Source organism: Meles meles, chromosome 4 (assembly GCF_922984935.1).
Source record: "Meles meles chromosome 4, mMelMel3.1 paternal haplotype, whole genome shotgun sequence".
Lineage (NCBI taxonomy): Eukaryota > Metazoa > Chordata > Mammalia > Carnivora > Mustelidae > Meles > Meles meles.
The window spans coordinates 78,008,974-78,081,062 of NC_060069.1; positions in this window are offsets into that span (position 1 = coordinate 78,008,974).

Genomic DNA, 72,089 nt, shown 5'->3' on the forward strand with positions numbered 1-72,089 from the left:
TTTGACTATGGCTCTTTTATTTCTTGTTCCCATGTATCTCCTGCTGTTAACTGTTCATCTCCCGTCAATTTTATTCTCATCAGTAGTTGCCCTGGCCAGGCAGAGAAACTATCTTTAATTAAATGCCCCCACTAGTAAGAATAAGCTAAGCAGACTTGCGCATGCCTAAAGTGCCACTCTCACATTTGAGCAGGTGCTGACAAGCCTTGCGCTTACACTGAACTCTCGGCTTTATTTCTGTTTAACTTGAAGATATGAAAACTAATCTTTTTAAAAATTTCTCTGAATCTTTTGGTCCTAACATATGAAAGTAATTTATGCCAAGATAATTATTATTGATTTTTATGACCTGGATCACTATCATAATGACTTCAGATATATTATGCACCTAACAATTTTGCTTTGAGTATAACTGTAATCCAGTTACTGTACTGTGGATCTGGCAAGGTGTTTAACTAAATACAGTTTATTAAAACTAAATTTAGGTGTTAAAACATTCCGAGGTGTTTGCAGGTTGAGGGATAACGCAGGCACATTTAATTCCTCTTTACCAATTTCAACCTGATAAGAGGAAGGTGAACAAGGAGAAAGAGAAATAGTAGTGTGTGATCTGATATCTTCCACACGTGATCAGGAACCCAAAGGACCAGGCTCCAGCATTATCATTATCAGATGAGCATGACTCTATGTATATCTTTGTAGCATGAAAATGAGTCTAATTCTACATCTGGTGGAAATTGGGCAAACAAGGGAATGGTAGCAGAGTCTCAGCAACCCATGAGCAGTCAGGAATGTAGAAGCATCGGTCCTGTCTGTGAGGTCCCTGAGAGGAGTCTTAGAGCACGGATTGAGTCAATTCACTTGTTTGGACTGAAGGTGGTTGTCTAAGCTGGAGATAGATGTAATTTGTAAGATATTGTAAAAGTGATTGTATTTTTCCATTGGTTGTTCGTTATTGCATATATGTCATAAAATTTAAAAAATTGATCCACAATCCCCACATACATACCCAAAAGCATCTGTTATTTTCCCTTTCCCATATTTCCTGCCAGTCCTTGCCATATGTATAGGTAACAGATCAGTGTGCCAGGTGATGTCCTGGGCACTGTCTATATTTGCTATTTAATTCCCACAATGACTCTGAGAATTATCCGCATTGTACATGGGTGACTGAGACTTAGGAAAGTTAAGCAATTTGCACTACATTGTGTGGCAGATTGAAAGACCCTAGAATTGAGTTCTGGTGGGTCCAAAGCTAAAACCCCTACTTTTAGTCATTCTGTAGCATGGCCTGCTGTATTATGTGATCAAATCATGGGTGGACTTTTGTATACTGCTTTATTTTTCCACTTTATGATAAATGAATTTATCTTCTTTATTGGCTGCACAAAATTCATTTGAGGAAATATATCATACTTTAACTGTTTCACTATTCATGGATTTTAAAAAAGATTTTATTTATTTATTTGACAGAGAGTGAGAGCACGCACAAGCAGAGAGAGGAGTGACAGGCAGGAGAGGGAGAAGTAGGCTCCCCGCTGAACAGAGAGCCAGATGTGGGACTCAGTCGCAGGACCTTGGAATCATGACCTGAGCTGAAGGCAGACACTTAACCAACTGAACCACCCAGACACCCCTATTCTTGGATATTTATGTTCGTCTTAATTTTCTGCTTATATAGCGAGCACTGCAATGATCATTTCCTTGTCTAATGCTTTTTTTTTCTTTTCTCCTTTTGAATTGGTTCCTAAAGATAAATTCCCAGGGCTGGTGTTATTTGGCCAAGGGATATAAACATAAAATATTTAACTATTTTAAATACACCTACATATATTACAGAGATTTTAGAGAACTTTTAATGAAGGGCTAAGAAATATTATATTCTTTCAATATTCCTTATGAGTTTTTGCTACATGCTGGGTACTGAGCTAAACATTAGAGATACAAAAACACCAGAAAATCAGATTCCTGTCTTCCTGGTACTTAAGTCTACTAAGGTAGGAAATTACATATTTATTTTAAGTATATATTTTCTTCATAAGTTATATGATGACAAAATTTAAACCAGGTCATTCTAAGTCATTAGAAATAAAAAAGACTCAAATAGTCACATATTTGTGTATTTTTTTCATAAAGAAAGACAGCATTTTTAGATGTCTAGTTTAATACCAGCCCCCATACTTAAATGGCATGTTCGTGGGCAATTTACTTAATCTTTCAGTTTCTACATGGAAATAATGTGTTGTAGGATTACTGAGATAATAACTCTGAGTCCTTAGAATGGTACACAACACTTAGCAGGCACTCAGTAATTGTTAGCTAATTCAGTAATGTGCTAGAATCTGCTCAGATATGATTATGACTGCTATATTTTTAGGAATTTTTAAAGACAATTATTAAACACAGCCATTATTAAATACTCCTTATGGTGGAAGTATTTATGTCACAGACATTGGCAAACTACAAATCAACAACTTTTATCCAGGGAGCAGTAGTTAAGCGTTTGCCATCATACCACTGACTATTATTATTCATGTATGTAATACCCTTCCTCTGGAAGTAGTTGCTGCAGATGGTGATTAATACCCACACGTTTAGTGGGTAAAGAAACAAGCAGTCAGTGAGGGTTCTTTCTGTAATGCTTTAGATAATGTGTGTTCTAAGTTGGTTAAGAAGCTACTGATTGCATATTCAATGTGTAGATATGTTTTAAATAATTCCTGCACAGACAACTGACCAATAAACTATGCTGAAGTGGAATTTAAACAATTCATTTGTTATTGATTAACAAATATGTTTGTGAAGGAAAAGCAAAGGGAACATGGAGTGGGCTAATGGAGGTAGCATTCATGGTTTTGTCACAGACCAAGCCAGTTTACTAATTTAAAACATTTGTTAACCTAAGTCTTGGCTTTCTTATTAAAAAAAAAAAAGATAATAACACTTAACTCATAAAATTGTGATGAGAATTAGTTGAGATAATATGTTCTGCAATGACTAACATACAGTAGGCACCTAATAGAAATCTGTCTTTCTTTCATGCTTAAAAAACAAACTGAGGGTTGCAGAAAGGGAGAAGGGTAGGGGGATGGGCTAACTGGCTGATGGGCATTAAAGAGAGCATGTGATACAATGAGCACTGGGTATTATATCGAACTAATGCACCAGTGAACATTATATAAAAAACCAATGTTGTACTATACCTTTAAAAAAATATTAATATTCTATTTCAACTCCTTCTTACTCCTCAGAAATTCTCTTAGACATCTCCAGACTTCCTTAAACAGCCCAAGAAAGGAGCTTACAAATCTTCACTCTGCTTCCAGCTTCAATCCCACCTCCTCACCTGATAGGTGACCTTGCCTTTGACCAGAGACTAAATCTCTCCAGGGAAAGTCACTTTCTTTCTGTCTTCCTCTCTCTTTGCCTTTGCATTTAATTATCTGCAATATCAGACAAAGGGCCCCATCCTCTTTCCCAGGCTAATTCCTGCATGTTTCTGGAGAGAGAATGCTTGGTCTGTTCTTCACTCCAGACAGTGGCTTGTGATTTCCTTTCTTTTTTTTTTTTTAATGATGTTTTCATCTCTTCTTCCTAACTCTCTTAATCCTGCTCACTTTTTATTCAGAGTCAAGGTGTAGTCATCCACTCTTTTGGTGATGCTTTCCCCAGTGCTCCTGCCTCTATCAATCCCTCCCCTTGTAGAACTTTTCCATACAGGACTTAATGATAGTATGTGTTCTAAAGCCGAACACCTGGATTTAAATATTGGCTCCTCCACTAACTAGGTTATTTACCCTAGCCATGTCTCAGTTTATTTATCTTTAAAATGGGGATAATGATAGAATTTACCTTACATGCCCTCAATAAATGTAAGCTTTTATTATTTGTGTTCCTTGACTATTTGGCTGTTCAGCTTGTTTTCCTAGCCACATGAACATTTTTCGGAGACTATTTTAGTCTTATTTTGTTTTCTCCTTGTACAGTTATCAAATTTGCTGTGTTTGCCCAGGACTTGGGGGTTTCCCAAGACATGAGATTTTTGGTGCTAAAACTGGGGAAAATTCCAGGTAAATTGGGATGGTTGGTCACTCTGCCTTGATGCCTAAGATGATGTTTTACATGTTGTAGGTGCTTAAGGATTTCTTATTGAATGTATTTATATGTAAAATACAAGCAAAATGATGATGAGCACACACAAATATTTTCTGTTAAACATAAATCTAATAATCTGTGTTCACAGTGGGACAATTTCTAAAATGGTGAGGTCTCTTTTCCTATGTTTATATGACAACGGATATATTTAAACAAATACTTTTTTGGACAGATAATGTGTTCTGATATTATAGGCAGCTCTTCCCTTTTTTATTTTACAATATTGTTAGTCTTCTGAAATGATTTGTATCATCCTTTGGGGAGAAATAAACTTTTAAAACTCTTGTCCAAATTCTAAATCTGCATAAATTGCCAGATTTCCTTCCCCTCTTAAAAATGACTAGATTATAATTAATAGTTTCTGTGGTTTAAGTTATTTCTGCAGGTAGCTTTCTAATTGCCTGGAGTTGAGGATTCCTGATCTCAGGAAAATTCTAGCCAATAGAATGTTCGGTTGAAGCAACTTGTCACCTTGACATCACAAGCTTAACTCTCCTCACTACCCCTAGCAACCAATATGCAAGCATAGCAACGGCAGCTGGTGCACCGGAACAGCATTGTTTAAAATAAACACTTTCCCAGTTGGCATTTGCAAGTGATCTTTTTCTTTCCATCATTTAAAATATAAGTGTGAACATATCATAAGATAAAGTAAAACAAATGAAAATGAAAACTACTTGGAAAGGTAGGTAGGAGAACAAAAATCATAGGAAAATGCTAACTGCCAAAAGGGATTTATGCTTTGACCTTTGGAGATTTTTTTCCTAGGGGTTTCCAAAATTTAGAATTCAAGGACCTCCTGAAAAAATCAACCCTATGTAATTCTATTGTTCAAGCATTTGGAGAGTGCCTACCATGTTCTAGGGGACACAGATATGCAGAGATGGAAGAAAGAAAAAATCGTAAGATATTTACATAAATAACTACAAAATATAAGGTATATAGATAGGGCAGATTACACATTAATGGTTCAGAACATGGTATCTCAAGCCAAACTGACTAGGTTTGAACTCCGGCCTAGCCGTGGGAGACTTCATAAGTCACTTATCCTCTCTGTTTTGCATTTCCTTATCAGTGAACTAAGGGGTAACAGTAGCACCTACCTCTGAAGGTAGATGTGAGGCTTAAGTGAGTTAATTTACATAAAGTGCTTAGAATAGGGCCTGACACATAGCAAGTGCTATAAATGTGTGTGCTATTAATTTTAAGATTGAATGTGACAGGTGACATAGTTTCAGAAGACATGCAATGGACATTTAAGAAAGAGCTTATCTCAGAACAGCAGGGCAAACTTTAAGGAGGAGGTGAACTGGATTTTAAGAGATGATAAGGACAATAAGAAAAGTATAAGCAAAGTACAAAAGTGACTGAGCAGAGGCAGAGATGAAGCTTTATAACTTGAGCAGGAAGAGGGCAGAGAGGGTGCAAGGGGACAGGAGGAGGACTATGCCGGCATCATCTGACAAGATCTCTCCTCACAGGCTCTCTCAGACTATGCACAACTCTGTGAGGCCTGAAGGTGAGAACATGCCATTACAGCCAGTGCTAAAGCTCTGAATTTACATGTAATTCCATGTGTTTGGAAAACATTAAGAGCTCAGTTTTGGCCAAAGGACAATTGCATGGAGTTGAGTTGAGGGTTGGGCGAAGGGGTACAGGAGAAGAGCAGAAGAAGAAGCTGAAGAAGGCCAGGAAGGCCAGGAAAGGCTGGGAAATCCACCAATGTCACACTAAGGAACTGAGCTTCATTACGTAGGCTGGCATTTCTCAAAGTATGTGTCTCCTCAGAGTCTTCACCTTACAATCTACTATAGTGGGTTAAAAATGCAGATTAGGAGAGGAGGATATTAAGTGAAATGGTTGTAGAAAAACAAGGTAGAAAGTCGGCTCAGGGAAGGAGAAAATTGTCCCATAGTCATCTTCTGAAGTTCCTGCTTCTAACCCTCACCTTCCAAGATCTTCCTTCACTGTAAGGTACAAGAAGATTGGGTAGCTCGATCAATTATACCTTTCCTATCCTCCCTCATGGGTTTGTAACTATCACCTGAACTCCTGAATGTATGTTTAAACCTTCTTTGAGGTTGAATATATGAGAGCTCACTCCCCTAAAAGGGTAACCAAGGCCCCATCAGAGAAGAAACTATACTCTGGTAATTTGTGTGCATCAGAAACATTGTGCTATATCAGGAGTGGCCTGCAGACAATCAGAGATCACAGTGAGGATCTCTCACCCTATGGTGGGCCCTACTTAGATGGCCAGAAAGGGGTGACACTACATAGATCACACCATGCTATATGAAAAATAATGCAATGGCAACAGCAATGCTAATAAAGATGTCAAGGATATCAGCTGCAGAGCCAGGCAAGTAAAAAATACACATTTCTCTTAAGCTCTAGTAATCAATCAAAGAACCTCCCTCTTTGCTGTAGTAAATGCCTATCAGAGGTTATCACTGTAGTTTGATGGGTGTCTCTTCAAACCTTACTCTTTTGCCTTCATTTTTTGTTGTATTCAAAGAACTATCTGTATCTTTTTCTCAATTTGAGATAACAGAGGCTGGGGCTGTTGTGAATTCCATTACTCAAAGCAGAACCTGTACAAGCTCCCTATTCATGTTTCTGTGGGTAAAAAGAAAAACAGTCCCATTGAAGCTCAGACTATCAGAGATAAAGGAGATCTGAAGGACCAAAACATAAGGGGTATGTCTTCCTTTGGAAATAACTGGACAGTTCAGAGAGCAAAGTACACACAAAGTACACACACTCACGCACGTGTGCACACACACACGTAAGCAGCCAAATAATCTTGTTTGTAAAACCAATGAATAATTCACTAAACTGTGCATTTTATAATTGATGATTTAATGCTGTCTCTGTTAGAAAGCTTGAAAATTTTCTGATTTGTAAATATTTTAGAATTTATATCATGGAAAAGTAAATCCAGAACTTTCAACAAAAAGTTAAATGGTAAGGACATTCATGCACTGAATGTATGGGGAAAAAAGGGAGAGAGAAGAGAGAAGAGAGAAACTTTAGACCTCACGATGCCTGACATGTTCCATATACTGTCCTGAAGTCTTTTTATATGCATCACTTCATTTAGTTCTTAAAACAATCCCATAAAAGAAATAAAAGTTATTCCAAATAGTAGTCTCTTTTCCAAAGACTCTATAAACCAATATTTCTGATATTTAGTACCTGGAAACAGTATGAAGGTAATGATAATCATAAAAATAATTATGTCTCCAAGCCATTTGATTTCATTTAATTTTTTACTCACAGAAATGTTATGACAATGAAGGACAGAAACTGTGAACTCTGCTTTTCTGAATATAATAAATACAGCTCAGATAAGATAAGTGACTTAACCAATGAGGCCTAGTTGAATATAAATCCTAATTATTGAGATTTCCAGGCCCACATTCTTTTTCTCAAAGTCAATTCTCAGTAAAAACTGATGTTGAAGAAATCAGCACCACCCAAGCTAGGTCTGGGGTCATCCCCCACACTCTTCCTACCCTCTCTTCCAAAAGCTACCATCTCACAGACTTGTCTTCCTGCCCCCCAACTACTTGGAAGGCATTACAAGCAGATCAAAAGCCTCTGCCCCCATCTTAGCACACAAATATAAATACTCATGATATAAAACAATACAGTGGACTATTAAGCAGAAAGATACATACACTTACTAAAATAGGTGTTTAAGATAAATTAATTAAGTGAAAAAAAGCAAGTTATAAGATGTGAGTGATCCTTTTAGGATTTAAGGCTACATACTTTTTATAGAGACATACATATACACATGTACATGTATATACACATATAGTAATGGAGCACATTCCAGACAAAAGCTAACAGCTTTTTTAAAGCAGTTCCTTTCAGGAGTTTGGGGAAGGCACCACATGGTAATCATAGGGGCTATGCCATGGTGTTTGAGCACTCAACCTCTAGAGCCACACCATGTGGTTTTGAATCCTAGCTCATATAATAGCCATGTGACCTCAGGCAAGTTACTCTGTACCTCAGTGTCTTCATCTGTAACATGAAGATGATAATAGGGCTGATACAAGGGCTAAATGATATAATAACATATAAAGCACTTAGTGTCTGGTACATAAAAAAAGCTTTCAATAAATGTGAGGTTTTTATAAGGAGAATATATTACTTATATATCTTTTTAAAAACTTAAGCAGAGGAAAATAAAGATGAAGATGATCTGGCAGCAGTTAAAAAAAAAACTTAAGTGGAATTTGAGATAATGGGAAGACAGATGACTTAGTTTCCGAAGGGGTCCACAACAAAAGTACTGCAGAGTGAGTGGCTTAAACAATAGAAATGTATTGCCTCCCCATTGTGGAGGCTGGAAATCTGAGGTCAAAGTGTCAGGAGGATGGGTTCTTTCTGAGGCTGTGATGGAGGATCTATTCTATGTCTCTCTCCCAGTTTCTGGTGCTTTGCTGGCAACCCATAACATTCCTTTGGCTTGTAAGTGCACCCTGATGTCTCCCTTCATCTTCACCTGGAGTTCTTCCTGTTGTGTTTACCTCTGAGTCCAAATCCTTTTTATAAGGACATCAGTCATGTTGGATTAGGCCTGTCCTAATAAACTCATCTGAACTGGATCCTCCGCAAAGACTCAATTTCCAAATAACTTCACATTCACAGGTACTGGGGGTTAGAACTTCAACATCTTTTGAGGGGACACAATTCAACCTGTAACAATGGGAGAAGACCAAATTAGAGGGCATTGCAGTAGTCCAGGTTTTTCCCTGAGTACTGGCCAAGTAGATTTTTTAAATGAAAAGAAATAGTAAAACTTGGTGATTGGAAGTAATGTAGAAAAGCAGAGATACTGGAGTTTCTGGCTAAAGCATCTGGCAGATGCTGGTGGTGGCATTTGCTGAAATGAAATGAGGGCTAGACAAACTGAGGGGAAATATTAAAAAGTCTCCAAAATTAGCTTTAACAAAATGCCCATTTAGCTTCATTCTAGAGAAGATGTGGAATAAGCCTACCAGCTTTATTTTTAAAACATTGAAGCTTAATTTTTATATTTTATTTCCTATGCTTTTGGTCTCCTTCATTGCTTCTGGTGCTTGCCTTTCAGTGTCGTGGGTCTTTTACAATGACTTCCATGTTGTTCTCCAAGGAGATTTCTGCAATCCCTTGGCTTTGAGTATCATGTGTTCAAGTAGTTTCAGGTGCAGACCTGGGCCACAGGATTAGGACTGATCCACTTTGCAAGCAATGGTGGAGTGCCCATTCCTTTCATTGTTCTATCTTCACTTAATTTAAAGGGCCCTTAATAAATGCTCCCAGCATAAGCAACTAGAGTTGTAAAGTAAAGCTAAGCTACTGGAGTAGAAATGGGTGGAAATCTTGGCAATTAAAGTTTGTTTAATCTCTAAAGTGTAGACAGTACTGAAGATGATATTTTTAATGGGGCAACTCTTAGTTATTTTGAAATAAGATATGGTATTGAATAAAAAGAATAATCTGAGGACAGCTGTAAACTTCCTTATTAGACACTCCTTTTAAAAAGCCCAACCTTGATTCTATATGAAGACTTCACAATGTTTTGAAGGTGGACATTTCAGTAGCAGAAAAACATAACTCTAAATACTTTTTGGCAGGATTTGAGTAATTTTTCAACTTTCTGCAACATATGCAGACAATAACCAGATAAAATTATGAATTATGGTATGCCACTTGAGAGTTTTGTTGAAAGAAAAAAATGTCATCTCAAATCTCAGCCAAAAGGTAGACTATAAATAAGTGCTTATAGGTTCTCAAGTTACAATTTTCAAAGTTGTTTCATGATACAAAGGAGGATATTTTAACAGCATCTCATTAGCAGTTCCAGTTTATAAGAGCTCACTGAAAATCCCAAACTGAATTGATAGTACCAGTACTTGTCCCTTACTGTTTGTTGATGCAGAGATGGAACTACATAGACATTCTGCTAGTAGTAAGATAAAACTAATCCACATTTATCAAATGCTGTTAAAACAAATGTTTGTGGGTTTGGGAAGCATGCTACTTGCCTAGTACATGAAGCCATCACGTGTACTTCCCAAATATCTTAATGAGAAACTAATCCAACCTCCTTATTGTGTAAATGTGGAAACTGAGTCCAAGAGTGGATAAATAACTTGTCCACATTGTTCAGCAACAGGGGATCCATTCCAGATGGATGATCACAATGCTCCAAAGACATGACATCTGCAGAGTACTATCTTTGTAGTTAGGATAAACGCAAGATCACTGCCTTATAGCTTCTGACCTTATATCTAATTCTAATCTTTGGAAGTCTTTTCTCCCTTCATACCTCCTTTTCTCTATTGTCTTGGATATCAAATTAACTGCTGAGCTTTCTTGAAAGCCTATTATTCTCAGGATATCATTCAGACAATTTGACTCAATATTATTGAATGGAAAATAATAATTTCTCTATCTCTCTTTATTACTCTGTGGGAGGGAGGGAGGTGAGAGGGAAATAGAACCTTCTTTCAGATGATTATTTTCTTTAGAGGAAAATTGAAGTAACACAGGAGGACTTTTTGGGGTACCAAAAACAGTCCCTGTCCCCCTCCCCATCCCAAGGTCCTGTCTCAAGAAAGATATTATTTATTATTGGGAATGTAGGGTTGGGACAATGAAACATAACTGTGCAACCTAGTATGAAAAGCAAACATTGATAATCCCTGAAGTTTCTACTCTTACCACATTTAACCATCATTTTATTTAATGTTTTTCCCCTATCATTGACATGTATGAGGACAATATTAATTATGTATTAAGGAAGATATATTAACAAAGATTTTGTAGTGGGTGCTTTTTGAAGACTGGGTGAGAACTGAAGGGAAACTCAACATCAGAGATTATGGTGGTGATTTGGTGACATATGATAGTGGTTTAGGCCAATGTGTTGGCAGTGTTAATGAAGAAAAGTTATATACTTAAGAGACACTTTTTTATTGTTTTTATTTTAATTAACTTATAATGTTTTTTATGTTTCGGGGTACAAGTCTGTGATTCATCAGTTTTATACAATTCACAGCACTCACCATAGCACATACCCTCCCCAATGTCTGTCATCCAGCCACCCCATCCCCCCCATTCCCCTCCCCTCCAACAACCCTCAGTCTGTTTCTTGAGATTAAGAGTCTCTTATGGTTTGTCTCCCTCTCTGGTTTCCTCTTGCTTCATTTTTCCCTCCCTTCCCCTATGATCCTTGGTCTTGTTTCTCAAATTCCTCATATCAGTGAGATCATATGATAATTGTCTTTCTTTGATTGACTTATTTTGCTTAGCATAATACCCTCTAGTTCCATCCATGTTATTGCAAATGGCAAGATTTCGGGGGTTTTGATGGCTACATAGTATTCCATCGTATATCCAGAAGTATGATGTGATATATCGAGATCCTTAGAAAATCTTATAACAATTTCTATTCTACTTATAGTAATCTCTTGTAAGGAAACAGAAATGTAAAAATTCATAAACACCCCCAATACTGATGCTCTTGATATCAACAGTAGCATGGTTCAATGAATTATAGCTCATATGTCTATATGATTTAATATTATACAAACATTCACCAGACTTTGAGGAATACTTCTTAAGGTCTACATACATATAAAATTTCTGCTATATATGTATAACTCTAAGGAATTCACCAAAATATTAATAATGGTAGTTTCCATCTACTGGATTAAGGGTGAGATATTTTTTAAACTGTCTATATTTTCTAAAATGAGCATAGATACACATTATAATTAGAAACAAATAAGCATTGCTATAAAATAAGCCAGAGAATTTTATAATGTAATTAAAAACATTGTAATTGAAAATATGAAAAACAAAAAAAGGTAACCTGCCATTATTGGTAGATTTCACTTAAGTAGAAACCTCATTTCCCAAGTTTTAGATAAACTAGTTGTCACTATTTGATTTTTTATTTATTTTTTAAGATTTTATTTATTTATTTGAGAGAGAGAGAGAGAGAGCACAAGGAAGGGGAGGGACAGAGGGAGAGGAGAAAGAGAATCCCTGTTGAGTGGCTCTATTCCAGGCTCTATTCCAAGGCATGGCTCTATTCCAGGACCTTGAGATAATGACCTGAGCCAAAGGCAAATGTTTAACTGACTGAGGCACCCAGGTACCCCTGTACTTTGTTTTAAAATCAAAGTAGCACCAAGGCATGGCTCTATTCCAGGACCTTGAGATAATGACCTGAGCCAAAGGCAAATGCTTAACTGACTGAGGCACCCAGGTACCCCTGTACTTTGTTTTAAAATCAAAGTAGCACCCTTCTTCCTACAAAGCTCGGATTTGTTGGTCTTTATAAAGATGCAAAACATATTTACATGAGAGTAAGCAGATTTGAAGCTGGACATTTCAGCTTTTGTCACTGAACAATTTCTATTAACCTCTTTTACTTAAATATATAAATGGCATATTATTATCTTTAAAATATACATAAACATGTCTTTTAGGTACATATGTAGAAGCCCTTGTATTTGAAAATGATTCTGGTCCAAAAAAGGGAAACCATTTTGAACCTTTCTGTATAATTATTATCACATGGCTTAAATTTCAGTGACATAAATAAATGCTACCTTGGATTCCAACAAGTTTTCCTGCTTTCCTCTTCCCTCCAAAATCATTAATAGAAGTTTCAAAACTACATACTTCTCCTCCCTATCTTTTAATTAGTCTACTTGGTTTAATTGGCAAAAGTGACATTTGCATCACAAATAGCTCTCTTTCAAGGAAGACTATGATGGGCGTGATTTTCGAAGGTCTATAAAAGGTTCTGTGGCCTTCCGTAGGGCCCATCTGACCATTCAAATGGAAGCCAGCCAGCCACAGTCTATGTGTCAGACAGGGAGCTTCCTTAACACATGCATATATCCCATCCCTTTTTTACTGGCACAAGTCAGAGGTGTTGTTCCAAGTGTGAAATGTGGGTATGAGCAACAATTTACAGAGTGTGCATTGCTTTTTTTGTGTTTGTTGGTGGGACACTGGAAAATGGGTCTGGCACAGTTCATTCCTCACAAATGCTTAATGCCATCCCTGGGGACAGAAATATCACAAGCCCAGAAAAACACAGCTTTTAGCTGCTTGGTACTGAAAATTTCAGGCAAGATTCCAAAAGCCCTCAAAGCTAATGTCAAATTGACAAAGTGCCAAAAACCTCTTTAGCATTAAGTTTCCACTTTTTATTTTCTCTCTTCAGGTAAATAGCTTATGAAAATAATAATGTGATAATGCCACCCTGTGTTCCAAATATCTCAAAGCACCATCTTGTTAAGCCTCTTGTTGTCCCTTTGAGACTAATGGGAATTGAGCCTACTCATTCATTTTACAGATGAGAAAATCTGACAGGAGGCAGGTCAAATATCTGGGCCCTGGCCAGGAAGACTTATCACACAGGTCCCAGGTCTGAATTTTGTTTTCAAAACAATGCCAAAGTATTCTAGGAAAGAACCTGAAAAATTCAACTAACATCAAAAAGGGCTAGAGCAAGTCTCACGAAGAATACTAGGTGGGTTGAGGTAATAAACTGGTGAAAGTGATCAAAACACATCCCAGGAGGAATAATAACCATAAGGCACAGTCTAGGCGTGAAGCCAATTAGTAGCAGTAAGAATTGGTGAAGGCCATCAGTAGATGTAATGTAGCACTAGGGGCATCTTAAAACAGCAGGCATGGTAGATTTCTGTCCTTTACTTTTAGTGCATCTGAGCACCCATCTCATAATTATAGAATCCACTGTTATGGAACTTACAGTGAGAAATAGGATTCCAACCTCCGTGTGCCACCACCCCCGACCCCAGCCCACCGCACCAACTACAAAAGTAACTTTCCTTCCCTGAATCCTAGCAATCTGGCTTGAATACATGATCTAATCCAGTCAAGGGGATGGCCCTATTAGGACTCTGAAACTGGAGGAAATGTCCCAGAGAAGCAAGGGATGTTTTAGAGCTCCTATGACCACTGTATCCACATCCCATGAAGCTAATAGCACTTGAACAATGTCTTCCTGTAGGTGTGCCTTTGTCTGAAGTTCTGGTCAACTACATTCCCTTGGTGCCCCCTTCTCTACTGAGCATGATTCTCTAGCCTTCCTGTCAATCCAGTGAGATAGCTGATAATAAAATAATTTTTTCTAATAAATAAAATTTTATTATTCTAATAAATTTATTTTTAGCTGTAATTAGCTAGGGTCAGGTTCTGTCATTTGTAACCTGGAAGACTGAAGTAGGCAGTGGCCAAGGATGTACAGAAGTTAACATCAAGCAAATCCAGACATATGTCAAGCTTGTAGCAGCAGGAACTATAGGTTTGGAGGAAGAATTCCTTCCAAGTAGAGGAAGTACAGGTATGGTAGAAAGTACCACAGATTTAAAATCCATTCTTTTGTTTTATTTTTATGTATCCGATAGGACTATGTTTTCCAATCTCCCTTGCAGTTAAGTATGTCATCTGACTGAGTTTAGTAAAAAGAATGTGAGTTGAGTGATGTGTGTCTCAGTCAAATCTGGTCCACGAAAACCTTCCACATGTGCTGCTCCATTTCCTTTTCCCTTTCTGGTTTGCTGGAATGTAGATGATTTTAAGGTGGCCTTGGAAGCCACTTATTAAAGATGGCACAGCCCCAAACATCTCTCATTTGCTAAATGACTCTATGAAGAAGGACTGCCCCAGTGACCTACTCACCAGTCCAGTATTGATACCTAACCAAGAAATAAACTTCATCTGTGTTTGAACTATTGTACTTTTGGAGATTTATTTGTTATAAAATAGCCTAAATATACTACATATGGTAAAAACTTAATGGTCAAGAAAAACATTCAAATTCAGAGCAGGGCCAAAAGAAAAGCTGTTATTTTTATTTAACTATGAAATGAGAGGTAAATATTGAGTCTTTGAATTGATGAAATTTCCCTCAATTAGTAAAAGAACAGATGACAGTTGAGATAGAATCTCTAACAGTAGATTTGCAGCTATGGCTATACAGGTTGAAAGGATGCAAGCAAAAAAAAAACTCATTATAGATTTGACAATCCTGAACAGAACTGTAGAATTTATTAGAGATCAATAAACTTAAAATCTTTGTTTTATAATGCATTGAAGTATCTCCACACCAGAGATAATGACAAGATAAATTCTAATTCTGATTCTACTTTTTCCCCTTTAACATTGTTTTCCCTTCCCAAATAGATTCAAATGATGCATTTTACCCTCCCTCCTGGGTGATTTTTTCCCCATCCTCTATCTTAATTAATTTCTCAATTTCTCCCTGTCTTACTTCCTCTCAAGTGAGTAGTTCCAAGGGGCTCAGTCAAATTTGGGTAATCATATTAGTTTTGAGATCATGAAATGCCTTGAGCATGTACCCCAATAATGTTTGCTGAATGAAGAAATTATTCTCATTCTCATTTTTAAGAAGACAACATTGCACTAATGTCGACTCTCCATGTTCAAGTTGAAAGAGATCTTGGAGATCAGTTAGTCCAACTGCTAGACAAATAGATAGAAACATACACACATATATTATAGAGTCTATCCAGTCTGTGCATGCATATTTCTGATAATGAGAAGCTTACTTCTTTATAAAAAAGCCTATACCACTGAAGCACAGCTCCAAAGCTTAAAATGTTGTACTTATTTTAAATTTTAAAAATTCCTCATAAAACTTCCACTGATTACTTAGCACTGGGGTTCCTTGGAGACCACATTCCCCAGTAGAAATTCCCTTGCCTGGTAATAAAAAAACCTAGTTTTTTTCTAGTTTCCACTTCAGCTGACCTACTATCTGACTTTTGACAAGTTGTTTCTCCTCTCCTGTGAATGAAATTTCCTCAACTAAGAAATGAGACGTAGGAAAAAAATATATTTAAGGTCATTGATTAAAAATAACAGAAACCCATTACATACCACTAGAGACTTATCTCCAGGCTAACTCTGATTAATTAGTTAACACTATTTTGATAAGTCTTTGCCCAGCAAAAATTAGCCAATTTATATTATTATTTCATCCACAGTTTTTTATCTTCTCAAAGATATCAGAAAAAATACTTCAACGTCATATTGAAGTCCAGATACAATGCCTTTATTAATATTTCTAGTAATTCCAAAAAAACTTAAAATGGATAAATTTGTATGACTTCCTCCAAGGCACTGAAGTTTGATATTCTTTTCTAACTACCCTCAAATTGTTAGGCTGAGTCTATCTTTGAACAGTTACTAAAACATATAGATAATATATCATGGATTGTCAACAGACCGGCTTACTATGCCAAAACTCTGACCTGCCCAGGATAGGTCCATCTGTTTCAATGCACCTACCATGAAACCCTAGATGGAGAAATGTTTCTTTCCTGCCATTGTGCTGCACAGGGGTCAGAGATCAAGAACCAAAAGGGCATCCTGGAGAAATATGCTATAGGTATCACTGCGGAATGTCGAATTCAAAATGGGTTTTCTATCAAGATGGGTCTTATTAATGATGTCAGGCACAGTGCAATGTAGTGTGTCAAGTGCAGAAGTGCCAATGAGATGGTGTCAAAGATCCAAGTAAGATGAAAATTAGGAAGACAAATGGCGATTCACAGACCTGTACCCCTGGGGATAAAAATACATTATATGTTTATAAAAAAAATAAGAAATAAATAAAAAATTTAAAAAAAAATTAGGAGCACAAAACAAATTAGGCAAGATGTAAATGACCTCAGTTCATCCTTGTAACTGTAAACATAAGTTTACTTATGGGAGGTAGCCAGATTCATTTAGAGGTACTGAGATTTAAAAGACTAGTTAAAATGAGAAATGCATGGTATTCAGACTTATTCTCTTTAGAGGATATTTCTGTTCTTTCAGCTATTTGGACATTTTCCTTAGAAAGTCTCTAAGCCCTTTTCAGTTCTCTGAAATGGTTCTGGTTACTCCATATTTTCTAGTAATATTTAATATAAATTTCACATCAGTTAGGTCATATCTACTTAGGCCCAACATGTACTAAAAAGTAAGAATGTGTCTTGTGAGTAAAACTGGGAGAGGAAGGAACATTTAATGGTAAAATGGATTGGGAGGGAGACAAACCATAAATGACTCTTAATCTCACAAAACAAACTGGGGGTTGCTGGGGGGAGGTGGGATTGGGAGAGGGGGAGGGGGCTATGGACATTGGGGAGGGTATGTGCTATCGTGAGTGCTGTGAAGTATGTAAACCTGGCGATTCACAGACCTGTACCCCTGGGGATAAAAATACATTATATGTTTATTAAAAAAAAAAATTTGGAAGGGGAGGCGAACCATAAGAGACTATGGACTCTGAAAAACAACCTGAGGGTTTTGAAGGGTCAGGGGTGGGAGGTTGGGGGAACAGGTGGTGGGTAATAGAGAGGGCACGTTTTGCATGGAGCACTGGGTGTTGTGCAAAAACAATGAATACTGTTACGCTGAAAAAATAAATAAAATGGAAAAAAAAATAATAAAAATAAAAATAAAATTGGGGATGAAAACATCCTGTAAGACTAAAATAATAAAAAAAAATGTAACAACTAAAACCAAAAATGACTTGGTGGAAATCTCTGTGCAGAAGCCTCAATGCAGGGTGATATTCTAGAAAGCTGAAGAACAGCCCTTGGGCACCTGATGTCACCTTATCCATAATGCTAGAACCTTACTGAAACCCAGAATCCATTTGGAACCAAACAGGGTCCTGCTTCACTAAAATAATCTCAAGACTCCCTGTTTCCGTCTAAGAAACTACCCTTTGGGATTTTCCTACAACATATTCCACTTTTAGGCTCTTCCCTAATGAGACTGGTTCTGTTGGGACACTAGTTACAAGAGCTGCTTTCGATTGGAAGCTGTGATGGAGACTGTTGCAACAGAAATGAGTCTGTGAGTATCTGGGTATCTGGGATTTAAAAACAATTTCCAAAAGCAACTTAACCTTTTTAGCGCCAAAAATGGGTTGAAAATAGCTGTAAGAATCTCACCTGTCAATCAGCTCCCTCTATATTTTTTTTCCATTTTATTTATTTTTTCAGCGTAACAGTATTCATTCTTTTTGCACAACACCCAGTGCTCCATGCAAAATGTGCCCTCCCCATTACCCACCACCTGTTCCCCCAACCTCCCACCCCTGACCCTTCAAAACCCTCAGGTTGCCCCAACCTCCCACCCCTGACAGCTCCCTCTATATTAAACCACCCTGCAAAGCATCCTAACTTGGGTGGTTTTCAACTAAGTAAATATGCCCTTAAATTCTTTGTAGTCAAAGGTTATCAAGCCTTTGCAAGGATGGGTGGACCACGAAAAAGAGATCCATGAGCATATTTTCACATTGGCAAGAAAAGCAAAATGTCACTCACCAAATTTAAGATTGTTCACACACATCTGCTACCACCAGAATGTTATAAACAGAAGAAGAAGAAGAAGAAGAGGAGGAGGAGGAGGAGGAGGAGGAAGAAAGGAAGGAAAGAGAAGGAAGAAATGTGAATGGTTCATAGTCTTGATAGCTCCACGTATATTTCTATTGTTCAGATGACTTATGCTATTTCAAAAATGATTGAAAGGCTATCAAAGTAGAAGCCAAACATGTTTGTAGTTCGTCATATAGGAATAATTTTTTGTTAAATAAATACACAGGCAACCATATCTCAACTATAAAATGTATGTGCTAGAGTGCTGTTATTATAAATACATCACTAAAATGTGTGTAAAAAGAAATAAAAAATGTTACACTTCCCACAATCTCATAAGTGAATCACATCCTTGAAAGACAGATACAGAGACAAAGATTGCCAGAGAATAAATTTCTGAATCGGGTAGATTTCTCCACATTTCAGGACATAAAGCAGATGCATTTTGTGACATGAGCCTCAAATACTCAAAATTAGGATGTTACAGTATAATCAACCAGAATGATTTGTCCAAAGTCCACTACCAGCAGAAAATTAATGCAGTTTATCATAAAGAAACAAAGTTTTAAAGTCACAGAAGTGCACACAACAGTTATTTCCATAGTGTACGAAAGGCACTACTACACATCTGTAACAATCAAAGCAGGATTATAAAATTTGGGAAAATGAAACTAAAAGAACTAGAGTCATAACTCTACCTTTCACTCCTTTCAAAAACGATTTCTTTTATACGTCGACACCAGTTAAAGAAATCACCAGTGGATTTATTAAGCCAAGCAGTCAGAAATGTATGAAAAGACCTCCTTAATATAAAATTAAGTCTCATCCTCCAAAATCTTGCACTTTTTACACTGTCAAAATGTAAATGCCATTTATCTAAAAATCAAATGCCATATTACTAAAGAGTTAAGGAGCAACACCAAATTCACTTGGAAATTATTTATAACAAAAAGAATTAGTTGCATTTGAATTAGGGGTTTAGCTAAGTAAATTATGTTTACTACTGGTTTTTACATATGAGAAGAACTATTGAGGAAAGTAAACTCCATATTACAATAATATAAAAAGATAGCTTTATGAGACTTTAAAATAAACAGTTCATTGTAAAAAAAAAAAAGTTCCAAACCTCACTTAACTGACCTGAGAAGAGATAATTATTTGTTATAGTACTTTTTTATAGCACTATGTTCTCGGAAACAAATTTGAATAGTTAATCAAAATATCAATTGGGGTCATTCTCAGCAGCAATTTGAAGTTTCTTTTCTTCACTGGTTAAGTGGTATCATATCATAGAACTACACCTTTGACAATCTTAAGGAGGGTACTAAAAGACATTTTTTAATAAACCATTTCTTTAATTTCTGGCTTGAACAGTTAAATTGGACAATTTTGAAACTAATAAAATATTTTCAATGATGCCTAAAGGTATGTCTTTAGTGGCCTATTATCTAGTCATTTTATAAAAGGATTTGTCCTTTCCACTTAGTATAGGTTTTTACTGCCTATATTTTATACCACTAAATTTAAAATTTTGATAAGTTATCCAATATCCCCAATGTGTCCCAACATTAGAATACTTAGACATGTGCTCTTTTTGGTAACCGAAAGTATAACTTGCAATTAAAAAATGTGAAACTGTCCTTCTAAACATAAATCAGAAACTACTTTTCAAAAATAGTTTTTACAAATGACAACAAATCACATAGTTGGAGTTTTTAAATTGTGTACACAACCTGAGGGTTTTGAAGGGTCAGGGGTGGGAGGTTGGGGGAACAGGTGGTGGGTAATAGGGAGGGCACGTTTTGCATGGAGCACTGGGTGTTGTGCAAAAACAATGAATACTGTTACGCTGAAAAAATAAATAAAATGGAAAAAAAATAAAAAAAAATTCTATTTCCAAAGCACTTGTTTTGTTCAACTGCCATGCAATTAATTTATGGCAAATTAAAACAAAAAGTTAGATTCTAAAACTTCAAAGCACCAAACATTCACATATCAACTGTTGGAATGAGAAAGTAATTTTTCAAATTAATATATTAACACTTCCTAAAATGGTATCTTTATGTGATTAATACTGAATTTGAAATGCAATGAAAGCCATCACTTTTTACAGTTAAATTTAACATAGCTCAGTTAGACATCAGAGTTTCCTTTCTATGTATGCAAAAATATGATACACGTAAAAAAGATAACAGACATTTGGAAAACTTACACTTTCAGATTGCTTGCTCTGGTCACAGTCCCAGGCCTTAGTCCCACACTGCCCAGATCTCTCCATGGTGCTGAAGAGCTACCCTTGCCCATTTGAGAGGAAAGTTATTTATTAAATCTGTAAAGAGTTGCCTGTGTTAGCAAGTAAAGTTATCTGAAGAATTTCTGTAACACATACTACAAAGGAGAGCTTTGCCCTTCAGTTATCGGCCACGATGCTCAGGCGGCTCAAAGAAGATTTTGGAGCAGAAATCTTCAAGTATTGACAAAAAAGAGAGTTCTATGGGAAGTGAAGTTTGCTGATTTTCTTCAGTGTTCTTCAGATTGAAAATACACACACAGACACATACACATACACACAGAATACAAGACTATCCAGAGAACTGATGATTCCATAAAAGTTCTTGATCTTAATGCAGAAAACGAGCTCCCACTAGTCCAAAGCATCCAATTCACTTCATCTTATCATTGCATCTACTTTTACGATTAAAAAAAAAAACAACAGTAAAATGAAATAAAGCTCAGAATTCAGCAAGGCACTGCACACACTATGTAAACAGGTCTGCCTTACTGTAGCCTTAACCTCTGTCTGCTGAACATTATCACAGCAGAAATCAGGCTCTTGCGGCTTTCACAGATTATCTCTTTCTGAAGCTGAAACATATAAAGAGCCACATGACACCCAATGATGTCATCTCTAAAGCAGGTCACAGTTGCTGCGGTATGTAGATGAAGTCCTTCTAGTGAAGTGTTTGGCATAGTGATTTTCTTGGAAATCTACTTGCATTAAATAGCATGGTCTTCTATCAATATACTTAACCCTATTAAAACAACCTGAGGGTTTTGAAGGGTCAGGGGTGGGAGGTTGGGGGAACAGGTGGTGGGTAATGGGGAGGGCACGTTTTGCATGGAGCACTGGGTGTTGTGCAAAAAGAATGAATACTGTTACGCTGAAAAAATAAATAAAATGGAAAAAAAAATACTGCCATGAAGAGAAAATCAATTTATTCCTTACATGTGAAGCAGCTTGTCTGTTTAAGTTAAAATCAGCGTCTGGTGCTGCTTTGGAAATGAATAATGGTAATTAACTCAGAGTGAATATAGTAAAGGAATTGTTATGAGAACTAGAGGAACTGTAGAGACATATAATCTACTCCTAAAAAATCTTTCAGAATTTTTAGCAAGTTAAAAAAAACTTATTCTTTTTAAAATCAATCCACAAAAAATTGCAAAATAAAAATTAAGGCAACCATCTTCAACTTCTAACAACATTTTATGAAATGAAAAAATTTTTTAAGATTTTATTTATTTATTTGAGAGAGAGAGCGGGGTGAGAGAGAGAGCGAGGCAGGGGAGGGGGTGGGATAAGCAGGTACTCCACTGAGCAGGGAGCCCAATGCGGGGCTCAATCTCAGGACCCCAGGATCATGACCTGAGTCAAAGGCAGATGTCTAACAAACTGAGCCACCCAGGTGCCCCTATACAATGAAATTTTTTTAAACATTTCAAAGACATAGAAAAATCTTACTGAAAGGATCTGAATATGTTTTCAAATGTTGGTAAGAAATTTTAACTTATTACTTTTAGATATTTTTCAGCTCTGAATAAAGTAACAATTAAAATTTTAACTATACCTACTCTGTACATGTAATTGGTGATAGTAAACATAGATACTATTTTAAAGAATGTGTAATAATGAGAAATGCCCATTTCTATTCTGTGTAATGTATTTCTTTTCTCTTTCTCCACTATGAATTCACACATCACACTTGAGGATTTTCAGTCATAGTTGACATTCCTGTTAGCTAATAGTTAAATAATCTAATCCCCTTTCATGCCAACTAAATAATCTTCACAACCAAAGTGAAGAATAACTTAAAACTAATCAAAGTTTACTGAATGTATCCCCCTTTAATAAAAACCAAACTGAATCAAACAAGAGACATCTTTCTTGAGGAGCATAGTATATACTGTCACATTTTTAAGAAAGAACCATAAGTTTGAAGAAGAGAAAATGGAATTTGCAAACACAGTCAGTGCCACTGGGAAACTTCCATTAAACAATAGTGACTGTTTTGGTATCAAATCAGGAAAATTTTGCTTTAGCACTTCCCCAATGTATATCTATTGGGCAGTTTGAAAATTTAAAGCCATAATGGTTAAAGTTGGCGTTCTGATGGTGAAATAAATGGAAATAATAACAACAAAAAAAAATTTGGGGAAATATATTGATCACCTGCGTGTTCTGTTCATGTAAGTTTACTAAATAAAAGTTATTACTTTTTTGTAATTCCTATAACATAGTAACTTTTATACTTTAATGATGAGGAGGATTACATTTTTTAAAAAAAATTTTAAAAATACAGAATCTCAGGCCTCTTCTCAGATATTCTGATGTAATAGATCTGCTGTGGTTCTGAAATCTCTATATACTTTTTAAAGTTCCCAAAGGAATTTTTATTTGAAAAACATTGCAATAATTAATATAGTAGAGTATATACAATCTTATAAAAATCAAAACAGGTAAAAAAATTGATATTTATCATAATAAAAGGTTATGCTACATGAAGCATCCAATGTTGGGGGCTCCCTTCTTCTCATGTCCTGGCCCTAAGTACTCCCACACTTCAATCCTCTCCTTGAAGGTGGAATAAGTAACCCTGATTGGAGGATTAGGTAAAGGGACTGGGAGCCCAGTATCACTCTCTCTCCATATTTCTATGGGATCCACCTCCCTGCACAAGCTCTGTGGGTGAGGCTGACAGTTTTCAGTGCTCCCCATGATTGGTAGCTTTCCCTACAAAAGTCAGTAGTATGAAGCTCAGTGTTGTCACAAGTCAGAGTTATACCCTCAAATCCAGCTTTGACAGTAAATAAAGATGAGATTTTGATATAATTCTTCCTAAATCTCTTGCCTTTCAAAATAAGTTCCTAAATCAAGATGGGGAAAAGGAGTTATTTATTGGCTTCCTAAGACTACATCTCTGACACTGTTACATTGTTAATTAGGCTTGCCTTTTTTATTTAAACTCTACCAGCCAGTTACTGTAACAAGTTTTACATGTGAAGTAAGTTAATTATATTTGTATTTGTATAATATAGTTCTATATAAAAATCCTATAAAAAGGAATGTAAAATTTCATTGGAAGTTTCAAAATGCATTCTTCAACTCCTATTAATTTTATTATTGAGCCACTGAGAAACTCCAGCTCTTCGAATTTTTATTCAACAAGTACTAATTCTAGAACAGCATTTCCTGAAGTGTTCCATGGATTGATAGTCTGAAAAGATATGACTCTTATTGGGTTTCATGGTCAAAGAAGTTTGGAAAACATGAAAAACTGTACTCCCTCTGCCCTACACACAAACACACAAATTCAAAATATATGTTAGGTTAGGAAAGCTCGAAGAGGTCCTGGTATAAATAATTTGGCTTATTTTACCCTTCCCATAATTAACATCCATCAATATCCAATGAAACTAATATTCTAAGTACCATATTATGGGAAATTCTGCTCTAGGAGATATTTTAGCAGTCGGATTTTTATTTAAAATAATACCTAAAACCTTCTATACAATTAATCAATAAAAGGTTATTAACTCCTATAAGTTACCAGTGCATCTATGACAAGAATTGCCAACCAGGACCAGGGAATTATGTAAATTTTGCAAGAGCAAAGATTGAGCGTATTTGGGTGATTGTATTGCCAGTGCTTGGCAAAGGGCCAGCACACAGTAGGCACTCAGATGCTTGTTGAATGAGTGAACAGACAATGCAGACCCAATCTAGGGATGTGAATAACTACTGATGTCTTATTTACAAAAAAAAAAGAAAAAGTCCAAAAGAGCTTTAGGTCAGTGAGCTTCCAGAATGAAAGGAATACAATAGTAGATCTTCCTCTAGTGCTACCACATCCAACTTCTCCTTGGGTCCTAAAGCATCATTCATACTCACCCAGTGAGTGAATTACTGATTTGTAATACTGAAAATGGATTTTATGACAGAGGGTGCACTCTTGGTCTCAACAAGGGGATTTGACACTATAGCTCACCAAAGCTGCAGAATAAGGACAGGATCTACATGAGGACAAAGACTGAGACAGGACTTGAGATAAAGTGGAAAGCAAACAAGTTCCTTCTCAACTCTCTTTATCCAAAGTGAGGTGCTTGATGCTTAGGTTTTTGCAACTATACTGAAACATCAATAACTTTGAGATTGCTAAGGAGGCTTGATTATATTATTATGGATGAGTGAATTTGTTATCAAACTATGGGTTGTAAATTTTGCATACTATTCTCAACCCAAAAAATGATCGGTATTAGCAGTTCTCAAAAAAATTTGTAATCCCCAAATTGAAACAACATACTTATTTTTAATCCTATTGAGAACAAGGTCTTCAAATCCTTAAGTTAAAAGGACAATTTAAGAAAAAGAATCTGTAATATCAACCATATTCAAAGATAAAAAAAAGGAGTGTTTTGACATAGATAACAAATATTTTTATATATAAACATATTAATTCAAACTGTCATATAAGATTATGTATTATATAGTGTAATTTCTAAAACTTTGGGGAAAATTTGTTCTCTAAGATCCTAGTTTGAAGAAAAGAGAATTCTATCTACTTTTATATAAATCCCAAGAAGTTTTCTCTTTATACATATGATTACTATAGTCTCTGAACCAAAGTTTGAGATTAGACTAACAATTTGTGCTATTTGGGGGTATGAGAGGCCAGATGAAACACAGAGTTTGGGTAACGACCATTAAAACTCCTGGGACCTAAATTTATAACAACAGCTGGGCATAATACTGTAACTTGTCCCTGACCTGGAAAATCTAGGTTATTAAATTATTAAGTAGCACAAGGGTTACATTCTCTACAATTTCACAGCTTTCAAGATTGTCTGGAAGAAGTCCCAGGAAATCTTTTAGGTTCTGAGTTCCCCCCCATCTCGCCCCCAAAAAACAAGTGTGACTTTGTAAGAAGCCTTTATCCTTTTAGTCCCAAGATTTTTCCTGATGTATTTAAAGCCTAAAAATTGTAAATTTCAAAATGGCCAATAAAATTTGAGGGTAATAAAGCAGTCTGAGTGCAAGTGTACATGCCATGTTTGGCAGAGAGCAGCAGTACTGGCTTTTGGTAGCATACTTGGGAAGGTGTGGTGGATCACCTGGCTGCCTGTTGCTAACTATCCAGCAACTCTTGCTAAAGGCGAGGGCAACCCAAGCAGCCCCAACCATATGAGGGCTCCATGGGCTTCTCTCCAGGACAACCAAAGTAATGGGGTCTTTAGCTGGCCCAGACCACTGATCTTTGAACCTGCTCAGAACTGTAATTTTTCCTGACCAGTAGTGAAGTAAGACCTTGTGGCTGGAGTTGTGCAGCTGCTGGAAGAGTGCTATGGCCTTGACCTGCCTGTGATATGAAGCCACATAACTCTGTTCACCCCAACATGCTGCAGATCCCCCCATTTTTTCCCCCAAATCAGAAGGGAGAAGAGCGACCTAGACTTGCTTTTACTACGTATATGGGTGTGGTCTCTCACAAGAGGCCTACTCACTGAGAAGCAGAAATACTTTCACCTGCTTTTACCTTTGGACCTTGAAAATTAGTCTTTACAAGAAGCAACACTAAAACAAATTCTTGATGTATTACTTTGTATTGTACAGTTCCAGTCTCAGAACATACGTACATATTCTGGATATGTCTATTCTAAGATACAATTTGGTTCTCATGGATTCATCAATCTGAAGTCAGCAGTGTACACCTTAATAGGAACAGAGTTAAAAACTGCACTTTTGCTCTTCATGAGATTTGCAGTGTTTTGAACACATGACATGTTTTCAAAAGCAGATACAGAATCCACTAACATTTATTGAAAGCCTTCAGGGTCTCACACTCTGTGCTACGTTTTACATATGTAGTGCTATTTAATCTTCACAGTGGTATCAATCCATCTCTAAATGGGTGTTACTTCCAGTTTGCAGAGGAAGAATGGTCCCTGAGGTGGTACATTTTAGACTCACAAAAATTGTGGCAGAGCTTCTATTAAGTCATGCCTGTTACTAAGCCAGGGCTTTGTTCCATGAGCCACAGAGCCCCCTCCAGGTCACACCATAATAATATGGGAACCCATGGGAATAAGTAGGTGTGGCCAGGAAGATACATCCAATTAGAGACACATGGAATTGAAAAAGTTGCCAAACAATCCAAAGATTCTTCTGCAATCTGAGGGCTATCCTAATGATTTGTGAAAAGGTTACCAATGGTAATTTAAATGGTTTAATAATTTAATAAATTTAAATTAAATTAAATTTAATGGTTATTTAAAAAATAAATACCAATTTAATTTAAATGGTTTAATAATTTAATAAATTTAATTTAAATTAAATTTATTTAAATTAAAATTAAATAAATTTAATAAAATTAAATTTAATTAAATTTAATGGTTATTTAAAAAAATAAATACCAATACAATGGTATTTAGAAAATACCATTTCATAGTTTCTGTCCATGATCTTCTATTAGACAAATTACAGATTTTTCAGAGCTGGGAACTAAAAGTATAAATACATGGTCATGTGAAATTGATTAAAAACAAATAAACAAATCACTTTCCACTATTGTCCATGCAATAACTAATATTTTTATGATAAAATAGTTCTTTTTTCTCATTTTGATACCCACAAGCTCCATTACACAATAACTTGCTATTCAAAATTGTTTTCTTTTTTTTTTTAAGATTTTATTTCTTTACTTGACACAGAGAGAGAGATCACAAGTAGGCAGAGCAGCAGGCAGAGAGAGAGGGGGAAGCAGACTCCCAGCTGAGCAGAGAGCCTGATGTGGGGCTCGATCCCAGGACCCTGGGATCATGACCTGGGCCGAAGGCAGAGGCTTTAACCCACTAAGCCACCCAGACGCCCCTCAAAATTTTTATTTCTAAAATAAATTTTTCTGTGAACTCATGATACATTGTGGTATAAGGACATTTAACATGCAAATTGTTAACATAATTTCATATATATCTTCCCTCCTGTTGCTCTTTAATTTGGCACTGAACAGCTGAGATTTGAGGTTTCAATCAAAGAGCACTGAATGAGGCAATTTATAAAATCAAATGAGGATTCTTTTTTCAATTATTTCATTCCCTATTTATACCTACTAAATTGTAGAATAGTCTTAGAAATGCATTGATGCACAGATTATTTCTGCCTCTGCTTGACCATGTAAATGCAGGCTTATTTTCAAGTTGTACAATATAGTAGAATAGTGAAGCATAATGACTACAGCCCAATGAGTAACTCAAGGCAAGTTAGTTATTTCTTTAGGTCTCATTTTCATCCACTGTAAAATGGAGATACACCTCCTTCATATGGTCAGTGAGGGGATTAAGTGAAATAATCCATGGAAAGCATTAGCAAGGTGCCTGTCACATCAAAAGTGCTCAGCTCTTATTAAGATGATGACTTTGAGAGCTCATACTAAAACATTACTGTTCTTATATTTTTTAGAGCAGAAATATTCTCAGAACTATATTAACCATTATGCTTAGCCAAAAAAGAGCAAAGGCATGCAAGAGCATTATTCTCAGCTTGGCACAGGGACTCACCCAGCTCAGGTTGCTGGCTTCCCATGCAGCACATGCCTGGGGCAGACAGCTCCTATAGGCAGTAATTGCAGTTCCTATAGACATGGGGCAGGCAGAACAGCTGGAAAGACCCACGGGTTAGAGAAGGGCAGACTGGCCTCAAATTGAGGCTGTGTTAGAGGACGGTAGAAGGTTAGTAGTAGGGACAACACAGGCAGCTGATCAAATTCAAGAAGATAGATAATGGTCTAGGCAACAACAGTGGCAGATCAAGCCCAGAGAAAGAGGGCTGAGTTCAGCAAGCTGGAGATTATGTGGTAGGAGTTAGGGTCCCAGAGAATCCCTTAGGGAGATACCTCATTGAGAGCATTTGACCTGGACTGCAGGCTTTTACCCCTGAAGTTCCAAATGAACTCATTTTATTAGAGAAAACTCATCTCTTTATGACAGACAAGGTGGGCCGGGGCTCATCCTTATCCTCTCCATGGACTTGAGGTCTATCTGTCAGAGAGTAGTAAGACCAAGTCTTCCTATTTGGAACTCCCTGAAAGTATGTATGAACCCGTGGTGTGGTAGGCTGATCAAAGCAGAGCAGAGTCACTTTCCTTTCATGGGGCTGTGACCACCAAAAGATGTAAGAATGAATCTTCTAAAAGAGGCCCCAAACAAAGTGATGATCATGAGAAATAAAACAACTTTAACTTAGACATATCAGCTCCAAACAATGAAGCTTAAAGTTTTTAAAAATTATGAAATGGATATTTTACCTGCCTGACAAACTAGAGACTTGGGGATGTACCAGCCACTTATATTTTCATATTGTATTTTGCAAATTTAGTATCATGTTACTGCCGCCATCCATGCCAAAGTTGTTATAATCAATAACCTCTACTAGAATTCTGGGCAGGGTCTGTTTGTTTTCTGAAGCTAATTCCGATAATGTTTTCTGAAAATGTCTTGATTCTCCCTGTTTATAAGCAATCGGGAGTGAGCCAGACTTCCACACAAAGAAGAGAGTTATCCTGGTCCCATGAGCACAGAAATAAGGTATGATGATAGAGTGGTGGAGCAGGGTGCCACTCCCAACTCATCCAGAGACACAGAAGAAACCACCCTGCTGAGGATACTGGAGAGAGGAAATCTATTCTACTAAGAAACATCAGGGGACCTAGAGGCCAGGCTAAATTAAATAAGGTAGAACTGTTAGCAAAGCTGTGCAAAAGACATAGCACATCACGTTTATATGATGACCCATGGGGGAAGAACGTGCATTGATGCACAAAGATACCTAAGGTGCTAGAATCTAAGTGGTATAGCAGGGTATATATAGAACAAATGTAGATTATCCCAGAATTTCAATAAAGTCAAAAGTTAATCACCCTAAAGCAACACTAAAGCCATCACGTATCACTGGACCCAGCAATGGTTGATACTGTCAGGAACTGGGATTTGAGAAAATTGGAAGGCCATAAATCCAAACCTTTAACTCACAGGCAGAATGATTTCTGATACTCAGTTTCCATCATTCAAATACAATATTCAGTCATTTAATTCCTATTAAATTAATTATATTGTCATTCACAGCAAATGCATCCTAAACAAACACAAACGAACAAACATCCTAAACACTTAACTTTCACATTATTTTTGACTTGCAAATCATGAGATAATTTCATACTTAACTGCAACATTTTCCAATATGGCTCATCAACGCCCTCTAGTGATCATAAGACCAGTTCAGGTAAGTCATTCCCCCGACCAAAAATTGTTTTAAAAAGGCACCAAGTCCCCGAGTGTTCAATTTCTGCTGTATGCTAAAATTAGATCTTCTGCCACTGTTATTTGTACTCAAGTTACTGCTCTTTAGAATCCATAACAGACAAAACCACTTATTAAGGAATATGCAATTCAATCATCTGAAAACATGTCAAAGCAACCTTTGCTTGATCTCATTGTGAATACATTATTTTGGCCATTGGGGAGCCTTTTAACCATGAATAAACATGATTACAAGGTAGTCAAGAAACATTTAAAAAACATAATACACTTGTATAGTTACTTCATTTCTCTTCCCAACTTCTTTCTATGTATTCCAGCGACTATCATACAGGATTGCAAAGGCCATATTCACAACAATCTGTATTACAGTTGCCTGATCATTTATTTCCTATCATATTTGGTATGCTTGTTTGCTTGTTGTTGTTTTTAAATAAAGACTTTCAGCAGATGTTCCCATTCATTAACTGTGTACCAGGGTTCTTAAACAGGTGGCCTCTTAAGATCATTGATCTGCAGGTATGGTCTAGTCACATTTTAAATTTTCTTATTAGTTGCTAACATTTAAACATCTGAATTTCTGGCATCCATTAAGAGAAGAAATCACATTTGGCAGTGTCTGTCTATCCAGCATCCCTATTTAGCAACACATCCAGGATCTAAGCAGGACTCTCCCATCAGGTAAGGCCTGTGTTCTCCAGTAGCCAGTCACAGCTTAGCCCATATCAGCCACAAGGATTTCTTACCTGGCCCCTGCAAGCATCTGAGTTTCAACTCCTGAGTTTGTGACCCATTTGAATTCTTCCTGTAAAAGTTCTCTTTATAATCCTTATAACCAAACTAAGCTTCTACCATACTAGCACAACAAAACTCTACCAGAGACACAGACTAAAGGGGACACACTGTTATAAAGAAAAGGAAAAAGATATTCTTAGTAATAGACAAATGCAGACACACAAATGAGTAGTCTAGGTTGAGGTCAAATGCAATAGATTCCCTCAAACTTGATGAAGTGCACGTTGTGCTTATGAATTACGTCTTCATTCTCAGATGACAAACCCTCACCATGGGTTCAAATATAGCAAGTGAGCAATGGTGATAGACTTAACAACAAGCTGCCTGTTCTCATCTCAACATTTCCTTCTTGGCACCAAAGACCCGGTGGTCAAATGATTGGCCAGTCAGGCCAAAAAGAGAAAACATGGCACTCACAGGTGTGCTGCTGTCTGAGAAGGTGTTCATGCTGACAGAGCTGCTCAGCTTCTCTGAGGACACAGAGGGCGGGGACGGGCTCCTCTTCTCAAGAGGGTCCTGCCGCTGCAGGTACTCACGCCAGGCTCGCTGAATGCTGGAAAAACAAAACAAAACAGCATGTGCTCTGTCACTACTTGGTCACAGACTCAGAAAAGCACAAGAATTCTGAAGGACTTGGCTTTGGAAACAGAAAATGTAACACACAGAATGTGACACAGGAAATCAGAAGACCTGTACTGTTTCTCTCTTTTACTGATTTGACAATCATGGACTAAGTTAAATCAATCTACAAGAGTCATCTTAGTCAGAAAAAGTCATCAAAGAGAAACTAGTTTTCACATGTAAATGTACTTTGATTTATGAGCCACAAAACCTCTCAATTTCTCATTCTATGTTTCAAATGAGAATAATAAATAGGCTAGCATATCCCTTATTCGTGTACTAATATAGCCTTGTTGAGAGACTCTTTGAGACAAGGTCAGCCCTAGGCTCTGGCAGTGACTGCAGTGCAGCTCTAGAGGGTGCCATTTGCACAGACCTCAAGGCGAAGGGAATCCCATGGTGCTATGGCCCTGCTCTGGGGACAAGACAGTCAAAAGCCCTGTGGTCATGGATTTTTACATACTGTGGAAGGAAACAGGTAGTATAGGATAATAAAGGAATGGACAGAGAGGACAGAGTATCTTGAAGTGCTATGAACTATCCAAAAAGCTGAAACATATGATTAGATAGCTATTGGAGATTTTACCCGAGGAAGCTTTTTATTTCCTGTGATTAGTATCAAAACAAAGTTTTCTGCTTCCTATAATAGAAAGCTCTTCCTTGTGAAAGAGAAGTAATTTTTTCCCACCTGAACTGGTTTCTAATCTTTAAAATTAACATCTAGTTTTTCACAGGTGATCAGTGAATACAGTTCTCTTCTGGGAATTAACCAAACATGAAGACCAATTTTCAAGATTCAGCCTTTTAAAATAGTTTTAAATAGTTGCACTAATTCCACTACTATTTCTTCTAGACTCCTGAATGTATCTGATCTTCTATAATTCTTCCCAAACACAATCAAGGCAATCAAAATTGTCTCTGTATAAACAAACTGATTTATTTTTACTTGGCTGAATGGTTCAAAGAGCATCAATTCTCAATGGTCAGAGGTTAGAAAGGACACCAAAAAACTACCATGTTACTAAATTTATACATGTCCCAAATTTATTAAGGCTCTGAATTATAATGCTCAATGTAAAGTCCAGAAGCCACAGTTAAACAATACCTTTGGATTTAGAGGCCAATTTCCCCTGAAGCTATGAAACATACTTTCAGGGGCCCATACAAGCCAGGATTTTCTTCTAAGATCCTAAGAGGGGCTCTCCATGGTTTGCATAAAAGTGTAAAAGTAGATAACTTCTAGGATTTTTTTAAGAGTGCTCCAAATTATATATACACTTCAGACCCTATTAAGGCTGGATATGGTCCTGCTTTGGATTATATGTGGTTACTGTTTAATTATACAATGCTTGCTCAAAATACATCCGTATTTATTTACTTTTCTTTGGTTTAGGTACTTTAAACAGAATCTCAGGGAAGGTTCTGTAAGAGTTTGGTAGTCCTGTTACTTCCTCAGGGACCCATTTTATTAGGGTGTAGCAAAGTTTGGGAAACTTAATAATTTCTAGGTCATCTAAAGTGCTTAGGGTCTCCCAAGAGTCCTGATAACAAGTTCAGCCACTGGAGGGCACCTGATGTTTGCACACCTGCCCATCAAGGGCTTAAAAAAAAGAGTGGCATCGTAAAGGCTAATTAAAAAATATAAAACATTAACAAGGCATGGGATACCCATACATCTGGTGGTATTGAGGTGTTCTCTCTTTCTTGCTTATCGTCTTGATTATTCAGAAAATATGGAAAGAAAATGTAGTAGCCAGTTGAGTTTTCATTTTAGTTTATTGAACACCAGGGGGCAGTGTGATGCCTTTAAAGAACCTAATAATGCTGGGCAAAACCGAAGTGAGATGGGCAAAAGTGAATTTGCACTTAAAGCATCCCCTTCCCCCTCTTAGTTCTATGGTGCCTGGAAAGTGACATTATCAGTTTTCCTTAAGCTAGAGACTAAGAAGACAGCAATCCTTTCTTCAAGGTGGGTGGATGTCCTCTTTTAGTTGACAGAGAATGTGACAAAATTAAATACCTTTAAAATGCATATTAAGATCATCTAAGCCTCCTCACCTCTTTAATACAAAAGCTGTTTTTAATTTTTGAATATTTACCTTACTATCCTTGTCCACATATATGGAAACAATTTTACTTAGTTGAAAGTGTATTATACTATATTTTATTCTTTTTTAACTCAGAAGTTAAAATGGGAGGGAGACAAACCATAAATGACTCTTAATCTCACAAAACAAACTGGGGGTTGCTGGGGAGAGGTGGGATTGGGAGAGGGGGAGGGGGCTATGGACATTGGGGAGGGTATGTGCTATCGTGAGTGCTGTGAAGTGTGTAAACCTGACGATTCACAGACCTGTACCCCTGGGGATAAAAATACATTATATGTTTATTAAAAAAAAAAAAATTGGAAGGGGAGGTGAACCATAAGAGACTATAGACTCTGAAAAACAACCTGAGGGTTTTGAAGGGTCAGGGGTGGGAGGTTGGGGGAACAGGTGGTGGGTAATAGGGAGGGCACGTTTTGCACGGAGCACTGGGTGTTGTGCAAAAACAATGAATACTGTTATGCTGAAAAAATAAATAAAATGGAAAAAAAATGAGAGGTCAGGCAAATCACTATTATCTAAATTTCTGAATCATAGAAAACTATTTACATCACACACTGTTTACTCCCATTTGACCACTTTGCAGATTAAATTGTTCTATTATTAGCTCTCTGAATACAATCCCCAAATGCTATTTTATCGGAAGAGAGAATTAAAACAAAATGTAGAAGCACCTCATCCCTCAGTCATGGAGAATCAGTTTTCAGCCTTCTTATCCCAGTTGTACCACAATTCCTACTCACAAGTCTCCTTCAAGGCTTCAGAGTAAACCCTGAACACCAACTACCCTGACATTTTTATTTCTAAAACTAAGCCTTGCTATCAATATAATTCTTTAAAGGCTGGTTGCAGTAAAGGAGAACATCTTGTGTGTTTCTATATTTTGAATTATAAATATAGAGGTTTATTTCAAAGTACATGAGAAATACATTGTTCAATAATGTTTTTGTTTGTCCAACCCGTTTGTCTTCTATCACAGAGCTCGCGTCAGAGCCTGCCTCTGCCATCTCTCTGTACGTTCCTGTCCATCTCAGAGTGCCAGTGGCTCCCTCCTGCATCATGGCCATTTGATGATTTACAGTTTGTGCAGTCCTAGTTGTCACTGGCTGTCCTTACATAGAAGATGTCGTGCCTGGAAGACAGAGCTCTGTGAGCTGGGATGCTTAGAGAAGGTTTGAGGGAGTCCTGGTGCTTTAATTAGCCTTGAATGGTGGAGGGGATTTAGACTAATAAGAAGGATGAGGAAAGCCTTTGGGCAAAGCCTTGGAAATGAGGGTACCAGGCAGAAGGTAAGAGGTTCCCAGAGGAAAATAGTGGGGCATGAGGCTGTGAAGACAGAAGAAGGATCCCAGATGTCTCTGAGGGTGAGCCTGGGAGCAGATTGGGCAGTACCTGCCCCTTGGGAGGGGGGAACCCTCTCCTGGCACAGTTGATTATTGCCAGATCTTACTACTTATCAAGAATAGTCAGAAATCTGAGTTCTTATGTGAAAGTTACTATTTCCTAAATCTTACCAAATAATTTTTACAACTTCAAAATACATTATTACCCAAGAAGGCTAAATTTGGGGATGGGAAAAAAAGGAAACCATCAAAGAGGACAGAAGTCTGAGCATATTAGGAGATAACATCTAATTACATAAAAATATTTTTATGTGTATTCTCCCATTCAACCCTTACCACAAGTGGAATGTGAGAAGGTGCTATTACCATCGTAATGGTAGTTTTTGCCTGCCCGACATTAATTTTATCTTAATTTTGTTCCAGCATTCATTTTTCTTTGGAGACCCACCAAACCATGGGCACAATGTTGGGACAGCCCACATAAGAATGAAGCTATAATGCCCCGAGCAGAGCTTGCAGAAGAAGGAGGACAGAGATATCTGATGATGCTTGACTACCTAGGTCTAGATATGCTTGAGGCACGTGAGCCCCTGGATGTTTCTGTTAGGTGATCTAATATAATCTCTTTTTTATAAATAAGTTAGTTTGAGTTGAGTTTCTTTTACTTGCAACCAGGAGTCCTCGACGAGTTTCAGGAAACAAGATGGAAGCTAACTGACAGACCTAACATTTGGACCAGATCCCCTGTCTTCCCATTACATTGTGTTCCCTCCTCATGGTTTGGCAAAAGGCAGAAAAGGAGAAGAAAGCAAGGTGATGGATTTGGCTTGTCACATACTGACTTTGAGTAGATAAGTAGAGCCCCTATTTGTTTAAGCCTGTTAAATTTTCTATGTGCGACTAAAAGCTACCCTAACAGATATGCCATGATTTCATTATTTGGTGTCTGCCTCAACCCTGTATCCTGATACAAACCTGCCCAAACGCCAGTGAAGGGCCACTGCATGCAATAGGCAGGTTTCCCACAGCATTTGCCTGTATCTCTAGCCTGCTTCCTCTCCATTCCAGTTTCTGCCTAGTGTGTAACTCCTGACTTCATTTGATTGTTGGTACTTCTTAAGCATCATGGACTTATGCCCTTATGGATCTTTCTGCAGGTTTCTTCACCTCGACAGTTCCCAACTCCTAACTCCATCATAGATGGCATTTGGGCAACTTGGACCTTGGCTCTATAACACTCTTCTTTCTGAAGACTGAGAAAGCATTTTAGAAATAAGGCACCTTGAGACTACTGAGTCTGAAAGAGAACAGCAGCTCTCGGAGATATTAACCATGCAAAAAAGAAGAGTGTCAGATTAGGCTAATCCAGACAACTCTTTTCCAAGAAGTCTTCTCCCTCCACTAGACTGTGACTCCCTTGAGGGCAGTGTCCATCACATTGTCACAGTTCTAAAAATATGGTAAGTAGGTGATCAACAAATACATTCTCCTAACATTGTGCCCCAGAAATAACTCAATAAATCTTCAAACAAGAAAAAGTTTTCTCTCATGAGGAAGTGTGCTTAAAAGCTAAATGTGTTTATTATATTCAGAAGCTCTGTGAACTCTGTTTGGAACTTTCCTGTATTTTCCATCTCTTCATGGAAGTTCTCACTGTGCTCATCCATTCTTCTCCCAAGTTCAGTGAGTACTTTTATGAGCATTACTTTAAACTCTTTATTATACAAATTACTTATCTCTGTTTGATTAAGTCTCTCCCCCTTCCCCACCCCAGGCTTTATCTTGTCCTTTCATTTAGAACAGGTTCCTCTGTTTCTTCATTTTGCTTGACACTCCCTGCTGGTTTCTAAGTGTTAGATGAAACAGCCGCCTCTCTGAGTCTTAAATGGTTGGCCTTGTGCAGCAGATGAACTCTGCCCTAGCTGTTGGCTATCTCTCAAACTTTGTGATTGTTCAAGCAGCCTATTTTATTTTAATAGCTCCCAGTAGTGGAAGGTGTGCCAAGACCAGTCAGTGTCCTAAAGAGGAGGATCATAATCAGAACCTAAATTCAGGTTGACTAGAAGCCAAACCCTTAGGCAGCAGCTTTTAAAGTATGCAAATATATACGTTCCTGTGGGGCTATAATTCTAAACTCTGCTGGCCTCCAGAACCAGGTGATCTGGAGATGTTCCCTGGGTGACAGTAGCGAAATCTGGGGCTCTAGATGAGTATATTATCTCCTCTCTGGGAAATGTGGGTGAGCTGCAGTGAGGTATAGAGAAAGCACAAAGATGACATCCCCAGGCTTCTATTCCCTGGGACCATCTCTGTAGCTTACAGATATGTGCCAATCTGAATTCTGCCCCTAAGGCCCACGCTCCAGGTCAAGCAAACAGACCTCTTTCACAGAGAGGCTAAGGGTGTGCTTCATCTGCTGCCTATTCAGGGCCCCAGAGTGGTAACCTGCAAGAATTGTCTCTCCAATTGTTACAGTCCCCTAGGATCCAGGAATGCAAGCTCCCCTGGCCACCAGAACCAAGCAATCAAGAGGTTTCCCCTGGACAGCAGCCACAAAAACCAGGGCACTAGATGTAAAGACTGGGACACCAGACATGTACAAGAGCTCCCTTCCAAGACATGTTAGGATTCTGGAATGTGGCAGAAGGAGAGTTTAAAGATAGTGCCTGCCCTCTGAGGTCTTAGGAAAGGTTGACAGTCAGTCCTTCAATGTGTATTTAATTAAAAGTCCGCCCTTCAGGCTGCAGCTCTGATGATAAGCTAATAGACCTCTTTCACATGGATACTCAGTAGCTCCTGGGTCTGTTGCTCTTGCTGTGCCCTGGGGCTGGTAGCTGTTTAAGACTCCTTCTCTGTTGGTTACAGTCCTATGGGGACAGCTAGTGCCACCAGAGCCAGGCAGTGTAGAGATATTCCCTGGCAAGCAGCAGCAAAAATCAGGGCCCTAAACAAAGGTATAAGCTCCTTTCTCCAATATTCCAGTGTGCTGGAGCAAGGCAGAGGGCCAGCACGAAGGTGGCATCCGCTGGCCTCCATTCACTGAGATCCCCACTGTATACTCCCAGATAGGTTTAAAACCAGAAGCCTGTAGCTCAGGCCAAAGCTCCTGGACCAGCAGCAAGGTGGGTGTGTGTTTCAGTCAGCTGTCTGCGCAGTGTCCTGGGAGTGGTGGTCTGCCAGGAACTCTCTCTAATTGCCACAGTCCTATGGGATACAGGAATATCAAACCCCCTGGCCTCCAAAGCCAGGTGATCAAGGGGTATTCCCTGGGTGGTGGCCACCAACACCAGGCCATCCAATCCAGGCCAGCTGTCCTCTGGGAGATACTGCTGTTGTGCAGTGCAGAAGGAGAACACAAAGATGGTTCTCACTGGCTGAAGCAAGAAAGAGGGGAAGTGCAAAGATGGCACCTGCCAAAAACAGAAAAAAAGAGAGAAAGAAAGAAGGATGAGGAGAAGTCAAAGGAGGAGAGGGAGGAGAAGAGGGAGAGCGAGAACGAAAAGAGAGAGATAAAAAAGTAAAGAAATAAAAAGAAAAAAAATTAAAAAGATGGTGCCCACTAGCTTTCGTAAGGCAGAGAGTAGGAAGAGGGCTCCCACCATTCTCTGACCCCAGAGAACACCCCCAGCAGGCCTCTGGCTCTCAGATCCATACTTCAAAAGTAGGACACCAGTTTTTTTCACATGAAGTCTGGGCACTTTTCAAAGGGCTACTTCTGCATGGGACCCTGGGACAGGTGTCTGCACACGGGCCCTTTAAGAGCTCCGCCTCACCCTTAGTTGGCCATAACCCTGCAGATCTCATGGGCACTGGAACCCCTCTCATCTTCAAAGCCAAATGTTTTACAGACTTGTCTTTCAGGTGCTGGTCTTAGTAGTTAGGGTACCTGATGCAGAGTAAGATCCTTCATTCCTCAGGAAGAAGTTCTGTGTTTTGAGTTCCCTCCTGATTGTGAGTCCTGGGGTTGGGATTTGCAGCAAGATTATGTCCCAGCATTTCCTACCTGTTTTGATGTGGTTTCCCTCTCATCTGCCTAACTTAAAGGGGTTGTTCTGCCAATTTTGGGTGTTTTTTTTTTCCAAGGGATATTGTTCCATAAATAGCTGTAAATTCGGTATGTCTATGGGTGAATTCAGAGTCTTCCTGCATTAGGCATCTTGAACTGGAATTCCCCAGAAACTAAGTGTGTTTAGAGACATATAGGTTGTGGTCAGTTTACTTCTCATTAGTTGTGATCTTTGGGTAAAATACTGAAGTTAATGGCCTACATTGTGCCTACTCACAAAGCAGGAAGAACAATAACCTCTGTGAAATTCTTGTAAGGAATTAAGGATAAGGTATCTAAGTCAGTCTCAAACTTGATAAATAGAGGTCTTAGAAGATCATTATAATTACTTAAAAAGAACCAAACACTTTCAGAAATTTTAAGTAATATGTGCTAATCATATATATTAATGTGATATGCTGGATTCCTAAGGATCCTTAAGGGCAGTATTTCATTAGCCCAATTTGGCATAAAAACATGTTTGAAAACAGTATAACTCCATGGAAAAGATACATAAGGTCATTTTTTAAAAAATTTTCTCATTGAAAGCTTACTACAATCCTTTTTGACAGGGTTAATGTTATTATTTTATAGAGGAATGCAACTGTGGCCCAGATAGGCAAGCAGTGTTCCCACGATCACACAGTGGGTAAAGAGCAGAGCTGGGATTTCTCCTATTTGCTCTAACCCCAGGGTCTATGCTCTCAACCATTCTTCTCTTGTTTCTTCTTTTAACTAAACTTCTGATCAAACTTGATGGGCCTAACTCCCAAATGAATGCTATTTAGCAAGGCTTTATTGAGAAATATCTTTGAAAGTCTTCCGGGAATTGTCTTTTTACTGTCTGTCTGTGTTTATCTCTCTCCCTCTCTCTCTTTTATAGAATCTAAATGTTATTTCATCACCAAATCATCAAATACATTAATAAAAAATAAGAGAAACTGGACACATTTAACAAGCAGATGTTCAAAAGATGACTTGTAGTCAATAGATGCCTATATTGTGCATTGCAAAATATTTATTTTGCTAAAACATCAAAGAGGGATTGCACACAGTTAGTGAACAGCTGTTAAGTGATGGTTTGTACTCAAAAGATACATTGTAGATCTTACTACAACAGGCAAGATGTGACCTCTATGTGAAGAGTAGCAGTTTTATGGGATTTGGAGAGTCCATTTCCTTCCTTTCAGTCAGGCCACTGTGCTGAAGCCTGTGGTCCTTGATGTGTACCTTCAATCCCAGGCCCTCAGGCAGCCTTGCATCTTAAGAAGATGTTTGTCTTTAGTCTTAGACTTGTGCTGAGGGACTTTGCTGTGGTACTTTCACTATGACTTTTGCTTTCACTGAATATTCTCACTTGCGAGGCTTGCCTTTGCTTGATCTTCAGAAAACCTGCTTTTCACCTCCCTGAAATGACTTTTTTATTAATAGCTGTGCAACCTTGATTGCTTTTTCCCTTTTGACACAGTCCTTTGATTCTTCAAGTCTAAAACTCAAAATTACCCGTGAACAGTTGCATTCATGAACCAGGCAATGTACCCTTCCCGACATTTCCTCTAAATTCCACCCCCACACTCACATGTGTTCTTTCCTGGCAGGTCTTTACTTCTTTCACTGACACTTTGCACTCCACAAAAAGGTTGAGACTTTCTTATCAAATTCTTTTCTTTTTAGTTGGGCTGAGTGTGAGGAAACAACTGAGAATCTTTCCACCCGCCCTCCCCCCGTGCCCAAGTTCTCACCAGTACAGGTGTATGATGGAGGCAGCCCACACTTGAGATGAGAACAGTCTCATCTTCCTTATTGTCTTTTATGTTCACAGATTGGCCCGCCAAGGTGCATCCCACCTCAGGGCTTGCTGAGGTTGGAGTGTCCAGAAAACCTTCATTGGAAGCTTCTAACCCTCTCCGCCTCGTCAGGGAAGGGAGAGGAGAGTTTCCAGAAAACCAAGAAGATCTTATAATATAGCAATCCTCGCTTTACTCACTTCTCTCTACCCACTAGAGGAAGATAGATATTCAGCAGGTTCCCACCAACAAATGCCAGAAGACCCTGAGAGAAAGCCTATGAAGTCTGACAGTGGCTCTGGAACCTGGGACAAGGCCCCATCTTTCATATCCAGTGCTCTGCAGGACTAAAGAAAATCCTTTGGGAAGTGGGAATGAGCGTTTGCCAAGATTCACCCTGCTGAGGATGCCAAGGTCAGTCTGAGGGAGACAGTCCCAGCAGACCAAGGGGCACAATGAAAGGCATAGCCTGCATCATTGGTGGGGACTCAGGGGAGACCAAATGACCCTTCTCACAGGGCCCCAACACTCAGAGCTATTTTTAAGGAAACAACTGACGAGGAGCTAAGTGTTACCATTAGTGGGAATCCTGGGGCAAGTTGGGTGTTTAGCACATGAGGGATGGGAGAGGTAATACCAAGGAGAAGGGGCAACTAGAAAGAGGAGAGAATACAGAGGAGAACAAGCTGCACAATTGTAGGAAAGATCTAATGTGTGTAGAGGGGAGATGTTCAAACTGTCTTGAGAGTTAAGAATTTAATAACCAGATTAGGCAAGAGTCACTGAACTGGACTAAATTCTCTGATGGGACTCAAATTTCATTATTGGACAAGATTAAGCTTTCTCTTCCTCATCCCCCTCCAGTGAGTGGAAGTGGGGTTCAGAGTTATTAGAAGAGATAAAACCATTCTGTTTGCACCTCACTGAGCTGAGACTCCTCTATCAAGCCAGATACAGGGAAAGTCCCAGACTCTCTGAGCTAGCTGGAATCTCAGCCAGAGATTTTTTTTTTCTTTTTTTCTTTTTTTCTTTTTTCTTGCTGGAATCTCAGCCAGAGATTTTTTCTTTTTTCTTTTTTTCTTTTTTTCTTTTTTCTTGCTGGAATCTCAGCCAGAGATTTTTTCTTTTTTCTTTTTTTCTTTTTTTCTTTTTTCTTGCTCCTCTTCCTGGCACCTGCCCCTATGCCTACATATTAGGGATGTTGAAAACCAAAAAAGACCAGACAGGTTTCTTAGCTTCATTTCAGCATTCAAATCAAACACTCCTATTTTTCACACAAACAACTTTCCATTCTAGCACTTTTTCATTTAAGAGGATATTATCTTAATGAGAAAATTCCTAAGAATAAAGCAACCTCTGTTTGAAAACTCACATCCTGTGTAGTGAGGCTGACACATTGCTTGTATAAAATTTGGTAGCCTGATTTATTATTCACTTAGTAAGCATGACACAGAGCTTGCTAGTAAGGGACCCAACAGGTTCAGAAGCCATGTTTGAACTTTATCTTGAAGGTATCTCTATGTTTTCACTCAGAGACAAGCTTGTTTTTTTTTTTTGTTTTTTTTTTTTCAGAGACAAGCTTTTTATTGATAACCTCGGTTAATGTAAATTGGCAGGGGTTTATGTTAATATTTCCTTTTATCCAGCAGGATATTATATATATGTACATCATTTCTGTTCCTAAATCCATGGCTTATTGTTCTTCAAAGTTGTACACCTCAAGGCTCCTTCTTCAGGGTGACTTATTTTCTAAAAAGATTCCTCTTTGGGCTTTCCTGCAAATGATCAGTTATCCTAGCCAACTTCAGACTTGTTTAAATTCTCAGATACATGCCTCTTAGAGTATTAAGCTGTGTGTATGTGTGCGCGCATGCGTGTGTCTGTGAGAGAGAGAGAGAGAGAGATTACATAGGCTCTCACTGAAAATTCTTAAATGCACTCCTGAGGGAAAATCAGAATGGGAAAGGATCACAGAAAGTGAGCATAGTTTAAAATTGCTTCTAAAGGGGCGCCTGGGTGGTTCAGTGGGTTAAGCCGCTGCCTTCAGCTCAGGTCATGATCTCAGGGTCCTGGGATCGAGTCCCACATCGGGCTCTCTGCTCAGCGGAGAGCCTGCTTCCCTTCCTCTCTCTCTGCCTGCCTCTCTTGTGATTTCTCTCTGTCAAATAAATAAATAAAATCTTTTAAAAAAATAAAAAATAAAGTTGCTTCTAAGGTGATTATGATAGGTCCGTTCTCTACTTAAATATGGTTTTAGAAAGTTGCTGTTTTGTTCTAGAATGTAGCCTGGAAGTTACCAGTTTCATTTTTTTTATATCGAAGTGTTCTTAGAATCATCTTTTTATTTTTTTTAAAGATTTATGTATTTATTTGAGAGAGAGAGAGAGTATGTGAGAAAGCAAAGGGGCCGAAGGAGAGGGAGAAAGGGAATCAGACTCCGTGGAGGAAAGCAGACTCCATGAGGGGCTCCTGACATGGGGGCCCCAACCCAGAGGCTAAAGCAGAGCTTGATCTCAAGACCCTGAGATCATGACCTGAGCTGAAATTAAGAGTCAGATGCTTAACCAACTGAGCCACCTAGGTGCCCATTATTAGCACTATCTTTATATAACAGCCATTTGTAGTTGGGACGGGGATTCACATTTGGCCTTATTAAGAGAGAATAAAAAGGAAAATGACAGGAAGTGAAGAGGAAAAGGAGAGATTTTTTCCAAAATATATGGATGAGACGTGGAATGGAAATAGGAGGAAGAGGATTTAAAGTGTATATAGGTGTTTAATAAAGAAATGACCCAATGTAAAAGTAGCCAAGTTGTTCCAAGGTGGAATTAACCAAGTTACTAAGATGAAAGACAGCGGCAAATGCTAGTGGATGCTGAAGAGGTGCATTCTGCCTTAAAAAGGTAAAAACCAAGAAATGAGGACGTCATGACAATAAAATAGTCCCCCATATTATCCAGTAGATGGCGCTGTTTTCCCAAAACAGTTTTGTTGCCGCTCAGAACAGAGGAAATTACCTTTAACATAAAGATGTGAAATATATAAATGCTTAATTCTTGTATCCCCAAATTCCAGAGTTGTCTAGAAGTTCAAAAAACAAGAACTGTAAAATTACTGCTTTAATGTAAACTTCGAAATAACTTACATTTTCACCTTTGATTCCAGGGATTGTAGATTGAGGGGATACTTTTCAATATTATTCTCCATATCCATGGCCAGCTGGTGACTAGAAACAGAAATAATGCCTCAATATAGCTGAATCTAGACAACCTACATGGCAATAAAACTGCTAATTTATATTTATTTGAAAAAGCAGACATACATCCAATTTTGTTCATTTTAATTAATTCAAAGAGGCCTAAAGGTTGCTATTGATGGATAATGGAAAAAGAACCATATCATAAAAAGAAAATATTGTTTTGCCTTTTACCTTTTCTGTTCTTTTGATTTTTACCTCTTAGTTCAATATTGATATTTAAGGCATGAGAGTCATTTCCTTTAAGCAAAGAGGAAAACAAAATATTGGGCCATTTAGGTGGGGTGGGGGAAATATAAGGAGAGTGTTGCAAATCCCATGGCATTGTCCAAGTTGTAAAGGAGATCTCATTCATTCTCACTCCAATGGCACCACTGTCATTGAACCTTTCCTCCTTTCATTCTGTAAGCTTTGCAGAGCTCTTACTATGAGAAAAGCATGAATCTCCACCTTGGAAAACTCCTGGCAGGGGTCTGTACATATAGGATCACTGCTCCTCTGCGCTTATTAGGCAATCACTGGGTGCTACAATGATCAAGGGAGATTTCATGGAGATGGTGGTAGTTGATGTGGGGTTTGAAGAATGGACAAGAATTAGGTAAGTTGAGATATGAAAGGTAATACATATGAGAGAGATATTAAAACAAAGGATTAGGGGTGATAAAATTCAGGCTATTTTTAGACAATAAAGAGCAATTTAATGAAAGTGGAGGATAAAAGTAGGAAATAAGTTTGGCTAAGCAGAAAACCAATAGTCACTGGCCACAAATTACATATAAACACTATCATAGATATTATACATGTATTATCTTAATTCTCACAGTAGCCTCTACCAATTATTTTCCCCACTGTACAGCTGAGAAATCAGAAGCTCAAAGAGATTATGTTCTTGTCACTATACAGCAGAAGCCACATTGAAACTCAAGTCTCACAACCACAAAATACTGCTTAAAGGATTTTAATAACATATTTACTAAACTTAATCATACTGACTGGTTTTCATAAGTCAAATATTTGGCATCCTGATCCATTACATGCATGTGCTAAGGATGTTTGTGTTTGTGTGTGTGTGTGTGTGTGTGTGCACGCGTGCACGCACGCATGTGTATTTAAACAGAAACAAAAATTTCAGGGCACATTATTTCCCCAACTACATGTAATGTATGCTGATATCTTTTATTATATTTTAGATTTTAAAAATTATATTTCAGTAGTGACCCATCAAATTGATTTAACAAACCATCAGCGGATTGCTGTCTACAGTGTATAAAACATTGCTGCAGGGGTGCCTGGGTGGCTCAGTGGGTTAAGCCTCTGTCTTCAGCTCAGGTCATGATCTCAAGGTTTTGGGATTGAGCCCTGCATTGGGCTCTGAGCTCAGCGGGGAGCTTGCTTCCCCCTCTCTCTCTGCCTGCCTGTCTGCCTGCTTGTGATCTCTCTCTCTGCCAAATAAATAAATAAAATCTTTTTTTAAAATTGCTGCAAGGAAACCTGAAGCTTTTGGGGTAGGGAAACTTGAATGGGATGTTTAAGGATGTTGGAGGAGTGAGAAAGGAGAATGATGAAAAATATTTAGGAAGGTATTCAAATTGGTCTGATAAGGACCAGGACTATGGTTTTAGAAAAGAAAAGAAAAAAAATTAAAAGCAATGTGCTGAAGTTATCTAGGATTTTCTCCTCTTTTTGAAAGGAATAACCAAGAGATGGGGAAAAACGTAGTGGACTAGATAAATTCCTATGTGGCCTATGTAGATGGTGCCATCAGCACAATATAGCTTTGTGGTTGCCCAGCTGAGATGTCCAGAGTAAGGGAAAAAAACACTCTTGTTTGCTCTGCACCATTCGTAATCTGGGTCCATTATTAATTCATCCTTATTCACTCATTCGTAAGTGTATTGTATGTCTTCTGTATGTGTCAGAAATGATGCAGAACACGAATGATATAATGGTGAAAACACTAGACATAGTCCCTGTTCTATGGTTTTACAATCTGGGAGATGATAGATATTAAACAAATAATTACAAGTGTGATGGATGCTATTATAGGGGAAACACAGAGGGACCTAATCCAGGGTTGATGGGCATGGAAAGTCTTGTTTTTACAAGTCTATGATCTTGTAGGGACAACAGCCTTATAGTAAAGATACTTTAAGATTTTATTAATTAGGGGCACCTGGGTGGCTCAGTGGGTTAAATCCTCTGCCTTCAGCTCAGGTCATGGTCTCAGGGTCCTGGGATCGAGCCCAGCACTGGGCTCTCTGCTCAGCAGGGAGCCTGCTTCCTCCTCTCTCTCTGCCTGCCTCTTGGCCTACTTGTGATCTCTCTCTGCCAAATAAATAAAATCTTAAAAAACAAAAAGATTTTGTTAATTAAACCCCTTAATATCAGATTAGCAAACTGGGCAACAGAGATATATGTGAGGTGTTGCGGGTCCTGTAGTTATGCAGCAACCAAAGCCAAAGCTCAAGTTTTCGCCTGGGTGGCTCAGTGGGTTGAGCCGCTGCCTTTGGCTCGGGTCATGGTCTCGGGGTCCTGGGATCGAGTCCCGCGTCGGGCTCTCTGCTCGGCAGGGAGCCTGCTTCCCTCTCTCTCTCTCTGCCTGCCTCTCTGTCTACTTGTGATCTCTCTCTGTCAAATAAATAAAAATTAAAAAAAAAGAAAAAAATTATAACGTTAATAAATTTGCTAATTTGGGGTTATAATTTATATAACCTCAACAAACTCTAAACTATGAATACCTGTAGGTTTAATTGGATAGCTTTAGTTCATTCCATCAATAATGACCTGTGGGTAATAAAATGATGATATGTGAGGTGAATGTGTGACCAATAATCACACATTTCCCACCAGAAAGCCAGCCTGATTCAGTATTTACAACAAATAGCAGTCACCCTGAGGTATCATTTAAGTTAATAAATGATTATCAAAAACAATACAATCATAAGCAGGCTCTTAATTAATGGCCTTACTAATTACTCTTCTGTCTATGGGCACACAGGAAGCTTTACTGAGTGTGTGTATGTATGTGCACAGAACGCACAGGATTGGTCCTGCATACAGTCTCCAGTAGAAGAGAGCTGCGGCTTGCCCTCCCTTCACACTGACTGTCTACCACAAAACCCTGTTGAGCATTCAGAATAAATGTAATGTTCCAAGGGGGAATAACTGATCAACTGCTATGACACCACTATCACTTAACTTACGGTCATTTCAAGTAGCTGAGATGATTTACATCAGCACCTAAGTCAGCTACAGCTATAATGAAATGCCGAACTGCTCACTCAAAGTATACCAATTTTTCAATCAAGTCTGACAGCTTTCAAGGACAGAGCCCTGCCCCAAAGCCAACCAGGAAAAATCTCTAGAATTCCAGGCAAATGGATATAGGTTGTTAAGGCTGGGAGCCACTGTTTTCTCCCTGTCCTGGACAAACATGAAAGGGAAGTTTACCCCACAGGCCTGTGTGCTTTGAGGGGAGGCTTTAATTCCCATCTCTGGAATTCCTTAGTCATGATAAGGAAAAATAAGCATGCAAAGCCGATTGGCCATTTCCAGGGGCTTTAGCTTCCTCATGCTTCTGGATAACAAGGAAAGAATAGGGAAGGAAGGAGGAGGCAGAAGCCCACATATCTGCCATCAATCTTCACAAATCTTCCTGAGAGCAGAGAGCTGGGAAAGATACATGCTGGCACTAGTGAGAAGTTTAATACAGAGTTGTGGTCAATTAGCAAGGAAAAAACTTCTGGAGTTCACTTTTTATATTAAAATCAATAATGAGATACCAACATAACCAAATTTAATAGATAAAAGTGATAAGCAGAACAAAGGCAAGAGAAATGTAGATAAAATTAAATTTCCTTACAACTTGCAGCCTATTGACAAACACCTAAGATATGCAGAGTATAATATTCCTCAAGGAACTCCTGGCTGCCTTAATAATGTTGATGTTTTGGGGGCGCCTGGGTGGCTCAGTGGGTTAAAGCCTCTGCCTTTCACTCAGGTCATGATCCCAGGGTCCTGGGATCGAGCCCCGCATCGGGCTCTCTGCTTGGCAGGGAGCCTGCTTCCTCCTCCTTTCTCTGCCTGCCTCTCTCCCTACTTGTGATCTCTATCTGTCAAATAAATAAATAAAATCTTTAAAAAAAAAAATAATGTTGATGTTTTGCTAGAGACTAAAAGCAACTTTAGTTTGAGAACAGCCAGACCTCCAGGATCCTGTAAGTCTTCTTTAGTATATGGAAATCCATGTAGAGACTTTCTTATCTCTACCCTCTCCCCACAACCTAAAAGTACATAATCAAAAGCTCCTCAAGATCACAGTGCAACTCGTTCTGCTCACTGGCCCTATTCCAATGCTTTAATAAAAACACCTTTTTGCACCGAAAATGTCTCAAGAATTCTTTTGTGACCATTGGCTCAGTGGCCCCATGTCAAAAGGGCTGAAAGTCACAGAGAAAGTGTGTCCTAAGAGAATTAAGTTACATGAGATTACTGAATAACCAAAAGGAATCTAAAATGTACCAAGACCACTGGTTCTCATCCCCAGCTCCTCATTTGAGTCACATAAAGTCAGCTTTTAAGAAATCTATAAGGAACTTAGCAAACTCAACACCCAAAGAACAAACAATCCAATCAAGAAATGGGCAGAGGACATGAACAGACATTTCTGCAAAGAAGACATCCAGATGGCCAACAGACACATGAAAAAGTGCTCCACATCACTCGGCATCAGGGAAATACAAATCAAAACCACAATGAGATATCACCTCACACCAGTCAGAATGGCTAAAATTAACAAGTCAGGAAATGACAGATGCTGGAGAGGATGCGGAGAAAGGGGAACCCTCCTACACTGTTGGTGGGAATGCAAGCTGGTGCAAACACTCTGGAAAACAGCATGGAGGTTCCTCAAAATGTTGAAAATAGAACTACCCTAGGACCCAGCAATTGCACTACTGGGTATTTACCCTAAAGATAACAAACGTAGTGATCCGAAGGGGCACATGCACCCGAATGTTTATAGCAGCAATGTCTACAATAGCCAAACTATGGAAAGAACCTAGATGTCCATCAACAGATGAATGGATAAAGAAGAGGTGGTATATATACACAATGGAATACTATGCAGACATCAAAAGAAATGAAATCTTGCCATTTGCGATGACGTGGATGGAACTAGAGGGTATCATGCTTAGTGAAATAAGTCAATCAGAGAAAGACAACTATCATATGATCCCCTGATATGAGGACGTGGAGCTGCAACATGGGGGGTTAGGGGGATAGGAGAAGAATAGATGAAACAAGATGGGATTGGGAGGGAGACAAACCATAAATGACTCTTAATCTCACAAAACAAACTGGGGGTTGCTGGGGGGAGGTGGGGTTGGGAGAGGGGGAGGGAGGTTATGGACATTGGGGAGGGTATGTGCTATGGTGAGTGTTGTGAAGTGTGTAAATCTGGCGATTCACAGACCTGTACCCCTGGGGATAAAAATACATTATATGTCTATTAAAAAATAAGAAATAATTTTAAAAATTAAAAAAAAAAGAACCTGAAAAAAAAAAAAGAAATACTAATTTAAGGACTTCGTCCCCAGTGATTCGGATTCAATTTTTCTAGGGTGGAGGTTATGCCAAAGCTTATTTCATTTTTTATTAACTCCCAGGTGATTCTAAGGGCATCCAGGATGAAGAACCACTGAGGAAAACCTTTCTAGTTACACAGCCAAAAACTTTTTAATTATTGTTTACATATTGCTAGTGGTGATGAGGGGGGTGGTAACTGAACTAATTTATTCTTAGTTATTCATATTAATAAGAGTAGACATGATAAGTATAAATTAAATCTGAAGATAACCCAGAAACTTCATTTAATCAAAGGGCTGAAACTGTCCTTTAAGTGAGAACATGGCAAATTCTTAGAATCATGGAGACAGAATGAATCTGAAAGTGTCTAGTCCAAACAACAGGGCTGGAAAGAGAAGGAGCTGACAGGGAAGGGACGGTGCTACTGTGCACGTCCTATTTAATGCTCTCACTCAGGTCAGTGTTACTATCTTTATTTTTAAAGATGAGGAAGCTGGGTTCAGGGGGGTTAAATAATTTGTCCAGACTCACAAACCTAAGATAAAGTCAGAAAGAGGAATCACATCCATGATTTCCCATTTTCAGGAATGCTTTCAATAGCACTTCAGATGGATGGCCATTTCACTCTTAGAAACCCCTAGAATCTGTCATCTCACTCCTTAACACAGAAGCCCATTCTGTTGGGCAGGCAGAATTTTTAAAAAAGTTATTCTTTTTCTGAGTCACAAAGCTGTCTCTCCATAAATGCTGCTCACTGATTCTTGTTATGCTCTCTAGAGCAAGAAGGAAATTTAGCCCCTTTTTAATAGGAAAATTCCCTCAAATGTTTAAGGAAAGCTGTTATGTTCCCTCTGAGATTTCTTTTCTCCAAGTACACATACTCAGCTCTTTGTAATAGTTTCACATTATTCCAGAATCCCCATAATTTTAATTGACCTCCTCTGATGCTTTTGGGAAGGTCTATATGGTTTTTATTTTATTTCATTTTATTTTACAAAGACAGAGAGAGAGAGAGAGTGCATGCACATGAGTAGGGGAGAGCAAGGGAGAAGGAGAGAGAGAATATTAAGCAGACCCCGTGCCCAGAGTGGAGCCTGAGGAGAGGCTTGATCTCACAGATCCTGAGATCAAGACCTGAGCCAAAATCAAGAGTTGGACGCTTAACTGACAGAGCCACCCAGGTGCCCCTGTATGTGCTTTTTAAACGTGATGACCAGAGCCACTGGTGACACCCCCATGGGCTTTGCACTGGGACTTAGCTAGTGGTTGAGAGCACTGGTGGCATCCAAATTCTCACCCTCAGTACTCTGAGCTAAATATACTTAGACAAGTGCTGACAGCTCTCTGAGCCTCTTTCCCTGTCAATAAAATGGAAATGGTACCTATGTCAAAGGCTGTAATCAGAATTCTATGAGGAAACATCTGTAAGCATTCACAAATATGGAGGATATTGCAAATGCTCAGTAAATGATAGTTCATTTTTTCTTTTATCTTGACAATGTGTGGCTATTGATCAGTCTTATGTTGTGGTAATATTTTTAGAAGCCATATAAAATCATGGTCTCGTGTTAGTAGCAAATAAGACCTCAAAGCACCTATTCACAAACTGAAATCAGAATATATCCCTCACATGCTCTAATTGCACAATTTTCTAAAACTCTAAATGAAAAATTCACTTGTATCCCTGTTAAATTTCATCTCTTGCTTTTTTTTTCAGCACGGTGTTTTTCCATTCTGTAATATTATTTTAAATGTCCATTCTATCGGTCTTACTGTTGTTACTTTGTCCTTTTTGAAAATTTTATGACTCCCTTCCGTACACATCATTGATTAAAAGCCAAAAACAGGGCAGGATTGTTAAGTTTTAAGCCTCAGACATAGCACCACATCTCCATGCATCATATTATTCTGCTAATCAGTATGGCCTGTGTTTCATAGCTCAACTAGCCATACATCTATCTACTGTATCTCAAATAAGCCATATTTCTGGGTCCTGAGTACAATGATATCATAAGAAACTGTGGAATTTACTGATTCATTTTTGTCTTGCCAGGTATTTTTTTTTCCTTGCAAGTTTTTTAACCTCAAACAAAATTTCTTGTATTTTTTACTTACTTTTCAAGTAAATATTTTCCATCATTAACTTGTTCTAAAGGATTCTGCAATCTTTTCATTTCTTCCTGTGAAAAAGAAAAGAAGTAAAAATTGACCCCATGTACTTGTGGGTAATAATATTTGAGTACAGATGTTTGCAAATTGAGATAACACACTGCTGAGAGTTCTGGACTTTGCAATGGATAAGTGTTTAAACATAAAATAAAATTTGATCCTTGATCAAATTAGAATACAATACTGCCAAATTGTGTGATTTTTCTTTTTTATGCCACTAAAGATAATGCTTCCTGTTATTTTCCCAGAGTGGGGATGTGTTTATATGGATCCACTCATGCTCTTCCCAAATTTGCTCTGTCAACAGTGTTATGTTTGGTGGTTGCTGGGTGAAGGGCTCTAATGAGTGTGTGCTGGGTTTGGCCATTCAGCAATCATCCCCTCCTGTCTCTTGGCAACTCTAGGTAAACTTGTCCCTGAGTCACAGTGTGCAGAAATGCACAACACACACACAAACACACACACACACACACACACACACACACACACACACACACACACACATCCTTTCTCTGCATTTTAGGCACCCATAATCTCCGTAATCCCATTCTTCAGGACACAATGATTGGTTCAGGGATGTAACAGAAGCCACTACTTGCCTCTTCACAAAAACTATTAACGTGCCAAGAGGAAGCCCCAGTTACACACATTTGTCCCTACAAAACCATCAGGACAAGTCTCAACATGCTTCTAAGCTACCAGAACTCCAAGTCTCCTAGGTCATCCCCCATTACTCATTTTCTTTAACTTTTTACTGCATTGTGCATCCCAGAATTTGACCCTGTCACTCACCTCTCCCCAATCCCTCCAAGCTTTCCACTGAGCCTTTTGGAATTCATAGTCTGTCATTAGCAAAATCCTCTATCCTCTCTTTGAACATTCCCTTTAACTTATTCTGACTGTACCCTGCCTCACTGTTCTGGGAAGAGCTAAGTTTTTGTTAAAGCAAGAAGATCAAAGAACCATTTAGAAAAGAGTTTTAGGATATAGAGGACTTTGCTGATGACATACTTGGCTGAGTCCCTGAACACACCATCTCTCCTGCAGTCCGCTTAAGAGGCGGTCATTTCTATCCCACATGCTATACCCAGGACAGTCTAAAGGAGGTATGGGACCCCTTCTTCTCCTCATTGATTCACCCAAATCCTCCTCACTCCTATGAAATCTTAGCTCCTCTGGAAGTATGCCAGGAGTTTATCCTAAGCGTCTGTCCTCTTCCCTATCAATCCTCACTCCTTAGGAGGTCTTATCCAGTCCTATGGCTTTAAATTTATATTTGCACCTGACCTCTCCTCTGAACTCCTCCCTTCTACACTACTTTCTTACTTGACAGCTCCAGATGCATGTCCAATGGGCATCTCAAGTTCAAAACCAAAGTCTTGATTTCCTTGCCTTCACCCTCCCACCCCAAACTCCTTCTTCACCACTTTTTCCTTATTTTAGCAAATGGCATCGGTATTCACCTAGATATGCAGAGCTAAAACCTAGGAATCAGGCTTTATGCCTTTGTTTCTCTCACAACACACAGTCAGCTAATCTTGTTCATTCAATTTCAAAATATATCCAGAATTGACCTCTGCTTCTCAGTGTGGTCTAAGCCAATTCTGAGTCTCTTATCTCTGTTTCCCATATTAGCCCACTTCAGTCAATTCTCCTTTCATCAGCCAGCATCACCTTTTAGTACCTAGCCTTTCACTTTTTAGTGCATGAAATGCACATACCATAAACATACTTTTGACAAATGCATACGCTGGCAGAACCCCACCCAAAAATGAAATAAAGAACATTTTTCTCTCTCTAGAAAGTTTCTTTCCAATTCTCTTTTAATTCCCCTCTCCTGTTCTGATTCAATCATCATAGATTAATTTGGCTTATTCTAGAACTTCATATAAAATTATCTGTTCTTTTGTGTCTGGCTTAATTCACTAAACATTATATTTTGTAATTTGTTGCTCAATGAATATTTATTGTTTAAACTGCACTTTGGTACCTAGAGAAGAATTTCTATTTTTTTCCCCTCTGAATTCCAGAGTATAAGGATTTTGAAGTATGAAGAACCTGGAATAAATGCAAATATTTGCTATGGTAAGATCTACTAACTGGAAGAGAAAGATAACATAGCAGAAAGGATGGAAGCCAAGGGAAACAGCTAAGGAACCAATGCTCTAGTGATGCTGTGAACATCTTAGTCAAACTAGAGCTGGAAACCAGCATACTGATAGACTTGCCAGCTCTATGAGCCAATAGGGTCTCTCGTTTGCTTAAGGCATTTTTGGTTAAGATTTCTATTATCTTTCAGCTGAAAGAATCCAGACTCAGAAGTGACAGTATGAGCCATAACCTAGGGCTACTATATACAAAATAACTTATACTATACTATATATATACTATATATACTATATATACTTATATATATAGTATATATGTATACTTATACTTATACTATACTATATATATACTATACTATATACAAAACTAACTTAGATGAGGCATGGAACTATAAAAGTTCAGAACCGGGCAGTTCTTGTTTATTTTGTTTTGTTTTGTCAGTGTCTTAAAACATGTGTTATTCAGAAGAATAATGGATAAAGCAGGTCATGGTCTTCAATTCCTTTTTATTAAATACTCCTGTTTTTATATCCAATACTGGTAGAACAAACCTCACATGAAGAATAATTATGCATCTTCTGCAAAACTTCTCTCGAAGACACCGTATGTTTTGTTACAGTTTCTCTCATATAAAAGAATAAAATTTTAGGATTTACTCAGAGGTGATATTTCCCCCTTCTGGTACAGTATTTCACTTGTCCTCATTAACAATAACAATTTATAAGTCTTACAGAGGTTGTTTATTTTGCCTTGAAGCTTAAGCTAAATTAAATACTCCATTGTCAGAACTCCTTTTTCCATGCTGTTAGTCCAATTATACCCTGTTCATTCACTATATGGTGTGTGAAGTTCTTTAGTTTTACTCTAACTCTTTTTCATGTGAGCTTTTCACAGTAAGTCGAAGCCAGCAGGATAGCAGCAGAGTACATATATGATAAATGGGTAAGAAAGAGAAAGATGATTGATAGGTAGGTAAGTAGGTAAACAGACAGAACATCTTTTTCACTTCTATACGTGGCTTTTTATTTTCAAGGTAAAACTAACTCTTCAGTACTATAGACACTGGTTTCTTACTCTAAGAACAAGTCTCCATATTTATCCTCTATTTTCCCCCAAACCTCCAACTCTCCCATCTAATCCTTCATCATATCCCATCCCACCTCCAGTGACATAGCAATAGATGAAGCAGCTGTTATACTGAGAGGGAACAGATTGAATCAGAATCCATGAAATCCTGAAATCCTGAAAACCAAAGGAGGATTTTTAGGTCATAAACTTGTTCTTTTTTACCCCCTGGATTATGGTTGGGAAAGAGACTGAGCTGTTAGTAGTCCCAGGACTTTCTTCTCTAAGATGTGCCTGTGGCGTGCTTTCTTCTTTTCTTTTTCCCTGGGGATTTGGGGAGCAGGAAATAAAGGGCTTTGGCACTCTGTGCCAGCCACTCTCCTTTCCTTGGTTCTTTCATTGCAGAGAGCTTGCTGTGTGGGGAGGGCTTTGATGCAGCACTTTATTCCATCTGACTATCCACGTTCTAGGAAATCATATTAAACATAAGGTCAATGACTAACAAGAGCTTTCTGAACAGCTGTTCTGCTGACAATTTGGAGGATTGATTTCATCATTTGGTTATTTAAGCTAACTATACAAAACCACTTCAATTCAATTGGCCTGGAATTTCCAAACCATGTCCTCATTTTCTTGGAAATGGATAAGAAAGGTGCTTGCTCAACAGATCTTCACTTGGAGTTTAACTTTTTGAAACTTTTGTTTCAATTTACCATTAAAAACATATACAAATTGGTCTTTCCCATCACTGGTTTCTCCCACTAGTCCTTTTTTGCCTCTGATTTCATATCTGGAAATGTCATTTCCCTACTAGAAACCAACAGTAGCTCCCCAGTGCTTTGAGGACAGAATCCAAATTCCGCAGTCAAGGTCTGGTGCAACAGGGCCCAGCTGTCTCTCCCCACTCCACCTCATATGCCCTGCCCCACACACTTCGTCCCTAAGTCTGGTCATATGAAACTTCACATAATCCTGGAACTCACATCCTCTCTTACTGGACATTCAATAACAGTGTGCCCCCAATCATTCTACTCGCCCACTCCCACTCTTCCTTCAGGAAGCCCCCAACATTATTCTTTTCCATAGAAGCTTTTGGAACTCAACAGGAAGGTCAGATACCATACCTTGCTTCCTTAGCAAACTATGGTGATCCCTATTTTAGCATTACCTCTCTACCTGATGCACCCTGCCATCCCACCACTAAGATCTTTGAAGTTAGGGATGGTGACTTGCTAACAACGAGATGCCTATTCCCCAATAAGGCATTTAGGAGTGCTTAATAAATATCTGTTGAATAAATGAATAATAAATGAATTGAATGCATTGTTCTAACTGAAGTGAAAAGAAATCTTAGTAGCTTAATGCTCCTAAAAATCCCAAAAAATTGTATGTCTTCTGGGGACTCTTCTCTACCTCTCCCAATAAGCTTTTTTAAAATCATTCAGTAACTTTCTTTTTTATTTAATATTATATTTTTCTAGCTTTACTGAGGTATAATTGACAATTTAAAATTATATATGTTTAAGGTGTACTATTTGATGATTTGATATATGAAAACATTGTGAAATGATCACCATAATCGAGCTAATTAACATATCCATCACATTGTTACAGTTACTCTTCCTTCCTTCCATACTTCCTTCTTTCTTCTTCCCTCCTTCAATCCCTCCCTCCCTCCCACCCTTCCTTTCTTTCTTTTTTCCCTTTTCTTTTTCTTTTCTTTTTTCTTTCTTTCTTTTGGTTTTTGGTGGGGTAAAAACACTTAAGATCTACCCTCTAGGCATATTTCAAGTATACACTACAGTATTGTTAACTGTACACTGCTATTCATTGGATGTCTAAAACTTATCTTGCATAACTGAAACTTTGTTCTGCTTGACCAACATCTCCCTATTCATACTCTTGACTCATCCCCACTCTCCTCTGAGTTCTGTGAGGCTCAAAATTTTGGGCTGTATCAACCTGGCCCCTTTATCCTGTGGCCTTGGAAAGGATTTGAGCAGTGGGAGGCACTGCATAAAATCAGAAGTTAGCAGAAGAGAGAAGTTGGACTACCTACTCTCTTTTCTCCAGTCTCTTATGAAAGCACAGACTGATGTTACTAGAGGCTACAGCTCGCATGGGGTGGCCTCTCCCACAAGGTGGTTCTTGTCCATAACTGCTCCCATTTCTTGCCCATTCAAGGTCTTTCTTTCGTTTTCTTCCTTTCCCTTCCTTATTATTGCCCTTTCCAGCTACTGACAGACCCAGATGCAACACCGTCCCTTGTGTTTCCGTGCACTCTGCCCATATCCATGTAGCCACTCCATTAATTCTTTCAATCACTCTTTTAAATGAGTCATATGTCTTCTTACTGGACTCTGGCTGACATGCCTCAAGGATCTTAACTTTGCTTTTGCTTGAATTATTCAAGCATAACCAAGACATATAGTATTCCATATCCTTAATCCTATTTTCCCAAATAAAACTTGTGTTACAGGAGGCTGTGAAATGCAGGCTGTACAGTTAGGGGTCATAATTGATTGATTATTTGCCAAAGCCTATGCTTTGCAATATAAGAGTTGTTTTGAAGTAACTTGGATGTAAACTGCTAGAATAAATGGCAGATGCTAGATTTTGTTCTTTTGTGTCTGGCTCTCCCTCCTACCTTACTCCTGCTGGTTTTTCTCCCGTCACAGACAGGAGAATATAGCTAAAAGGTTAGGTCAGCTCATCTTTGTGGCTACTTGGTCAGTCCCTTAATCTGCCCAATAATAAAATATTGCTCTTTTATTATTTTTTCTGTCCTCGCCACTTCTATTGTCTAAACAAGCAGGATATGTTCTTTGAACAAGTTTAAAATAAGAAATTCATTCAAAATTATTTTTTCTCTAAAGCGCACTTATATTTAAACACCAAACTTTAACCTTTCTGACTTATACCTTGGCCATTTTATTCCCAGCATATCCCAGAGCATTTAAAGTAACTTAAAACATGGAAACAATCTGCAATTTACTTCATTGTGTAGCTATGGGTGACAAGGCCTGTGCCACTTATATACATCATTTTCTTTGGTGCTGGAAATAATTTCATGTTAACCTAAAGGTAACTATTTAACAAAAGTTAAGAGCCAAAATTACTTTTGACTATTCTATCATTCAATTAAATATCACCAATCTTCCTTACTGTCCCCCTCCACTGGACTTTTTTAAATGGAAATGTAATAAAGGCACTAAAAAAGGGGTTACTAATGTTTGCATAATTTGGAAAAGTAGAAGACACAAAATCTATACTAATTTTAGCTCTGCATCATTAAACATGAAATATTGATTATTGCTCTTTGCAAAAGAATTTATGAAGCTAGCTAGGCTGCTGTGTCCACATAAAGTGATTCTGATGCTTTGCCCTCAGATCTCAGTGGCTGTAAATGATGCTCCTCGGTGACAGCTGGGAGGCTGGCATTCTGATCCACAGCCTTAAGAGATACATTTCCTAGATTAGACTAGGAATGACCCAGCTGCACAGCCCAACTTCAGAAAATTAAATTGGAGGGAGTCCAACCTCTGTTGAAATAACTGTGTGAATTACAGTGTTTCCATGGGCCTTGTTATAATGTAAATGTACTTTACAATTTACTGTCATTTCTCTTCTACTCCTGCTGTGAATATGGGCATTAATAGTCATCTCATATATTTAAAGGCAAAATGGCATCAAAAATAAAAATGCAAGATTCATGTTTTCTCCCTTGGAAAACAGAGACTAAATTCCTTTCTTTTTTGCTTTTTCCGTTTTTTTTAAAAGAGCATTCTTTTTGTTTATGTATTATGCATTAATGGTTTTTATGGTTGAGAGACCTGTAAATTTCACACAGGAAGTTATCTTGCAGCTGAACATGAATTTCTTTGGGAGGAAAAAGTGGCTAATAGGACATCAACAGCCCATTTAAAGGATTCATTCATGTAAGTTATGGGCATATGAGGTAATAGACTTAAAAGAGATTTGCTTGTTTCTAGCACCTTAAGGACATTTTGAATGTCCAACAAGATGCAGAGGGGCTGTGATTTTATAGTGACAATCACTGAGTGGGGTAGTTCCAGGCCTCACTATGCCAGTTCTCAGTGGCATTTTTATTTGCTACCTCATACATAGTAAAACTTACAAACTTATCTACATAAGATATGATGATGTGAATTGTTGTGATAGCTCATTTTTTATTCTTATTTGACCAATCAGGCTATGTTCATAGGCATTAGGACATAAAAACGCCTTTGGCTGCCAATTCTGAGAGTGCCAAATACCTAAACTCACTTGAACAGATGCCAAAGAAAAACATATTAAGTAAAAACCCAGTTATGACTGTACATGTCATTGGTCACCTTGGATCTGAGCTGATTTCAGACTTTGAGATTCTCACGGAGTAGAAGTGAAGAAGGATACTCATCTGGAAGAGTATACCCAACACCACACCATTCACATCAGCCCCTTGCCCTAATGTGAATAATTACCTACAATTTCATGCAGATGCACCAGATGGCCCCAGTGGATCTAGGCTTGTTGGACAGGTATTTATGTTGAAAAATACCACTTAGGCTTAAACATCCCCTTTCTCCTTTCCCTAAGATTATGCATGATCTCAAGAACTTTTGCTAGTTTTAGATCACAGACATTCTAAAATTATCATTATAAAATAAAGTACTCAGGGGTACCTGGGTGGCTCAGTGCATTAAAGCCTCTGCCTTAGGCTTGGGTCATGATCCCGGAATCCTGGGATCAAGACCTGCATAGGGCTCTCTGCTCAGCGGGGAACCTGCTTCCCCCTCTCTCGCCACCTGCCTCTCTTCCTACTTGTGAGCTCTCTCTGTCAAATAAATAAATAAAATCTTTAAAATAAAATAAAATACTCAGCTCATTTCAGGAAGTCTAACCACTCCTACTCAATCTAGGGTGTGAAAAATTAAAATACTATTAGTAATAATTTTAAAGTAATCACTCTACTCAAAGTTAATTCAGCTTAACAGCTAGACAACCATGAAAACTCAACTGAGATTGAAATACTAAGTACAATCACTGGGGTAAAGATATTTTTACATCTTATATATTTCTATATTCTGGGGGGAAAGTCCTAGATTCCATGCATTAAGTGAAAAACTCACATGAATGCAAGCATAAATGTGTACATGCCATCAAATAAATAGCTCTTAGAATGCAGACAATAGCAAAGATGGATTAATGAATCCATATACCAACTCCAAATTTCCTGTGCCAAAGGACAACAACAAAGTAATCGGAACACTATGTAACACGTAAATCATTTATATCTGATTCTAAAATGTATTTCATTATAGCGTAGCAAATGCTGTCCAGATTAGATTTTTTCCTACTCCAAGTGGAAAATGAATTTGCAGTTCTTATTTTTTACCAAGTGATATTATGGGGAAATAACCCAAATTCATGCTGGGAAGAGCTCTCCTAACATGCTGTGCAGTACCACAGACTTGTCCTCTTTCTGTTCCTTCCACTACCACCCATGGTTGGGACCGTAGGGCTCTCACCAGAACCATTACATTGGGTTACCTAATTGTTTTTCTTTAGGTACATTTCCAATAATTTAATTCTCCTACTCATAAACTCTAAACAAAAACAACATCCAGGAGTAAAAATATTTTTAATCCCACAACTGCAGTACTGCTCCTTCTATACCTTCTGAAATCCCTTAAAGTTCACTTCAAATGCAATTTTACAAATTTTAATATTTCCTTCCGTATTTAATGTCATGTCATTTCTTTGAACTACTGTTATCACTACTAACATTTATTGAATTTTACTAAGTTCCAGGCTCTTTGTATGAATTATCTTTTAAAAATTACAACTGAAGCCCCATAAAAATAGCAAAAGATGCAATTATTATTCCCATTACTTGGATAAGAAAACAGACCCAGAAAGATTACAGAACTTGACCAAGGTCTTATAGGAAACATGGCATGTCAACCTAAGCAGTCTAATTCCAGAATCTAAACTCTATCCTCTCTACTCTTTTCCCATGAATGACATGGAACATGCAACAATGTGAGCAGTGGCAGTAATTCACCAATGAGTCCTATAAACAAGAAGTTGTAGTGTTCTGCAAAGTATTCAGATTTCTTATCTGAACCAGACTTGTCATCTACTTGCTGTGTCATCTTAGACAACACTCTTTCTAGGTCTCAGTTTCAACATTCGTAAAATGGTAACGACAATGCCTACTCCACAGTGTTATGTGAGGATCAACTAAAATAACGGATTTAAAAGCATTATTTGTACAATAAAGTACTGGCCACCCATAGGAGATTCCTTAAGTGCCTGTCTTACTAAGGACAGCAACCACGTCTCACTTGTTATTCCTGTGGCACCCACCTCTGCGCCATTCTTGCTGTGTGATCTCGGGCTAGGAAAGCCCTTTGAGCTGCAGTTTCATCATCTTTTTTTTTTTCTTTTTTAAAGATTTTGTTGTTGTTGTTGTTATTGTTGTTTTATTTCTTTTCAGCATAACAGAATTCATTGTTTATGCACCACACCCAGTGCTCCATGGAATACATGCTCTCCATAATACCCACCACCTGACTCCCCCAACCCCCATCCCCCTCTCCCTTCAAAACCCTCAGGTTGTTTTTCAGAGTCTATAGTCTCTCATGGTTCATCTCCCCTTCTAATTTCCCTCAACTTCCTTCTCAGTTTCATCATCTTTAAGATGGAGACACTAATTATACCAAATTCCAAGGATTGCCGAGCTACTTGATTAAAAATTCACATAAAGCATTCAGTCGTGCACGGGGCACATAGTAGATGCTCAATAATGTTATTTTCATTATTATTAAATTTTTATTATATCTCTCTAGCCCATTCAAAACATGGATGTACATCTAAACAACTTCTCCTGGCTCAGTCTAAACTCATTTCCAGTAGTCACTCAGTTTTGTCAATTCCATTTTCTTACTGTCTCCAGAGCATACCCTCCCTATTTGCAATGTCCTTAGTTAAGGATTTATTGCCTGCCAGAGTGAACAACCTAAAATGCCAACTTCATCATTAGTTCAGTCCCTTGCTTCAAACCCTTCTTGCTTCCCTTCACCTAGCTGATAGAGCCTAAGTCTCCAGGTACAGGACCTCATATGATGGTTCTGTGTAACCTGCCCCATCTGTCCCTTCCGTTCCTTTCCTAAGAGACCCACCCCCACTACACTTAATCCTCTTGGAACATCAACATGTCATTAAAATCCCGAGTTAAAAATCAGGTGCTTAAAAATTTGGATGATTTTGTCCATGTGTTGAAATAAAACAATGATAAAGAGAAGTTTTTTGAAACAGAAACACACGAGTAATAATACATTATGGTGTAACTGTCATCATTAAATAATAAACACAGCATTACTTCAATTATCAGGACAGTAGTCTCTCAGAAAACTCTATACATTGGAACATGTCTCCATACCCAGATAATTGGTTTTCTGCAACCCAAACACCTCTCACACAACCCCTAAACTCACCTGTTTTACCTGAAATTTTCACTTAGAGACTTCTTTAGAAAGCAATTATTAAACAAGCCTAATTTTGTTTCCTGACTTGTAGCAAATAAAATAATTCATCAAAGATGAGATTATAAAAAGATGTGAAAGAGGTGATCACAGACTAGGTGTGGAAGGAGGAAACAGAAAACTAAAAAGTAGATCCTAATCTATATTTTCATTGAACACATAAAGGGAGATCCTTAACTGCCTGGAATGTTGCTTTCTCTTGAAAACTTCCTGGAAGTTCCCCCCTTTTGAAGTAAATTTTGCTTCTCTGAAATCTTACAGCTGTATATGTCTATGCTGAGAACAGCCCTTAAGTTGACCATATAAGTTGTATTTTATTTTCCTCAATATAGCCTAAGTGTTTTGGGGTAGAATTCTATTTTCATTAAGTTTGAGTGACCTATCAAACTTACAAACCCTATTTCTGGACTTCACAAATGGGGGTGTGCCAGCAATAGGCTAGGGATATGTGAAGCTTTAGATCAGGGCAAATATACCCAAGATGTCAATTTTACTCCATGAATAGCAAATGCATGGTTTTAAAATGGAGTTCAAAGTTTGCACTAATTTCAAAGTGAAAACAGGAGATGTCAAACAGTTTTAGGTTTACATATTGCTATTTTTCCCCATATGCCTCCAACAATAATACTCATGTGATTCTCTGCCTTCAAAACTTCTGGGTGGAGAATTGATAAGCACTACTCTGGTCAGGATGGAAAGTTAATATGAGGTATTTTCAAAGTTAAGATTGCTGAGAAATATGTAACAGTATTATTTCTACCAACACTCCACAAAGCAAAAATCATTTTATAGTTATAAGGGTAACATTTTTTTTTTCAATGCCATAGAACTTTATTTCTACTTCCTTTATGGAACTCAGTGGTTGTGGAGGGAGAAGGTAGAATCCATATATATCTGTCCATATAACAGCAAATAAAGTAGACATTACTATACTTAGGGAAGGGAAAACTCACTTCTTTTTTAATTAAGTTTTTTCTTTTAATTCAAGAATAGTTAATATAGAGTATTATATTAGTTTCAGGTGTACAAAATAGTGATTTGACAATTATGTACATCATTACTCAGTACTCATCATAAGTGTACTCTTAATCCCTTTCATATATTTCACCCATCCCCTCATGCACTTCCCCTCTGATATGCTTTATTTTAAACAAGTACTCTCAGTTAACTTTTTTTTTTTTTTCAATGAGAACATTATTTACTTGAAGTATACTTCAGAATACATGGTTCTAAAAGATATATATAAAACTTTCCATCCAAGAAAAACAGAGTACACATATTCTTCAAGTACACACAGAAGAATCCCCCAGTTAAATCACATAAAGAGACATATTAAATATTACAAATTTAAGAAGACTGAAATCATACCACATATATTTTCCAAATACAATCATACAAAACCAGGAATACTCACTTCTACATCTGATCGCATACCAGACTCAGTGGCTGCTGAGCTTTCTGAGCTTGGATTATGATCTCACAGGCACATCAAGCATGATACATTTTAGCATCCAGCATAATTCTGAGCAGACAGCAATAAGTTGGGTGTTCAGAGGGATATTCAGTAAAATTCATTAATGGAAGAAAGAGACACTTAGGAGGTTGAATGGAGGGGCGCCTGGGTGGCTCAGTCAGTTAAGAGTCTGCCTTCCGTTTAGGTCATGGTCTCAGGGTCCTGGGATCAAGTACTGCATCAGGCTAGCTGCTCAGGGAGAAGTCTGCTTCTCCCTCTCACTCTGCCCCTCCCCCTGCTCATGCTTGTTCGCTCGCGCTCTCTCTCTCTCTCTCTCTCATGCTCTCTCTCAAATAAATAAATAAAATCTTAAAAAAAAAAAGAGGTTGAATGGAATCTACAACAAAGAATAAATAGACTTGAGAGCAGACCTTGAGAGAGAACAAGAAAAAGAAAAAGCATTGCAAGTCAACAAACTTTCCTCTCATCATTATTCACTGTTCCATTCATTCCTTAACAAAAATATAGTCACATATGTTAGGTACTATGCTAGGCATGACGATATAATGGGGACAGGGAAGAATACAATCAGGCACAGCTCTGTCCTCCTGCAGGTTGAGAAGTTCAATACAAGCAAAGAAGGAGACATGATGGGTTTTGGTTTTTGTTTTTAATATTTTATTTATTTATTTGAGAGAGCGAGAGCAGGGAGGGACAAAGGGGGAGGGAGAAAGAATCTGAAGCAGACTGCACTTAGTGTGGAGTTCAACATGGGGTTTGATCCCATGACTGGGAGACCATGACCTGAGCCAAAACCAAGAGTCAGATGCTTAACTGACTCAGCCACCCAGGTGCCCCAAGATGAGTTTTAAGTAGCCAAAGAGTTATCAATGACTCCTTACTTTTTTTTTTTTTTTAAAGATTTTACTTATTTGACCGGGAGAGATCAGAAATAGGCAGAGAGGCAGGCAGAGAGAGAGAAGAGGAAGCAGGCACCTTGCCAAGCAGAGAGCCCGATACAGGACTCAATCCCAGGACGCTGAGATCATGACCTGAGCCGAAGGCAGAGGCCTAACCCACTGAGCCACCCAGGTGCCCCGTCAATGACTCCTTACTTAAAAAAAAAAAAAATGGTTTAAACATTTTGCCATTCAGGACAGAATGCAGACTAGTCAAATAAGCCTGAATCGTTTGTGTGTGTGTGTGTGTGTGTGTGTGTGTGTGTGTGACAACAGAGTTTGAAAGATGATATTCTAGAGAGGGCCAAAAAAAGATTTGTCAACCTGTGTGCTTCTAGTGGGACAATTGTTAGAATTGATCAGAATGGTGTGCCTGTGTACAGAATGTGAAAATGATGATGGAAATGCCATAAAAGTTGAAATGCAAAATTCTGGAGTATGGATTAGAGGCTTATTCAATAAGAATGGTATTTATTGAGGAAGAAGACACAAAGCAGGCAGACAGATGAGAACAAAAGAAAGTGTGTCCACATCTGCTTTGTCATGTGATGAGTCATGACATCATTACAAATAAGAAAGCCTATTTACACTCTGCATTTATAATCTATTAAAGATTGAGTACTACTTGTGTTTAGTAACATCAAAGGCAGATCATGAAGAAGAATAAGGCTTTCTCCTATAGATTTATCTATTCTAAACCAAGGGTTAATTTTCATGAATAGAGAAACCCATACAGAAGGGAAAATATTAGGTTTATATAAACAGAGCATCATTTTTCTAAACCAACAAGAAATTCCCATTGAGTTGACTTTATTCCGCCTATATGTGAAATACCCCATTAGATTTGTATCATTAGATTTCATGATTTTAGTGATTGCCCAAATTGCTTCATAACAAGTAGCTGAACAACCTTGATAAGAAGTACTTTACTCTAAATCAAGGCATGTTAAAATTGATATTGTTCCCTCAGACAGACATGGCAGAATACTCAGAAAGAACACTGAACTGCCAAAGAGGAAATTAAACCTCAGTTGAGCTCTCTGTTATTAAAACTACCATTATATCTTTTAGACATGTGATCTCTATGTACTCAAGACACAGTGACACAACTATTATCGAAAAACCAAGTGGAGATATATGGGGGGGAAATAGGTGGTTTTCCATATGTAGATGATGAGGAGAGGGAGAAAGGGAAGAATAACAAATGATTGGGAAAAAACAGAATGGCATTCTCTACTACTCAGGATTGCTAAATTCATGAGTGCTACTAACTCCCCTGTGTTCAGTTCATTGAAGTTCCTGTCCCCAGTCTGGTGACTAGACTACTAGACTACTCTTCTCTTTTCTCACTATTCACATCAAATTTCCCTAGCAACTACACTTAGCCTTATATTCAACATGAAATTGTCACTCTCAATATCTGTAAAATCTTCAAATTGGGATTTCATCCTGAATTCTCCAATGACTGTGTTCTTAAACTCTGTTCTTACACCTACTCTGTAACATCCATGTTCTCACCTACATTGATTGGAAAGCTCTTCTGAAAATGCATTCCTTCTTTGATAAAACATTTACACCATAATCATTGGGTCAATGTTTCTCCTTTGCTATGTGGAAATCTTGAATAATTCTCTTTGAATAATGCTACAGGAAATATCTTCAAGATAATCTTTGAGAAAATAATCTTTGAAAGAAACCTGATGCACACCATAGGTTCCATTCAGCTGGCATTTATTTAGAGTTCACTCTGAACCTGGCCATTTTCTGCCACCAGGAACTGTTAAGTGCTAAGGTGGGGAGATAGCCATCAGATCCACAATGCCACATTTAAAGGTCATTGTAACATATCCCAGCATTTACCCAGATGCAAGTTGAGCGAGAAGACCAAAGGCATTCTGGGACATTTCCTTAAAGAAAAGAGTCCTGATATTTCATCCTACCAGCAGCCCACACACAAAATAATAAAGATGCTCACTTTATGTAAGAGGTCTTGAAAATATCAATATAAGTGGTTATAAGCCTTAATAGGCCTTGGAATCCAATTAGCTACAATTTTATGGTGGCTTAATAATTTATAATGACAAATTCATTAGATTATAATTCCCCACAGCCAAACCTATGGATTTCCTGGTATCTTTAAAAATATGCATTCTCAAGGTGAAGCATGGTGTTGTCTATGTTCATTGCTACCAAAATACTCTAATTTTAACAATTCAGAATGCATTCCATTACTTAAACCTGAATCATTTGGAGATTTTCCCTGTTAATGCAAAGACATAAACCTAAGAGCATTGCACCAGTTCATTAAGCCTCCCAATTTCAGCAGCTGTCTAGTATTAGCTGAAAGCAATCTACTGTGTGTGCTTAAATCCCCTATTCACCTTTTCCTCTGCTCCACTAACAAAAGCAGATCTAGAGAAAGTATACATACATGTACATACACAACATATAACACTTGCACAAAAAAATGCATAGTTTGGTGAATTATTATAAGGTAAGCTCCTATAACCATTTCCTAAATCAAGAAATAGAACTTCACTGAACAAGTCAGAAGCCCCTTCACATATGCCGTCCTGATTATAACGCTCTCCCTTCCTCCCTCCAGAACTAACCACTACTATTACAACTTATATAGTAATCACTCCCTTATACTTCACTGTAGTATTCTCACCCAAATGTGCATTCTTAACTACGACCTTGCCAATTTTTTTAAACAAATTTATTTATTTATGGACAGAAAGATGGAGAGAGAGAAAGAGCACATGAGCAGTGAGGAGGGCAGAAGGAGAAGCAAACTCCCTGCTGAGCAGGGAGTCCAATGGGAAATTCAATCCTAGGACCCTGGGATCATGACCTTAGCTAAAGGCAGACATTTAACTGACTGAGTTACTCAGGCACCCCAGCCTTGCCCATATTTAAACTTTTTTTCTGAAATAATTATAGATTCACAGAAAGTTGTGAAAAATGCACAGGGTTTTACCATTCACTCATCACTCCTCATCTCCCAATATTAGCAATTTGCATAACTACTGTACACTATGAGCTCCATGGAATTGCCATTGATGCATTTCATAGAGCTTACTGAAATTTCATCAATTATATATTCACTTATTTGTGTGTGTGCATGTTTGTAGTGCTATGTAATTTTATCACATGTGTACCTTTGTGTAACCATCACCACAATCAAGACACAGAACTGTTACAATACTATAAGACTCCCCTATATTACCTCTTTAATAGCCACAACCATCTCTTCCTCTCCCAAATCCCAATGTTTTTTAAACAAAAATTGTTAAATTTTAACAAAATTGTTAAACTATTTTCCAGAGTGACTATACCATTTTACATTCCCACCTGCTGTACATGAGTTAGCCTGTTTCTCTGCACCCTTACTAATATGTTGTGTTTACCATTTTTCACAATTTTGATAAATTAAATTTCTCTTAATTTACACATTCCCCCTCCATCTTCTTCTTTTCCTTAAAATATGCTTGTTGAAAAACCCAGAGAAGTTGAACTAAAGAGTTTCCCAGCCTGGATTTTGCTGATTTATAATGCTCATGGTGAAGCTCATACTCAAGTTCTCTAGCTGGATCCAAAAGCTTGATCAGATTTTACTTTGACTCCTTTGGCATGGCCTTAGGCAGAGGCATGTTCTTTCATCAGGAGACTCATAATGGTCTGGTGGTCTCTGTATCTCTGATGATAGAACCACTGAAGTTCAGTGCTTACATTCATTAATGGGAGGGGGTTGCAAAATGGTTATGTGCTAATTATATAATTTTATTGTATTTATTATATAAATGCAATAATTTATATAAATAATTTTGTAAAGAAAATGTATTTACTATCATCAGCTTACCCACTAGTACATTCATCTAAAAGAGGCAAAATAAATCTTGATTATTTTCTTTGAACACTTTACTAGATCTGATTACATGACAACATCCCAGCCATGTTGCAAAGGTGACCAAGTTTCTTTTAACATCACTAAAGAATTTATGAATATAAACAAATTTGATTTTTTTCTTATTATTAAATATTAAGTATTTCTAATTATGATTTTTCTTATTATTAAAACCCTTCCCCATTTTGGAGCAGCAAGAGCCTCTTCAAGTTGACTCTTGAGTCTGTTTGATATAATCCCAATAGTCTCTGATAACTTCCTGGCTATCTGATTTGACAAAATGATCCAAACTTACACATTTTCTAGCAGAAACTAGGAATCAGCCATTATTGCATGAAACTCTGGTTTCTTTTAGTGGGCAATGGTATTTTAATATTATAATCTGGGTAATAGGAATGCTCATTATCATTGCATTGGTCATTGTTTCTAAGACTTCTCAGTGACAGAGTTAGGATATAAAATAAACTACCTCATGGGCTCTTACTGAGATTTCCAATTCAGTTTTCGGACTGCAGAGTTTTAACCTCCTTTATAATATGTATATATTGCCATTTCCACACTAAAGTCCTAGTTCTCAAGGACATAGGAGGTAAAGAATTAGAATATTGCATAATTGTTCACTCCATAACTACATTATATACATAAGAACACATATGTAACATTACTAATACTATTACCATCCACTGTGATTGTTCAAAGTAGTTAAACTTTTTACATACACTATTCTCACTTTTTATCCCTCACTTCTATTTTTTTAGAGTAGGAAAATTTGTTTGCAATCTGTATAATCAAAGTTATAAATCAAATCCAGCATATAATTTAATCCCTCACTTCTTTTAATAATTTTATTACATCTACATTGTTGCATATGGCCATTATATGTATATTATCTCTCTTTGACCCTTATTTAATCTTAATTTTTCAGTAAGTGTATATTTAATGCCTACCACCACTCCATCAGCTCATGTGTCTCTAGTCAATTTGGTTGTCTTATACTTATTCTTTTGAGCTGAAGACACTTGAAAAGTAGCAAATGCAGGGATAGGCCTTCTCTAAACTCCTCTTATTTACAGATATTCCAAAGGGAACCCATAAATCCCCTCTCCTGGTAGTTTCATCAACCAAGGAAGGTAGATTTGTACTATAGTAGAGAAGACTAGAACTCCATACCACACCCAAACTTTGTCATAAACTATTATATCTCCCATCTATTGTTCTAATGGCTCTTTCTTCTTCCCTAAAGATCATTTGCTCTCCTATAAGTTGCCTACATCTTCTCTCTCCCTTCCCTATTATAATGATGTATAAACTCTCAAATCTCACAGACTTCTTGGCTATTCATTTCCCCCCTATAATGCCTCTGTACATGTAATATAAAGATTTGATAAATTTTTATTTATTATATTAATTTCTCATTAACCTCCCTGTTGTCAGTTTATTTCATAACCCCGGTATCAAACCTAGGAAGGTAAAGTCTTTTCTCCCTACAGTTCTCTTTATACTTGGAAGTTTTGCTTTCAAGTATATTACATCTTTGGTATACATTTTTTTCCTTAAGAATTTTAAGTATTTAAGTTACTCCATTTTCTTTGTGTCTAATGAAAAATCTGAAGATAATATAACTTTCTGCCCTTACAAATCACATGTTCTTCTTGCTTGGATATCGAATGGCTGTTTTTCTTTTTCCTTTCAGTTGAGAAAGTTACTAGAATGTGTCTTGGAATTTGTCAGTCTGGGTTGATTAGTCTTGGGTATACACAGTCCTCTTTCAATATGTAGTTTCAAATCACAAGGATTTCCTGATGAATTATAATTATATTATCTGGTTCCCTGGCTTTCATCTACTTCTTTAGGGATTGAATGTGTTGACTCTTCCTGGCATGTCTACAGTATTTGTCATATTTCCTTCTCAAATCTCTTTTTTCTATTCTTTCATTTCTTTTTGATTTTAAGCATCTTCCTCCTTTTCGCCTTTTACTTTTCTTAAGGCACTGTGTGCCTACTCACTCTTGTGTGTCTTGTCATTTAGTATTCAATTCTAAAATTCTGTCTTTCTTTCATTCTTAATGAATGTCACCTCCCCAGCAGAGAGGCTGGCTTGAAGTTAAGCCTACCAGATTGGAAGAGTGAATGGAGCTGAAACTCCTTTTAAAACTAATTTGCTCTGGCTTAAGGGACTGAGACAGCAGGGGCTTTTGCTACTTGGAAGAATTTGGACTAAGCAAAAAGCTGACAGGCATTTTATATTCAATCTCCATGAAATCTTTGAGATGTTGAGCAGGACATTATGTCCTTTTAAAGCCACAGTGTTGCCTCTACTTAGAGAAAACTGTCGTAATTTATAATGACTTCATTCTCTGCAGGAAAACACTCAGGGACAATCACCTTCAGACCCTTTCCTCCTAGAATTTCTTCCTAGAATTCTAGGACTGCAGCAGAGACCATTTTAAGAACAACTTTTCAGAAAAGCATTACTTAACCCTTGAAGATCTCTTGTTCACCATCCGTGGTATTAGGGAAGGGGCGTAGAAACGACAGAGCACCTACTCTGCACCAAGCACCTTACATTTATCATACAATTAAATTCTCCCGCACAAGCCTATGAGACTATTTTAATCATCACCATTTTAAAGAGGAAGAAATGAAAAACTGAGAGTACTTGTCTAGTATTACACAGAAGAGCAGGCATTTGAATACAGCCTTGTTCTCACTCCAGGACCATAAATAATGTTACCTTCTGTTTGAAACTTGAAAAAGAAGCAAAAACAAAACCAAGTTTTGCCCACCCCCCCACCCCGCTGACTTCTTAATTTATCTGCTATCTGCTGTTTTATTCTAAGTTATCTTTCAAATGCTGGCAACCTGAATTATTCTCTCCATAACAGATTTTCCCTTCATATCTTTAGGCTTCTCAGATTCTGAAAGAATTTGAAGGGTAGCAGGATATGCCATCTAAAAAAATATGCTGCTTTGGTATATGCTGATTATTTGAGTTGAAAGCAGTTGAGATGAAGTGGATTTAAGAAAAATTCTCTGTCCTTCCCATATTTGCCTAAAAGCAAGACATAAATTTACAAAGGTGCATCCCCCCCGCTCCCTTCTCTAACAGAAAGGACAGAAATTAACTCCCAGAGACAATTCTAGACCCTTATCACTC